This window comes from Rosa chinensis, chromosome 3, assembly GCF_002994745.2.
Source record: "Rosa chinensis cultivar Old Blush chromosome 3, RchiOBHm-V2, whole genome shotgun sequence".
Lineage (NCBI taxonomy): Eukaryota > Viridiplantae > Streptophyta > Magnoliopsida > Rosales > Rosaceae > Rosa > Rosa chinensis.
This window is the reverse complement of record NC_037090.1, coordinates 31,829,620-31,889,061: the sequence shown is the minus strand read 5'-3', so window position 1 is coordinate 31,889,061 and position 59,442 is coordinate 31,829,620. Positions and strand designations below refer to the sequence as shown.

General features: G+C 40.8%; 5 protein-coding genes and 1 non-coding gene across 6 annotated transcripts; all 6 read right to left on the bottom strand.

The window, feature by feature from the left end:
- Window positions 1–12,270: 12,270 nt before the first annotated feature.
- LOC112195179 (plastidic glucose transporter 4) lies at window positions 12,271–18,332 on the bottom strand. The gene is made up of 15 exons (XM_024335551.2): window positions 18,210–18,332; window positions 18,028–18,095; window positions 17,660–17,905; window positions 17,009–17,129; window positions 16,634–16,701; window positions 16,098–16,230; window positions 15,907–16,006; window positions 15,680–15,792; window positions 14,462–14,555; window positions 14,182–14,335; window positions 13,960–14,106; window positions 13,813–13,886; window positions 13,250–13,338; window positions 13,043–13,157; window positions 12,271–12,626 (listed from the first exon to the last, which is right to left on the bottom strand). The coding sequence occupies exons 3-15, from the start codon at window positions 17,898–17,900 to the stop codon at window positions 12,444–12,446; spliced, it is 1,632 nt and encodes a 543-aa protein (XP_024191319.1). The 5' UTR covers window positions 17,901–17,905; window positions 18,028–18,095; window positions 18,210–18,332; the 3' UTR covers window positions 12,271–12,443.
- A 4,363-nt stretch (window positions 18,333–22,695) lies between these two features.
- LOC112194447 lies at window positions 22,696–23,817 on the bottom strand. The gene is made up of 5 exons (XM_024334687.2): window positions 23,674–23,817; window positions 23,418–23,591; window positions 23,191–23,298; window positions 23,024–23,093; window positions 22,696–22,926 (listed from the first exon to the last, which is right to left on the bottom strand). Exons 1-5 carry the CDS (start codon window positions 23,712–23,714, stop codon window positions 22,810–22,812), a joined length of 510 nt encoding a protein of 169 aa, XP_024190455.2. The 5' UTR covers window positions 23,715–23,817; the 3' UTR covers window positions 22,696–22,809.
- A 27-nt stretch (window positions 23,818–23,844) lies between these two features.
- On the bottom strand, window positions 23,845–32,264 carry LOC112194446. Its single transcript, XM_024334686.2, has 9 exons — window positions 31,931–32,264; window positions 30,438–30,522; window positions 25,847–26,287; window positions 25,510–25,722; window positions 25,324–25,416; window positions 25,115–25,228; window positions 24,454–25,017; window positions 24,065–24,343; window positions 23,845–23,964 (listed from the first exon to the last, which is right to left on the bottom strand). The coding sequence occupies exons 3-9, from the start codon at window positions 26,282–26,284 to the stop codon at window positions 23,845–23,847; spliced, it is 1,821 nt and encodes a 606-aa protein (XP_024190454.1). The 5' UTR covers window positions 26,285–26,287; window positions 30,438–30,522; window positions 31,931–32,264.
- LOC112194445 lies at window positions 26,561–28,971 on the bottom strand. The gene is made up of 4 exons (XM_024334685.1): window positions 27,518–28,971; window positions 27,314–27,419; window positions 27,165–27,214; window positions 26,561–27,119 (listed from the first exon to the last, which is right to left on the bottom strand). Exons 1-4 carry the CDS (start codon window positions 28,969–28,971, stop codon window positions 26,561–26,563), a joined length of 2,169 nt encoding a protein of 722 aa, XP_024190453.1.
- On the bottom strand, window positions 29,014–30,045 carry LOC112194444. Its single transcript, XM_024334684.1, has one exon. The coding sequence runs from the start codon at window positions 30,043–30,045 to the stop codon at window positions 29,014–29,016; it is 1,032 nt and encodes a 343-aa protein (XP_024190452.1).
- A 17,586-nt stretch (window positions 32,265–49,850) lies between the features above and the next one.
- On the bottom strand, window positions 49,851–49,957 carry LOC112195589. The gene has a single exon (XR_002934642.1). It is a non-coding gene; the product is annotated as a small nucleolar RNA R71 (small nucleolar RNA).
- Between the last annotated feature and the right edge of the window lie 9,485 nt (window positions 49,958–59,442).

The following is a 59,442-nucleotide window of genomic DNA, read 5'->3' as shown; positions in this document are numbered from 1 at the left end:
TGAAATTTTGTAGAGGTGATCTATACATTAGGACATAAAAACTGAACGGTTAAGATGTAAAAATGTGACCGGAAAGTGATCGAAAACAGAAAATCCGTACCGAAATTTCAATATGGACGTCCGCACCTGAGAAAAATCATATATATATATATATATATATATTGTACATACATGTGCATTTGCAAGCATAATTAGCTATAATGAGCCACGCTCAGGGTACCGCCAGGGGTACCAACGCCCACCTCATGAGTGACTGGCGTAAAGACAGCTAGCCAAGTTACCGCCTGAGCCCCGGATCAACCCCAAAGCACCGCCGACGCGCCGCCACGCGCCGTGTCAAGGTAGCATCAGAAGCTACTGAAACTGGGAACTGAAGCACATCAGTCCCACATCGAAAACAAGGAGAAGATCATCCTCTTCCTCACCTATAAAAGGTCCTCTCCTCTCTCCTCATTTATGACACATTCAATACTTACCTACTGTTACTTTGTCAACATAAATACATTGACTAACTTAGGCATCGGAGAGTTGAAGACCGCCCGGCGCGGTCTCCCTCTGACGCTCATTGTATTTTATTTGACAGGTAACGGGAACCACTCACAACAAAGGTATCGATCCGCCCGCCGGATCAGCGTTAACTAAGGTCCAGCTACCGCTAGACTTTTAAACATTAACATTGGCGCCGTCTGTGGGAATCCTTGAACAGAAGGTCATCCCATCACAATTACCATGACTAACGGTAGCGGGGGAAATATCGGGGAACAGGCAGACCAGTCTGCCGTTCCCCAACCCGCCCGCCCAGCGGTAAGCATCAACCGCGCACTATTCAACACCCCGGTCAACCCAGGCGGCGAAACAAATCCAAGCAGCAGCCGTCCCCCAGGTCAGGACCTCACCGCCTTGTATGAGCTGGCGCTGGCGGACCTCCACAAAGCAAACAGAGAGCGCGAGCAGGAACGCAAGGAGAAGGCGGAGGCCCAAAACCAAGTGGCCACGTTGATGACACGTTTCGACGAGCTAAGGCGAACACTGGACGCAAACGCCAACCCCGCACGAAGTGAGCAGTCACACGGCACCAGGCACAGCCGGCCTACCGCTGGTATGGGACCCATCGTGCAAATGCAAGTACCACTAAACCCACCTGAGCTGGCAGGAATGGGACCACCCCCTATCCCACAACTGCTGGAGCAGGAGGCGGAGTCATCGCTGCGCACCCACCACTCGAGGACAAGAACAAGGACTGAGGGTAATCTACCCATTCCCGGGCGGGGGTTCGCTCCGCGGAACGCCCAAGCGGGCCCCGCTGGCGACACAACCACCCAAATTTTGGAAAGGATGCAGCAGTTAGAACGGAGACTAATCCTGGCGGAGGCAGGCACCCCGGCGCCAGCCCCAAACCCACTCTTCGCATCCAGGCCAGGCCCGTTCACCGCTACAATTTTGCAAGCCGTCAGGCCAGCGTTTGCAAAGACCCCAAAAATGTCACATTATAGCGGTAAGACCGACCCCTTCGTCCACATGGACACGTTCAAGAAGGTCACCAACAACAAGGGATTTGATGACGCCACCCTGTGCCACTTGTTCAGCGAAACGCTGGATAGTGAGGCAATGAGTTGGTTTTTCGAGTGTCCGCCAGGGTCCATCGACTCATTCCACGCATTATCTCATGCCTTCCTCTCTCGATTCATCTTGTTGTCCGCCGGTCATCACAACACGAGCCAGTTGTTTGGCGTCAGGCAGGGAGGGGACGAATCATTGAAGGCATTCGTCACAAGATGGCGAGCGGCAGCATCTCAGTGCCGCGATCTCGACAAAACAATGGCTTCGGCGGCTTTCAAGCAGGGACTCCTCAAGGGACCATTCCTCTATCACCTCAACTACAATCATCCAAATGCGGCGTACGATCACCTTATGAGTGAGGCGGTCATTCATGCCCAGGCAGAGTTTATCACATATGGAGAAACCCCACCGCCACCAGCAGCACCAACAAAGTCATCTCAACCCTCCTCCAGCCATCAGGAGACCGCCAGCAAAGCCCCCACTGCACCGCCAGCCGATAAGAAGAGGGAGTGGCAGCAGGGCAGTTATCAAAGCAAGAGGCAGAAAGACAACCACTACAAGGGCAACCGCCCATCCCATGGGGACAATCGCAACAAGCAGACGGAGTCCTCTCAGCGGTATGCAGTATTCACCGTCCTCACAGCCTCGTACGAGGAAATTTACAATCAGTGTAAGGATCAGATACCACCGCCACCCTCGCCGAAATTCCCCAAAAGGGGTAAGCCAAGAAACACCGGCATGTGGTGCAAATACCACGAGGACAGCGGTCACAATACCAACAGTTGCAACGCTCTCAAAACAACCATTGAGACCCTATACCGTGACGGCAAGATGGATCAGTTCAAGGTGCGCCAACCGCCACCTGTGATTGCCAACATTGAGCCACTGGGCCGCATCAACACCATCGACGGCGGGGCTCCAATCACCAACATGTCTCACAGGGCAAGAAAGCGTTACGCACGCGCCAATCACCCAAAGGAAGTCTGTAACATCCGCTACGAGAGATCCACCAAACTCCCAAAGTCTGGTTGGGAGCCCATCACCTTCTCAGAGGAGGAGGAGCGCGGAGTACATCTACCCCATGACGACCCATTCCTGATCGATGCCATTCTCGACAGATGGTCAGTAGGAAGAATCTTGGTGGATAGCGGATCTGCTGTCAATGTCATATTCAGCGGTTGTTACAACAACCTTAAGCGGAACAAGAAACTACTACAAGACCATGAGCCATTGCTTAGCTTCTCCGGCGATATCACTCAGCCGCTGGGTTCTGACTACATGCGGTTAACCATCGGCTCCAGTCCATGTATGGCGGAGGTACATACCGAATTTATAATTGTGGACTGTTTCAGTTCGTATAACGCCATCATAGGACGGCCGGCACTCAACAAGCTCAAATGCATCATCGCCGGATACATGCTTCTCATGAAGTTCCCCACACCCAACGGCACGGGCTGTGTCAGGGGATGTCAGCAACTGGCACGAGAATGCTACTCTACCACCATTGCGCGGTCAACCCGCCGCCACGAAATCCTAACGGTAGGAAATCAGGCACCGCCACCAGATATCTTCGAGGATCCTAGGGATGAGGAGGAGAAATACGTGAGGAAGGAACCGGTCAATCCGGAAACATCGTTGAAGGTCATCAGCATCTCTGACGAGCACCCAGAGCGGACAGTCCGCATAGGAGCTCAGCTAGACCCAGAGGTGGCCGCAGAACTCACTCAATTCCTGCGGGACAACGCCGCCGTTTTCGCATGGTCATATGCGGACATGCCAGGTATCTCTCCCGAAATCATCACACACAAACTAACCATTAAGCCATCCTTCCATCCCATCAAGCAGAGGCGAAGGGCCTTCGACGAGGAGAAATACCGCGCCATAGGAGAAGAGGTCGCCAAACTCCAGGGCATTGGATTCATCCGCCAGGTAATCTATCCCCAATGGATCTCCAACCTGGTCATGGTCAAGAAGCCTAGCGGCAAGTGGCGGATGTGTGTCGACTTCAAAAATCTCAACAAGGCATGCCCAAAGGACAGTTTCCCTCTGCCACGCATTGACCAGCTGGTCGACGCGACCGCCGGGCATGAACTCCTCAGCATGATGGACGCCTTCTCCGGCTACAATCAGATCAAGATGCATCCCAGCGATCAGGAGTGTACCACCTTCACCACCGACAAAGGGCTGTACTGCTACAATGTCATGCCTTTCGGTCTGAAGAACGCCGGTGCAACTTATCAGCGGCTGATGAATGCTATGTTCGCTGAACATTTGGGCAAGATAATCGAGGTCTACGTGGACGACATGTTAGTCAAAAGTATAAAAGCCAGCGGACATGTGGCAAATCTCAAGATCATAGTTACCATCCTCCTGGCCTATGGCATGCGCCTCAACCCAGAAAAATGCTTCTTCGGCGTCACCGCCAGCAAATTTCTGGGTTATATTGTCAGTGAACGAGGAATCGAGGCTAACCCGGACAAGGTACAGGCCATACTCGACCTGGCGGACCCTGAATATAAGATACACGTCCAGTGCCTCCAGGGCAAGTTAACCGCCCTCTCTCGATTCATCTCCAGGCTCTCTGACAGGTGTGCCCCATTTTTCAAGCTCCTCAAAACGACTCACAAGAAAGTTATCAACTGGAACCCAGAGTGTCAGACGGCGTTTCAGGGCTTGAAGGATTACCTAGCGGCAGTCCCACTACTCTCTATCCCTGTGAAAAGAGAGACACTGTTCATATACCTAGCGGTATCGGTATCGGCGGTGAGTTGCGCCATCGTCCGGCGGGAGGGACAGGACGAGCTCCCAGTTTTCTACGCCGGCAGAGGCATGAACGGGGCAGAAACAAGGTATCCACCCTTAGAACAGCTAGCTCTTGCACTCATCGTTGCCGCCAGACGCCTCCGCCAGTATTTTCAAGCGCACACAATCCATGTGCTGACCAATCAACCACTGAGACAGGTGATGCAGAACCCTGAACATTCAGGGCGCCTCAGCAAGTGGGCCATCGAGCTCAGTGAATTTGACATAGACTACAAGCCAAGAACCGCCATGAAGGGTCAGGCGGTAGCGGACTTCATCGCCGAGCTCACTGAGCGTCAGCCCAATCCCAGCACGGAGAATGAGCCCGGGACGGAAATGGTCACCGCTAAGGAGCCAGCTCCCCTACAATCAGATTGGAACCTGCATGTGGACGGCTCCGCCAGCGCCAAGGCCAGCGGCGCCGGAGTCATCCTCACAGGCCCTGGGGGGCTGAATGTGGAATACGCACTAAAATTCAACTTCAAAGCCTCCAACAATATGGCGGAATACGAAGCACTCATTGCCGGCCTACTCCTCGCCATCGATTCAGGGGCTGACAGCGTCAACATCTTCAGTGATTCCCAGTTGGTCGTTAACCAGGTCAATGACAGCTTCCAGGCCAAGGACCAACAGTTAGCGGCATACTTGGGGTACGTTAAGACACTCCTCAAGAAATTCAAATTTCATAACATCACACAAATCCCCAGGGAAAAGAACGCCAAGGCTGATTCACTGGCAAGGCTGGCAACCGCCCAGCCACATCAGAGTCCAGCGGACACAAGAGTGGAATGTCTTGACAAGCCAAGTATCACAAAAACCCTGGCGGAGATCTTCAACATTGAGGTCAATACCAGCTGGATGGACGAAGTCATTGAGTACAAGCGCAACGGCACATTGCCGGACGACAAAGTTAAGGCGCGACAACTCCAGCGGAGGGCAACCCGCTACAACATCCAGAACGGCAAGCTGTACCGCCAGGGATTCACCCATCCCAACCTCCGCTGCCTAACCCCAGAGGAGGGAAAGGTCGTTCTGGCAGCAATTCATAGCGGAGAATGCGGAAACCATTCAGGCGCCAGATCCTTAGCCAATCGCACAATGCGACAAGGCTATTTTTGGCCTACTCTCGGCGACGATGCCCGCCAGGTATCAAGATCATGCCACAAGTGCCAACAATTTGCTGACATCCCGCATGCACCGGCGGAACCACAATCGGTCATCGTCGCTCCATGGATCCACTCAACTTGGGGCCTGGATCTGATGGGAAAATTTCAAACCGCCAAGGGCCAGTTCAAGTACATCATAGTGGCTATCGACTACGACAGCAAGTGGATAGAGGCGGAACCACTAACAGCAATAACTACCGCCAAGGTAATCCACTTCCTCTGGAAGAACATCTACTGCCGTTACGGTGTCCCACACACGATAATCACCGACAATGGCACACAATTCAACAACAAGGAGCTCATCTCTTTCACCGCCAACTTGGGTACTAAGATGAGTTTTGCATCTGTCGCCCACCCCCAGACCAACGGTCAGGTCGAAGCAGCAAACAAGATAATCAAAAAGCTGCTGAAGAAAAAACTCGACAAAGCAAAGGGTCTATGGGCGGCGAAACTCCCGGAAGTTCTATGGGCCATCAGAACAACCCCAACCTCCGCAACTGGTGAAACTCCTTTTTGCATGATGTTCGGAACGGAGGCTGTCCTGCCTATTGAGGTCTCTCAACCTACCGCCAGAGTCGAGGGCTACCGCCCAGAGACCAACACTGACGGCATCAACCTGGACAAGGACCTCCTGGAGGAAAAGCGACACAAGGCCCACCTATGCAACCTGCAAAACAAGCAGCGGGTATCGCGTTTCTACAACGCCAGAGTCAAGGCCCGGAACCTCCAACTGGGGGACTGGGTAATGAAGGAAGTCATTCCACCGCCAACAAAGCTTCGCCCAACTTGGGAAGGTCCATACAAAATTGTGGAAGTCGTTAGCCCAGGCACCTTCTACTTAATGGACAAGGATGGCGTCACAACGACCCACCCTTGGAATACCGAACACCTTCGGTATTATTACAAATAGTCATGCCGCTACCCAAGAGCATCTTGACTTAGCTAAATTTTTGTTCAATATTTAGCTAAGGGAAGCTACCCAACGGGTACTACCCCTCTTTTGTAAACGCTGATCAGTCAGCTATCAATGAAACGAGGAATTATTCAAACCATTGTTACCAAGTCTAGCACTGAGGGCAACTGGCAACGCCAGGAATCGTCAGCGGACCACGTCCGCTACGTGGTGCACTTGGACCAATTTTAATTCCTTTAATGTTTCATTGCTTGGCAAAAGAAAAATCTCTACGTCAAAACTCTAGCGGTACAAACACATCATGACAAACGTCAAACTCTGAAATTTCATTTCAGGGCGGGGACTCCCCACCCAAAATAGTTCATTATTACAGTGTCAAAAAAAAAAAAAAAAAAAAAAAACCTATGGAAGTCTCAGCTAGCTTCAGCGGTTGTCTTCGGCTTCTCCGGCTTCAACTGGCGGCAGCACGACCGATCGGCTCGCCTGATCGGACCCTCGAGCTGTCGGACTGGGAGTCTCCATTGTACCATCCGCCCGGGTGTGTGCCTCCAGAAATCCGGCACATGACACCTCCGACGGGGTCTGCTGGGGAGTCTGCTGGGACCTTTCCGGCGGATGGGAGCCACTTTCCCCGCTGCCCGAATGAGTACCCGCCGCAGGGGCAGGCACGACTTCTGTCTCCGGCGGGACACCCTCGACCACCGGCACGTCGGGCTGTGACGCCTTTGCAAAGTCAATGGCGCCCTTCCGCGTGAACATGTCTATATTGGCCCGGGCCCCAGACTTCGCCGCTTCGGTCAATGTCTTTTTATACTCCGCCGACATCTTGAACGCTTCAACGGCGGCGGCCGCAGAAGAACTCTGTTCATTTTTCAGGCGGTTAACCTCCCCGTCCAGCCGCTGCATCTCACCCAGTCTGGCGGCAGACTCCCGCTGCACAATAATGAGCTTCTTATCTTTAGCGGCTATCCGCTCCTGCAGCAATGCGATCTCCTGCTCCAACTGGGAGACGCGCTCATTCCTCTCCAGGTCCCGCCTTATGGCCGCATTAAGCTTGCCGCGGGCGTCCGCATAGTCACACTCCGCCTTGACCAGCCCCCGCTCGGCCTCCGCCAGTCTCTCCTTGGCCTCCGCCAACTCCCTCTGGAGACCTCCGATCTCTCCCCTGAGCTCTTCCTCAATCCGGGGCTGCTTAGACGCCGCCTCGAACATATCATGTAACCCCGCAGATATTTGACCAAACGCCGAGCTGAAGGGCGATTGGTCAATTGCCGTCGGGCGCGATATGCCCGCCAGACCCCCGAACCCCAGCCGCTCGCACAGATGGAAAAGGAATGCCCGCTCCCCTTCTGTCATGAATGGCGCATACTCGGCAAAGGAGTCCAGATCACTGACGGCTGCCGCCTCTCCCTCCGCCACTGCAACCTTCGACGCAGCTTGTCGAGCCTTCTTTTGTTGGCGGACTCCGATCACCACCTCTTCTTCCTCTTCCTCGACGGGGGAGTCAGGCTGCCGGCGTTTTTTCTCCAGCGCCCGTTGTGTCCCAGCAGCGGTCCTCGTCACCCGCACCGGCGGCTCACCCCGGGACTCGGTGGCAGTCTCCGTCGGCTGCACCGTCTTCTTTTGAGGACCGCGCCGGGTGGTAGGCATCCGCTCCTGCGGCCTTGTACCAACAATCCCCCTCTCCCCGCCGCCCGCTTGGGTGTCCGCCTGCACTACCGGCAGGCCATCCTCACCCAGATGGGAGTGGTGCGGCATCGGCAGCTCCACCGCAACCTCGGACTGGCTCAGCACCAGCGTCTCCGGGTTCACCACCGTCTGCTGGGCCGCCAGCCCCTCGGCATACATAGCCTCAAGAAAATTCTCTATCTCGGCGCGATCCATTGCTTTTTCGAAAGCGTCGCGACTAGATTTGTTACCGGGCGGGGTTTCTGAAAAGAAAAACACAAACACCCGTCAGTCCGGATCACTTACAAAAAAAAGAGGTGTGGCGGAAATGCTCTCACCAATAGAGCGAGTTAGCCCCAGGTCGACCAGCAATTCCCAACCGGTCAGAAGACGGAAGTCAAGCAAATTGCGGTTCCGCCAGCAGCCACGGATCCTCGCCACGCGACACTCCTCTTCGCGCGTCAAAATGTACCTTAGTCCCGCTGCACAAACACAATAATCATTAGCAAAAACCGCAGGTTTGCAAAAGTTTGAACCCGCCAGTTATTTTTAGCGGAAACCAGTTGCCAACTCGGATGGGCTGGAATTCCGACTTAGTCTTAAACGTCGGCCCCTCCACATTCGACCTGGTGTGGTACTCCCAGCCATCTGTGGCGACGCAGAAGGTCCCCCGCCAGTAGGACATTGAGTCCCTTAGATTCTCAATCAACTTGGGCGCTCCCTGGCGGCGGCTCAGGTTCACACACCCTCTGCAACCTCGGCGCTTCACATACACTAGCTCGTAGAAGTGAAGCACTTCCGCCACGGTAGGCCCCTCGCACCCCGACAAGCGCCACAAGGAGTTCATCGCCAACATCAACCGCCACATGTTGGGACAGATCTGCCCAAAGGCAAGGCCAAACTCGCACACAAGAATTTGGAGATTGGGCACTAGCGGGAATGTCACTCCTTGGCGGAATATGGCCTCGTGCACGGCAGCACATCCCGCTGGGAGCATCGAGGCCTTCTCATCCGCTGTCGGGGGGCGCAGCTTCACCGAGCCCGGCAACCGGAACGTCCGCTTCATCCGGTTAACAGCGGCGGCATCCATCCGCCCACCTGCCTCGTCGACGGCGGTGCCATCTGAGAGGTACCACGCCGACTCGACATTTTGGCCCGGCACTTCCCCTTCGCCAGCGGAGCCGCTAGCAGCACTATTGCTCGCCAAGCGCTCGTCGCGCCTAGCAACCTCACCCGCCCTAGAGCTCTCTGGACGCGAACCACGATCCATAGCTATTTCCCAGGGGATGGTCCGAAGTGGCTCAACTTCAAGCGGTTCTGGCAGTGAGGTTCCTGCATGGGCAGACGGACGCAACGAGTCAATAAAAGTCATATCTGCCACGCTGAACGACACGTCAGACCCGGAATCCTCACTGCTCGAAATATCTATGACGTTGGCCATCCCAAACCCTAAAACCCACATCAGTTAGCACAAATACAGATCTAACCTACTCTCACATCAGATATAGCCAAAGATGCCAAGAACAATTACCCACAAAAATACCAAAACAAAAACAACCGCACGCTCAACCCAGATTAGACCGTCTAGCAAAACCCAAAACCCCAACTTTCTGTCAAACACCATAACCTCCCTCAAATCTCTCCCTACACCCTCCGAGAATAACACAGAAGCAATATCATACCATTAACAGAAATACCAAAACCCAGAAACCACCATTGCAGATTCAATGAAACAGGAAGAGGATCCGAAATACCAACCTCACGTCGAAGACTTTGGAGTGCAGCTCGTCTTCACTGACAGATTTCGTCCTCTCCAGTCCGACTACTCCACGCAAACCCGGGGATCTCCTTCGCAATTCGCAGACGAACAAGGCTCGAAGCAGGCAACTCAGATTTGAAGATTTTCCAGAAATGTCGAAACTCGCTCAGTTCCCCCCTTTTTATGTCAACATCAAGTAATCCTGAGCCGTCCGCTACAAAACTACATCACGTACCAACCGTACACGTGTCCCACGTCTTCACTAACTCCCTGGATTAGCCGAGGCATCGCCTCGGTTACGAAATCCATCATTACTCGCATTAATGACGAGAAGACGGCTAGGCTTAGGAGACAAGCCTCCAGACGCTAACCCTCTGGGAGTTAGCCACGTGTCAACCGTCATCATTCTTTAGCTTCCAAGGGAAGTAACCACCTGACAAGTAAACCCCCAACCATGGCAAGTCTCCGCTGAGCGAAAACCCCGCTCAGCGGATCCATCCTCACTTGCATCTCCCAAGTGACGGAGTCTCCGCTGAGCGAAACCCCGCCAGCGAATCCTCACTTGCATCTCCCAGGTGACGGAGTCTCCGCTGAGCGAAACCCTGCCAGCGGATCCTCACTTGCATCTCCCAAGTGACGGAGTCTCCGCTGAGCGAAACCCCGCCAGCGGATCCTCACTTGTCATCTTCCAAGTGACGGAGTCTCCGCTGAGCGAAACCCCGCCAGCGGATCCTCACTTATCTTCCAGGTGACGGGGCCTCCGCTGAGCGAAACCCCGCCAGCGGATCCTCACTTGTCATCTCCCAGGTGACTGTCCACTGAGTGAAACCCCGCCAGCAGAGCTTCTCTCCTCATTTGGTAAACGGGGCGTCCTCCGCTACACAGCGCACCGCTAGCTGACCCCCTTTCTGACAAGCTGCGTACTTTATTCAGCGCAACACCGCTCAATAAAATACCACCAAGCACGTCTACTTGACGCTGCTTCCTGCTACATCTAGCGGGGGGACTTCCGCCAGCGGCGGATCCCGAGGCCACGCCTCTCTGACAACGCCGCCACGCGGAGTTACGGTCAGAATGTCCCTACGGGACACGGGGACTAGTCAACAGTCTACGACAACCCTGATCAGGTACGTTGACCCCCGTCACCTGGGTGCTAAGATTGGGCTCGCAACCCAACACCCTCTGCTCCGTGCAGCGCTGCTCCGTGCAGCTCCCCCTCAACAAACAATAACAGCGACCATCCGGAGGTCCATCTTAGCCGGGGAGTGGGGGACTCCCTGGGGGCCTAGCAGGGGCCCACCCGAAAGGGCACAAAGCGTTTGCTCAGTAAATCCATGGCTGACAACGCACTGACGCTAATTATGCTTCTGCAAAGTCTAGCGGGAGAAACGCTTCAAACCGCCGATCAACTCCCCAACCAAGATTGCCCTCCTTGACTGGGGATTTGGGGGACTTGTACATACATGTGCATTTGCAAGCATAATTAGCTATAATGAGCCACGCTCAGGGTACCGCCAGGGGTACCAACGCCCACCTCATGAGTGACTGGCGTAAAGACAGCTAGCCAGGTTACCGCCTGAGCCCCGGATCAACCCCAAAGCACCGCCGACGCGCCGCCACGCGCCGTGTCAAGGTAGCATCAGAAGCTACTGAAACTGGGAACTGAAGCACATCAGTCCCACATCGAAAACAAGGAGAAGATCATCCTCTTCCTCACCTATAAAAGGTCCTCTCCTCTCTCCTCATTTATGACACATTCAATACTTACCTACTGTTACTTTGTCAACATAAATACATTGACTAACTTAGGCATCGGAGAGTTGAAGACCGCCCGGCGCGGTCTCCCTCTGACGCTCATTGTATTTTATTTGACAGGTAACGGGAACCACTCACAACAAAGGTATCGATCCGCCCGCCGGATCAGCGTTAACTAAGGTCCAGCTACCACTAGACTTTTAAACATTAACATATATATATATATAATAAAATAAAGAACCCTTATATTTTAAGTAGAATTATTACTTAGGCAATTAGTCAGAGATGCTCTTATGTGACAAAGCATAGAAAAAATACAGGGTCACCAAAAATGATCTTTTATGTAAGGATTAATTACAATTAACCCCTCGACCAATAGTAGCATTTTCAATTTCATATATATTTATCAAAATTTTGTGATTTTGTACCCTAAAATTCCTTTTTTTTTGTCTGGTCCCTAAAATTATTTAAGATAATTAGTTTTAAAAAACATAAAAGTTAAAGAAAACACCATGACATCCTTGTCATCAAATCAAAGTAATGGAATCTAGGCTTGACATGTTGAGCAACAGAAAATAAATAGAAAATCCTAACGGCTCGGATTAATAATTTTTGGAATATAGATGATAGCAAGTTGTAGACAAATAGGAAGGAGAAGAAATGGAATTTTATTTAAGGATAATAGTAAAAAGGAATAAGTAGTTTAAACTTACTTGAGATAACAAATTATCATAACAAAGTATTATTTATTATCAACAGGATTTATTAACAACAGATTATTACTTATCCTCATGGGTCAAAATCAAAAACTGTACCATAATCAGGTTGGAACGCTAAGGGCACGCTCTATGTCCTCCAAAGATCGCCCTTTAGTTTCAACAACATTACCAGCTATGTACAAGACCGCAAGCAGACAAACAGCCGAGAATCCCAGATACACTGAGCTGATCCCGAACTTGGTTACAAAGCTCAAGAAATATAGGCCTATGACGAAGTTTGATATCTGATAATACAGAATGAAAATTCAAGTTCATAAATGAGATAACAGATGTTGATTTGAGGAAGAATTAGAGCACATTTCATTCAGTTCTTATCCCAAAGTAATTAGCCATTTAGTTAAACAGGCACACAAGATCTGTATATTATCTGTATGCATACATGTATATGTGAATTCATACAAACATAACCGAATGCAGCCTTTGCAGTAGAGTTCTTTCTGTTCCAATCATTAATTTTTTTTCTCAATCATTAATGTATCTACCAAGTACAGTAGTACACCATTTGATATTCTTAAAAAAATAAATAAATAAATAAAAGGAAGTATGCCGTTGAGTGGAAAAAAATTATCCTTATAAGATATTGATTAGAAGGGTACCATCTCACTTCATAAAAAAATATGCATTTTCTATAGCTACTTACCCAGTGCATGCCCAATGACAAAGAAACTGCTTTTGCTCTGATTCTTGAAGCAAATATCTCTGGCAGAAGAAGAGCAGGCACAGGACCAGCGCCAAGCGAAAAGGACAATACATAGCTGTTGATCAAAATGTGAACGGTGTTTAGATTCGAACATGAACATCAAACAGAAGAGCATGGTGCTATTTACAAAAGAAACCTCTAACTTACAGAACAGTCCCAGCGACAGCCAGGGTGCCAGAATATGGAGCCAAAACACTCCAAGTGAAAGACAAAGCAAGCAGCAACATTGAAGCAGCCTAAAAAACAAACAAACAACAAAAAAAGAAGAGAGTTAATCAGTACACATGAGAAACCAGATACTTCTCCCATTCACAATTAAATAATTGACACAGCCAAAGCAAGTTTGATTGCATTGGACAATGAAAATCTTTTATCACAAACTATTTGACCAAGGGACCTAAATTAACTTATTTTCCCTTCAAGGATCATCATCTTTTATCAGCCAGATCGATTATAGCCATTTAATTATTATGAATCCCAAAATGTTTCTAAACAGATACAGTATTTTTATATCCTTTAGATCACAGTTGGATGAATTATTGAACCATAAACTCTAAAGGGTGATCTTGAATGGGGTTCAGAAAAGTGACGGCTCAAAATCATTGGACAACATTGGAAGTGTTTACATATATATTTACTTGTATATCAAGTGAAAACGGCATTAATTTACTTCAGACAATGAAACAAATCTGTGATGAAGATAATATTACCATTCCTCCAAAACTAATGAGGAGAAGACTTTTCCTTCCTTGTCTGTCCATCAGTGATGATGCAACAGCTGTGCCTGTTAAGAGATAATCCACAGTTTGAGAAAACACTATGACAACATAATAATTTTTCCAAACTTCGAAACTAACCAAAGACATTTGCTGCTCCAACGAGAGCACTTGCTGCAACATCTGATGTTATGCCAGCACTGCGGAAGACAGAAGTGGAATAATAAACCACAGCATTTATCCCAGCTAACTGTTGGAACAAGAAAAGTGCCGCACCAACACTAACAACTGTACAAACACATACATGTCAAGAAAGAAAAAGAAACGCATGACAAAAACATGAATTCTAAGAACTTGGCAAACCTTTCCAATAGCGGCTACTAAACAGATCAAACCAGCCTGCTTCGGGTTCAGCAGATCCATGACTTGTTGATGTTAAGTCATGCATTACCTCAGTTACTCTCTCTTTTCCGTATAATGTTTTTATAACCTTTTCAGCCTGAGAAGTTTTTCCTTGCTGCAGAAATTTTTTTAAAAAAAAAAGCACCGCTAAGCACTTCTTCTGAAAACGATTTACAGCTGAAAACATAATATAAATTCAGATATGACAACTTTGCATATATTGATACACAATCTTGAAAACCTGTAAGAGCCATCTAGGACTTTCGGGTGAAACAGCCATTCCTAAAGCCAATAGAACAGAGGGAACTATTGCAATACCAAACATTGTCCTCCACCTAATAAAGAATAAATAGGGTGAATTGAGAGAGAGAGACAGAAATATACCAAACATAGGAAAAACATAGAGAACTATACTACCAAGGTTCTTAGACATGGTTTGATTACTTTGATATACCCAATTCTCATGAATACTGAGCATAGTGAATAATCCATTCATTCACTGATGATATTAAAAAGCTATGGACCCAAAAAAAGAGGTTATTATTATATAAACATCGATAACTCAACCAAAAATGTTTAATTTGGCTTCAGTGACAAATTATAACTTATCAACCAATGTTACAACTTCAAAAAATTCTATATTCATTTGAGCTTCTGAATAAGAATAATATATTTTTCTATTATTTTCAGCTTTCCGCCAACAGTCTCACGTAAATGCCAAAATAAAACTCAGATATGTATTTATAATTCTTTTCAGGCATTATTGCCAAATTATAAAAACCTAAACTGCACCTACAGTCTACCATATGTTCTACCAATCTCACATAAATGCAACATGGATCATTCATTTCCGGCATTATCTCCAAATTACCCTAACTTTGGCAATTTCCTCTGTTCGTGCCATAAATTGTTTTACTCCATCAATTTCAGCATTTCCTATCCAATTTTCCATCCATTGATGTGACATGGCATCCTAGAGTCCATTCATTGACTATGAAAATGATAATCCCACGTATACCCCAGTGGTAATTGCAATATTTAAAAAGTAATTTTGAATATTAAAAAATAGAAATTTAAGCAGTTCATGGACTTTCCCAGTTGACTCCGGCTTCCATCTCCTTGCATCCAGTTTGGAATCAACCAAATGAACTCTTCCTAATGCCACCAACAAAGAGGACAGCTCTCTTACCTCTTCATATTTTAGGCTTCTTCTAAAACCAAAATCCCAACTCACTGGAGAAGTAAATTGAACAGCAAGCAAGATTTCCTAAGGCGAGCGACGTTTTTGAATAGACTTTTACGCTCAAATGATTTCCGTTCACTTTAATTGTTTTTTTATTATTATTATTATTTTTTTTTTATGCTATTGTACCAAAAAAGGCACAGAGACATACAATCCTCTATCGCATGCACATGCACAAATCATTTAAAAGGAGCAGAAAAAATGAAAGGATGATACCATAACGGATTTGCTGATAAAGGTAATCCAGCCACCAGTGCTCCAAGGATTCCAAGACATATAAAAAGCTGGTTTACAGATCCAAGTGCGCCCCGAATTTCAGTTGGGGAGATCTGACCAAGAGAACATAGTGTTGGTCAGTCAGTATATAAAAAACAAGAATCAGATATCATTATATATATATATATATATATATATATTATATATCATATAAACTTTAACAATACCTCAGAAATGTAAAGTGGGACAATAGCCGATGAGATGCCGATTCCAATGCCAGCAAGTAAGCGGCCAACTATCATTTGCTCCACACTCTGTGCTGTGGCACTGAAATATTCAAAAAGACAAAAAAACTATTAATCAGTTTCTAATGTTTTTATCGGAGATCATAACTCGTAATCCAAGACAAAACAGAGACCATAAAAATGCTCCAATCGTTAGTGGAATTGCATCAAGTTGAAAAGTTCTAGTTCTCCCAAACTTGTCGGCCAATGTTCCACCAGTGAAAGATCCAACTGTGGCACCAGCTAGAAGTGTGCTAACCACCCACCCTGCAGAAGGCATAAGGTGGAAACAATGAACTATACATTCTCGCGAGGAAACATCACAATCAAAACAATTTTAGTAGAAGAGTCACATTATATATGTCGCAAATTGCTAAATATAGCAAGGCTTTGAATTATCAAAAAGATATATTAGCAAAAATACTTTTCCAATGTATTGTATCCAATGGAACAATATATATATATATATATATATATATAACACCATTCGACAGTCTTTTGTTAATTTGGCAATATATTGCAGAAATTAGAACATGTGCTCCATCACACTACATGAATCATAAATATATAAGATCTTAAGAAGAAAAAGAAACAAGCAAAACAAAACAAAAAATTTAGTTATGTTTAAGCTATTTTCTCAGATTTAATCAAACAGAAAGATTGGACATGCCTTTTAATGCAACGTTTTCAGTAATACCAAGATCCTTCGACAGGTACTCAAGAGCACCATTTACCACCCTGCAGAGAAGACAGGCAGATGCCACCATAAGACTCGCATACGACCAAGTTATACAACTGAACTATTGTAGAAAGAGAAGGCTTGGTCTTAAATAATAAACTCAGCTCTGACTCCATGGCAAAAATACAACAGGAAAGAGAAAACTTAAAAGTCATGGCAGCATACATATCTTCCGACCACACCGATTTGAATGCACAATGCATACATACTGTCTGAGCAGACCAATTTGAATGCACAATGTAAATGAACAGGCTGAATTATGTATGATAGCAGAGGAAGTCTTTTCTTTATCAACTTAAATCATACCCGAGATGATAACCAAATAAAATGGCTCCAAGACAGGCAACACCAACAAATGGCAACACTATTCCAGAAGATTTGACCTGAGGCTTGGGAGGAACAAGATTCTCAACATCTCCATCTGCGTCTGAACATTATAAAGTAGAGGTAAGAACAGAAACAAATCAACACCAAAGCATAACTGCTAAGTTGGGTATTAAAATCCAATTACTAAATTGATGCATTCCAGAAATAATACTATATAGCTGCTGGTAGTATCATTCAAGTGTTTCAGTTTATCAAACTGAAGTGCAAGGAAATTCGACACGATCCAATAAAAATCCTGACTAACAACAGCTTATAGAGAGTTGCCCTTTTTTTATTATATTTTTCTGCCGAAGAAGAAAGAGAATGAGAGAGTTGGTGATACACTGATGAAAATGACTATTCCATTGAGCAAGCATAAACAACAGACAAGATGCGGAAAACCAATTTCCATGTCATTACAGAAACCCAAGTCGAAAAATTTGTTCCGCGGCATATGGAGAATCTTACACAGTTAACAATTTCATGTAAATATGTACGAAACCGAATTTGCACTATACAATTTAAGTAGCGAAACCAAGAAGTGTACAGGTTTAAGTAGCGAAAGCAAGTTATACAAAGAACAAGCAATACCAGAAGCAGCGTGAGCCTTGACTGATCTGGGTTTCAAGGAAGTCATGGAAATCCCATCAAGACGTCCAAGGTTGGCTCCCATAGCCGCAGAAGTGAGCTTCAATCCACCAAAGCCAGTGGCCTTATCTGTCATACACAGATTCTTTAACCCTGTACTTGACCCCAACACCTTCCTTTGCTGTTTGACTTGGACCCCGAAAACCAACTTCTCTCTGATCGAACCATAAGTTGACGCTTGCATTTTATCTGGTCATTACATCACCATTAATTAAAAAAAAAAAAAAAAACTCATCCCAATTTTGGTAAAAAAGTGAGAGTTGCCAAAATTGTATTTTAGATTGATGTAGACGAGCGAGATTTGATGTTACCTGGGCTGAATGATTATTGGAAAATTCAAAATTGAGTGGTGTGTTTTCCTTTCAAACTGTCGTTCAAACTGAGAATGTGAAGACAAAATTCCAACACAAACAAGGATCAGACAGACATTCAGAATTATTAGATCATTGAGAAAAGGAAACAAAAAGCCAGAATTGAGAGGAGTAGTGGAAACCGTGAAAAAGCTTAGCGGCCTTGGCTCTTCTGCTCCTTGGTCTCTCAGTCACAGTCCGACTCTACTTGCTTCTATTTGATAAAAACGAGAAATAGTGAACGATACCGAGTACCGACCCAAGTAGTATCAAAGATTATTCGATTTTTTTAATTGAATGTAATGTCTATCCATTAAGTAGGTAGAATACACAATGACGAGGTCCGTTTGAGCAAGTTCACCCGTTGAGTCACCAGGTCACATACTATTCATTAATGTGTTAATTTCACCATCTGGGTCATCAGCACAGTATATTTCGTGCCCTGGGTCACCCAGAGTCACTTTCTGGGTCACCATTGTGACCTGCAAAGTGACCTGGTGACCCAGGTCACCATGAAAACTATGTCTGTGATTCAGAGGGTGGAAATTAACACTAAAAGGTAGTGAATAGTGGATGATCTGGTGACCCAACGGGTGAACTTGCTCTTAAAATCGAGTTGCTACACAGACACCCTAGAAAAACTAGAAATTCTAAGTAAAGATGTCTTGGATAGCGATGTGTTTCAAGTAACCAGACATTACCAAAGTTTGAACCAATTAGATCAAATTTACTCGATGATTTATCCTTAATCCTCAAGACCTTACGCAAAGGAAGCTTTTTTTTTGGGAATATCTACAAACCTAAAGGCCTGAAGTAAATTTTTTTTTAAAAAAAAGCAGGCCCAGTGATAAAGCATGTTCTACAAGTCCATAATACCATCCAAAAAGTGGGGCCCAATCCAAAAACAAGTGCTCACAACTTCTACAACATCGCTGACAGCCGCATGACTCATCGTAGTCTGTGAGATCCTGAATTTTAAAGTTGCTCAAATTTTATTTTCGAGGATGGAAATGGAAAGTTGAGGTCACCACGAGTTCGCAGCATTTTTTGGTGAATTTTTCAGTTCCTGAGCTATTTTTAAGAAATTTTTGAAGTTCAGATACAAAGTGATTATTCGGTGACGTGTTTCCTTCCCATTGGTTAAAGGGTTTAGTTAGTGACCAAGAGTAGCAGCCTAACGTGTCAATTACAATCACATGAGTCATTTGGACATTTGTCAAGTCACTCAAGAAGTGGAAGGAAAAAAAGTGATGGAAGCTTGACAAATGTTACAAGCTTTATTAACAATTAGACACATGACCTATTTCTATTGGTTCTCTTAATCTATAAATAGGAAACTGTAGGTACAAGTTTTGATCACCTTGGTGTGTTGGCATTCCATACAAAACGGGAAAGTATCTTTAGGGTTAATGGGTTTAATATCTTTTAATTATTTAAAGATATTTTTCTATGTGCCATATTGGATTATTGATTTCCCAAATATTTTAGGGTTTGGTGTCCTTAATTATATATATTTTTTATTAACACAAAAAGATTTGTTTTTCCTTGTAGAAGGCGGATTAGGGTAAATAGCTGTCTTTTGGTTGTTTTGGTGGACACGACAGCTAACTTTAGAAGTGGGAAAAACAGACGGCACACATGGAGAACCTAGGGACGCAAGAATATTTGTAGAGTCTTGCATGTTTGCTTGAGATCGAATCTTCACAAAAAGTCAAAACACTTGGTCCATGTATAAGTGTTGTTGATCATGTTTTATATGCATAAAACTCTCTTGAGATCAGTAGAGAGATCGTGAAGAAAGAAGAGCAAGATTTGGTGATTGTTCAAGTGAAGGAGTTCAAGAAGGAAGACAAATTTTGTGCTAGATTTTGTCTAATCATCGTAGCCGAGCTAGTGCTATTCAAGTCTGTAAAAGAACATATCCTTCATAATAAGATCATTCTTATTTTGGGCTCTCAAGAGTAAGAGCCCCGCAGTGTTTTTAATCTCATATTGGAGGTTTTCACTGCGTAACCAAAATCTTGTGTTCTATTTATTATTTTTGGTTTCTGTTGCCCAGTAAGGATTGATCAGTGCACTGCAATCCCCATTTTCCAGAAAATCATACTTTGTCCTTGTATTTTTAGAAACTAGCCTACACATTTCTACCATACCAATTTTATGAGAGATTTCTCTCTCGACTTTCTCTTTCTAGTTTTCTATTTTTAAAACTTGAGCGGATCATAACTTTTGATCTGTAACTCTGATTTCAGGATCAACGAAAAACTATTGATTCGTCTTGTTGCCCTCTTTCTATCCATAGAGGTTTGAGTTAGATCCAATGGTAATTTCTAGAAGGCTCATTTTAGAAGGCTCGATTTACGATCGGTATTCTGAGAGGCGATTCGTATTGTTGAGGTGAGTGGGTTGTGTAATATGTTTCAAATATTCTTATTTGCTACAAAAATGTGGAAAAACATGATTTTATCTATTTTTGAAATATCTCTCTATTTTCAAGTGAAGCATGTCTATTTGTGAAATATGCGGAGTTTATGTATATTATGTGCTAGAGATATTGTTTGACTAGTCATGGAACATGTGAACTTCTTGATTGATTATGCCAAGGTAAGGATGTGTCACACAGTGGTATAGGACTAGAGAAAGCCATTAGACCGGGTTCCTCTTGGGTACACTAAATTGAAGGATAATCAATAAGAAGAGATGATGTGATGTGATGAATTGCTGTGAATTGTTATGTATACGATATACTACTTTCTACCGTGTGTAAAATGACATGACTTTACTGGCATATTACATGATCTACTCACTGAGCGCGTGGTTTTGCTCACCCACCCATCTCTAATTCCTTTTGCAGAGAAGTACTTAGATTTTGACAACCCGAAATGGGTTGGACGAGCCTAGAAGGAATAGTTTATTTACATTTTGCTTTATAAAAGTCACACCTCAGATTAGGGATCAGGTGCTTAAAATCCACCGACACTGGGTCTGAGGCGTGACCTTGCCATCATAGGCAACACCAGCCACCTTGATACCCTAGGTAACCTAAGCACCCCTGTCAGTGAATCGTTGCATCAAACTTTGCATAACACTATACCACAAAGTTAATCAGACAACTGTCGAACGACTGTTGTCTGAATGAAAAACCTGCTGTTGTCTAGTAGCTTGATGTCTGATTGACCTCGTTCAGACAACTGTCGATAACAGTTGTCTGTTACTCAGTCACACAACACATATAAGCCAAAATTTGTTGTCTGAATTTACCCAAAATCTAATGCGTGTTAACTTAGACAACTGCTTGTTATTTTGGTGTTGAGTGAAATGAACCTCAGACTACAGATACTTTTTTCCCTGTTGTCTGAAATATATTTAAGATAACAGTTTGAGAGATGTAAGTGTTGTCTGAATGCGTATGAGATAACAATGTGCCGGAAGAATCTGTTGTCTGAAATGAACCTCAGACTACAGATACTTTTTTCTCCTGTTGTCTGAAATTTATTTAAGATAACAGTTTTCGAGATGCATGTGTTGTCTGAATGCGTATGAGATAACAATGTGCCGGAAGAATCTGTTGTCTGAAATGAACCTCAGACTACAGATACTTTTTTCCCCTGTTGTCTGAAATTTATTTAAGATAACAGTTTGCGAGATGTAAGTGTTGTCTGAATGCGTATGAGATAACAATGTGCCGGAAGAATCTGTTGTCTGAAATGAACCTCAGACTACAGATACTTTTTTCCCCTGTTGTCTGAAATTTATTTAAGATAACAGTTTGCGAGATGTAAGTGTTGTCTGAATGCATATGAGATAACAATGTGCCGGAAGCATCTGTTGTGTTGAATGAACCTCAGACATCAGTGATAGTGTGGTCATGTCGTTGCAAGGAATTGCACACAATGTGTCCTTTAGTAAAACTGTTGTGTGAATGTTCCTCAGACAATAGGTATTATGTGTGTAAATTTATGTGTTGTCTGATGATACTGTACTACCATAATTAATAGCCTTATATATGTTGTTTGAATTGAATAAGCACTACGGGTACTGATTCTGGAAATAGGCAAATATGAAACACAAATTGGTTCAAATGTCATTTACTATAGCACATCATTGTCATACATTGCCAAAACACACCGAAACTAGAAATAGAGTACCCAATTGTTAAAGTATTTCTTACATATTCAAAGTACTAGCTACTGATCCTGTCCAACCAAAACATAACCACAAACTTTGAACTAGGTCTCCAAGAAGTACCAACACAAATCTTACATATATGTTTTAACCACAAACTTTGCCCACTCAGTTCTGACCACATCGATATCCTCCTGGAAATATGCTGCTTTACTTCTCTCCCACTGAAACAAAATGGTTTGTACTTAGTAGTTGACATAATTCCTAAAAAGAATCTATAGAACTCAATTGTGCAACAACAATGAATCTATGCAACATATATATATATATATATATATATATATAACTCAATTGTGCAAAATCACAGTAACCCATATTTCAATTGTGCAAAAGAGTCTATAATCACAGTAACCCATATTTCACAGTAATCACAGTAACCCATAATTCCTAAAAAGAATCTATAGAACTCAATTGTGCAAAATCACAGTATAACCCATATTTCAATTGTGCAAAAGAGTCTATAATCACAGTAACCCATAATTCCTAAAAAGAATCTATAGAACTCAATTGTGCAAAATCACAGTAACCCATATTTCAATAACCATAATCCAAGCGACCTCAACTAGTTTTGCTTACCTTGCTGAAAAAGTCCAAGTTTTTATCCTCCACTATTTCCTTCATGTATCTCATTATAAAATATCCACAATCCTTGTCGGTCTTTTGCTCCGGAATACCCTAAAAATATTATATTAAATACCAACTATGCAAAAAAAAATCTAGAATAGTCAACTTCTTAGAACTAAAATGATAAAAACTGTTTCATAAATTGTACCGCACAGTTTTTCCAGGTAGTTGCTTTTCTGCCTTGCCTTTTGACTTGTGCATTATATATTTTGATGCCGCTTAATATTAACAGAAAATTTTTGTTAATTCACAGAATATACACAACTACAAACATCAGTTTAAATTACGAGAATTACTAAAAAAACATTCACTTACTTGTCAACAATGTTCTTCCACTCTCCCGTAATTAGTCTCCTCTTTAATGGGTCCATGAAGTAGACTGTGTCTTCTTCAGAGTTTATTACAGTCAGCATCCAGTGACAACTTCAAAGCAAAAAAACCAAGTAAAAGTCACATTTGAAGACGAGAGAGACGACAAATCACAATATTCAGCAGCATATCAGTTTCATAATGCATGTATACAATATTTGAAGAGTGCATACCCTGAGTTATATGGCAACAAAATAATCTGGCCACGCTTTGCCTTTTTCAGCCTATCGGCTATTGCACGGGAACGCTCAATTGGATTGCCACACCCAATGGCACCAGTTTTTGTACTGTCCATAAATCCAACCATGTCCACCATCTTTGACTTCCTCAACACACCATAAAGATGGCTACAAATCAAAGAATGCAACATGAAACCACAATTTTTAAGACACGTATATTCTTAAATTCCAACTAAAGCTACTAGATTACCTCATATAGATGCTGATGCAGCTGCCCGATACTTCCTTCATGGTGGCAAAGTTATTAACATCGTTTTTATTCACACATGTTTTGAACGAATGTCCAAAAATCTTTTCATCAAAATTGCAGATAATTGTCTTCCCATTTGTGAGTGTTTCTTTGGCCCATATGCATACCGCTTTAAGGGAGGGAGGGAGGGAGGGTTGTTGGCAATGATGCCATGTCTATATCTTCTTCATGATACTCATCTTCTTCTACTCTTTTTCTCTTTCTCATTCCTCTACTCTTTGCTGCCATTTTCTTATGTAACAAAAAAATGGAACAAATCATTAGGGACAAGTCATTTGCAAAGATTTACTTTAAGATACATTTAAATCAAGTTATAAGTAGTATTTGTTACCTGAAACTCTACTGGAAAAACAATAAGGTTTTTAGGCCAAGCCACATAAGTCCCAATAGCATCACGAACCGTCATTATTTCGTTTTCGATTGGAAATGGAAGCTTGGCTTCATCCACTAGAGAGCGTACAATCGATACACGCATGTTTCCCTCGCCCAATGGAACACCATGGATAAGCTGGCTGTTGTTTTCATTATTGACTTCTATAACTGTTGCAATAGCTACAACGTTATCGGTTGAACCTAAAGCTAAATGGCACTCTTTCCCAATTGTCTGTGCCTACAAAATGAAAAAGTACATTTAATGAGACACTAAATAAAATAATTGAATGTATAACCTGGCAGCATAACACATCAGCAAACTTAACAATATAATAAATTTACAATTACCTGAAATTCACCCTCCTGGATTTCCAGATCAACAACCACGAGACCAATTGGCTGACCCTTCTCAATAGCATTCAAATTCACACCATCAATGGGATTCACAACTTCCACAGGCTCCTCAACATGAGGTTCTAAATCCAAAGACTTTCTAACAGTGGAGGGAATCTGTTTTTCAATTGCGTTGGCAGCCTTCTCATGCATATTTGAACTTCCTTGTCCAGAACCAACTTCCCTATCAATGGTGGAATCTTTGGGGGATTCAGTTACCATAGGATTCATCAACACCCTTGCTTCTAACGTCTTCAACCTCTCCTCCCAAATTGCTCGTTCTTTTGCTAGTATCTTCTCCCTTTCTTGTTCCATTATTTTCTGAACACTTAACCTAAGACTCTGTTCAACACTTTGCTTTCGGCGTTTTGGGAGGTTAAAGTATGCAGCTTGCCTCACATTTGCCCCTACACCTCTAATTATTCCAGTATGCTCAGGATTTCCTAATGCTAAAGTTAACACATCATCTGAACCAGAAGTGCTTAACTCTCCCTCAGCCTCTTTTTTCTTCAAATCAGCCTACAAAATATAAATGATGAGGTTTAGATATAAGCAGGCACTGATGTGGTAAACATTACATTTGCAATGCCTTTTCACAAACCAAATAGAAACTTACAATTTCTTTGGCCTTCTCCTCTACTAAAGGATCTTTAAATCCTCCATTCTTATCTTGACGTGCTTTGATCCACATGGTTGCACGATCAAGTTCAGCTTCATCCATAGTTGCAGACTACATAAATTGATTAAGTCAATATCTATACCATTGTACATAGACATTAATGAATCAATAAACACAAACAATGAAACCAAAAATTGATTACTGACCAGTTCTTCCTCCAATCCAGCGTACCCTTTACGTGACAGCCGATGAGGATACTTACTTAAGGCTCGTTTTCTTTTTTGTTTCTCATGGAGTTCCTATATATCAATGTCCAGTCAATGCTATCTTAACTTGTAAACACTAAATGCAAAACAAAAATATTAGGTTATAATAGTTTTGAGTTAACTTACTAGAAATGAGTCAGATAACCTATCTTGTACAAAAATCTCCCAGTCATCTTGATTAATGAAAAGATAGTCCTCTGGTCGAGATTCGATAATTTCAAGGTTATCTCTATGTGGGAGAATGTAGCGGGTGGTCAAATGACTCTTGAACTCTCTCCATTTTGCTCCTGCTGAGATTAAGACCATTCTTTTGTGTTCTGGACGCAACAAAAATGACAACTGCATACAAGAAAATAGCAGAAAGCACACATCAGGAAGTACTTTAACAAATAAGCATATAGTTAACACATAATAGATACCAATAGAACCACACACAAAAAAAAAAAAAGTGCAGTTCTCATACCTTTATGCCTTCCCAGATTTTATTTTTTTGTTCCACTAAAACATCCTTCCATGTAGGTATCGAGATTGGAACCTTCTTGCGAGCTAACACCCCAATATATGACTGCATTTCTTTACCAGCTTTCCCTATGGGTTGTCCTTTCTGGTTGAACTGAACTGTCATCCTCTTTCCAATTATTTTTCGTCTCACTATACGAGACATTGTCACACACCCTCGTTTAAGCAACTTCAGTCCTTCCCTTTTCATAGCTCTTTTACCCTTCAATCTCTTTTGTCGTTTCAATGACAACTTTGATGCAGCTTGTACTGAAGTTCCCCTTGATGTTGCTCCATTGGATCGCTTGGTATTGCTAGACCTTGTCCCTCTCAGCTGAATTTCCCTCATTCTTTTGGCCATTGCTACTGCTTGAGATGAAGGTCTTCGCGTAGAAGGTGCCATTATCTGGAAGCACAAAACCATATACAATCAGCTCTTTTCATTTATAATATTTAAATGCTGCGATAGCCTACAAAACATAAAACCAAATATAATCGAAGTTCATAACATTTAAGTGATGCGATAAGTAAATGGGAATTCAACCATTAAGCATTATAAGTATTCATCAAAAACAGATCAATACATGTCAAAAGTGCATCAAAATTAATGCCTATACTATAAAAACATATCGAAGAATCCTAAGCGACCTCTAACTTAAACAGATAACTTTGATAGTAATCATTTATCAACCCATATCCCTTCGTTCCCTTCTCGCATGTAGTGGTTCTCATCATCATCAACTATATTGTCATATGACTCAATTGCTGGCATTGTTGCTATAAAGGGCTGCTGCTCAACTTCCAAATTTTCAAGCTCTTCTGCTTTATCACTATCATTTGCATAATCTCTATCAGGACATGTTATAACTACTGACCAATCATCATCAAGAGGATCAGCTACATACCATACTTGTTTCACATCCTTACCTAAAACAAAAGGATCACTCACATGACCTATCCTATTCAAGTTTACCAACGTAAACCCAAACTCATCTACTTTAATGCCTTTGGCGTTTTCAACCCAATCGCACTTGAACACAGGAATTCTAAACCTTTGATAGTCCATCTCCCAAATTGTTGTAATCACTCCATAAAATTGCATATCATCCAATTTTGGGTTTTTGTCCTTTGCACTAGCTACTTGTAAAGCACGGGCATGTAGGCTAACACCGCTGTTTTGCACTTTTCTTACATCGTCGCGTTCTTTGGTATTGAAATGAACCCCGTTAACCATGTAACTACAAAAAGTAGGTACATCTGGATTTGGTCCATCTGCAATCTACCTTAAAGTTTCAGAGATATCATTATTAGGATTGCTGAATTCTTCAAGAACCTGCGTAAACATATAAAATATATTACTGCACAGCCACTTATTAAAAAAAAAAAAACTAATGAAGATTACTGAAACTAAATCGATAGTTTTGTTATTTACCTTCTCCTTAATCCACTTAGCAAAAGTTTTATTTTGCTTATTAGTCAACCAGTTCTGATTATCTTTGAATTTAGGATAGGTAAGCTCCAAAATCTCCATATGCTTACTGTAAAAAAGATATATATGTGATTAGTACCAACATTAATAAACTAAACAGACATGCAGAAGTGTAAATAAAACCTAAAAAATGTAACAAAAACTTACATGAAGTATGGTCTTGCCTCCTCTGTATTCTGTAATACACAAAGATGTGCTAGTTCCAACTCCCTTCCATAAATGGACACAACAGTAGCACCAGATAACGGTTTGGTGCAGCTTTCATCAAAAATGCCTATTGATGGGATGCCAACTGTATTTTCACCAGAAAGTATACGATCTGAGCAAAATTCCACTGCTTCTTCAACAACATATGACTCAGCAATGCAACCCTCTGGATGGTTTCGATTTCTAACATACCCTTTGAGGGTTTTCATGTACCTTTCAAAAGGGTACATCCACCTAAAGAAAACTGGTCCACAAAGCTCAACTTCTCTAACAAGATGGACTGTGAGATGAATCATGATATCAAAGAAGGATGGTGGAAAATACTTCTCAAGCTCACAAACTGTCAAAACTAGATCTTCTTGCATTTTTTTCAGCTTCCTAACATCTATCACTTTGCTGCATATTGCCTTAAAAAAGAGACAAAACCGAATGATTGCAAACCGGACTGGTTTCTCCAAACTTGAACGTATAGCAATCGGTAGTAGCTGTTGCATCACCATATGACAATCATGTGATTTGAGACCAACCAGCCTTAAGTCATCTAAGGAAACAAGGTTCCTTATATTTGAGGAAATGCCGTAAGGACCCTTCATGTTGAAAAAAGACATGCACATTGCTCTCTTCTCTTCTAGCAGTAGATTCCAACTTGCCAAAGGCAACTTGTCTTTCTTTTGCCCTGGTGTTGGTCCCAAACCAGTCCTTATGCCCATTTCCACCAGATCCAACCTAGCAGCGACTCCATCTTTCGTTTTTCCAGGAATATTGAATAATGTACCAATAATACTATCGCATACATTCTTCTCAATGTGCATGACATCGAGATTATGTCGAACCGGAAGAAATTTCCAATACTCAAGTTCGAAGAATATGGACTTCTTCTTCCAACAAGGTCTGGTTTGGTCTTCCAAACCCTTATATATTGGAAGAGGATTCTTTTTACCGAATGACCAGGTCATGCCCTCAACCCTTTTTAATACCTCTTCTCCACTTAAGGGTTCAGGGGCAGTTTCAAACTCCGGTAAGTTATTGAACTCTTTGGTCAGCCTTCGGTAAGGATGATGGCGCGGTAACCATCTCCGGTGACCAATATGGCTCATTTTCTGTCCATGAGATAGCCGATGTGGTTTTGTGTTCTCACAACATATAGGACATCCATTGTACCCCTTAGTAACACTACCCGATAAGTTCCCATAAGCGGGAAAGTCGTTAATCGTCCAAAACAAAACAGCTCTCAGTTTAAAGTATTCTCCTCTAAATGCATCATACACTCCATCTATCCCATCCCACAAAGCTTTTAAATCGTCAATCAAGGGCTGCATGTATACATCAATGTCATTTCCGGGTTGCTTAGGTCCAGAAATCAATAAAGTCAGCATCATGAACTTCCTTTTCATGCATAGCCATGGAGGGAGGTTATACGTAACTAGTATAACTGGTCAGCATGAATATCTACTACTCAAAGAGCTGTGGGGATTAAAACCATCAGATGAAAGTGCAAGTCTAAGGTTCCTAGGGTCATTACCAAATTCTGGCCATTTTTGGTTCACTAACTTCCAAGTAGGGGCATCTGCAGGATGACGCATAAACTCATCCTTCCTCCTTTCATTCGCATGCCAAGTTAGGTTATGGGAAGTTTTTGTCGATTGAAACATGCGTTTGAAACGTGGGATTGGGGGAAAGTACCACAACACCTTCCCGGGTACCCCTTGCTTCTCGATATTATCTTTGCCTAATTTCCACCTAGACTCCCCACATGTAGGACAACTACTCGCATCAGCATGCTGTCCTCTGTACAAAATACAGTCATTAGGACATGCATGGATCTTTTTATAGTCCATTCCTAATGTAGCCAAAGTCTTCTTAGCCTCATAATGCGAACCAGGTATCTCATTACCCTCAGGGAGAAATATTCCGATCATGATCAACATGTCAGAATAGCACACATCGGACATTCCATGTTTTGCTTTAAGGTTATAAGTCTGTATAAGTGCATTTAACTTTGTGTGCTTGGTACAACCGGGATACAAAGCTTTATCTCCATCCTCAACTAACCTCATGAAGTCATTCGATTCTACAGAATACTGCTCATCCTCACCATTTTCAAAAAACTCTTCATCTTCACTAGCCCATTTTTCTTCCTGATCTCCCAACCCTATATTATCTGCTGCATCTCCATCTTCTACCATATCTACAGTAGCTTCAGATTCCCCTTCATTAGCATTCACTGTTGCCCTAGATGGTTCCCCATGCCATACCCAATCTTTGTAACTCTCATCTACACCATTAAAATATAGATGATCTTTTATGACCCTGGCTGAGAACATCCCATCTATGCTCCCACATTTCAAACAGGGACAGCAGATATTATTTACATCACTAGCATTCTCTACAGCAAACCTAAGGAATTCCTCAACACCTAACTCATATGTGCGTGATCTTCTATCAGCATGCATCCAAGACTTATCCATTCTAAAAACAAAACACATTCAAATTCAAAGAACTTGGAAAAGCATTCCCCTCTATATCAACACAATGCAGCTACTTTAAAAGAAGAAAGCCAATTCAAATCAGATGTTTTCGACTTATAAGTATGTTTTCCATATTGCAGAATAACATAAAGAACCTGCATTACCAGAATATGGCCATATTCTGTTTTATTGTCCAAATGTAAACCATTTATAAAATTAACATCTCTAAGCTTTAATGCAAGGCATATATACATCGATCCCATAACTCAAAAGCACAACCAGCAAACCAGAAGGCATATATACATCAAATAACTCACAACCACAAGCAGCAAACTACAAGGCATGAGTCCTATCTATAAGGTCATGTTCAGAGAAGAAATTAAGAGACATACCTTAAGGATAGCAAGCTTAACTCAGCCCAGCGATACCAGCTAACCTTCTTCAACCCTCAGATCTTTAGATACCAACCAACCTTCCCTATCAAGAGCAATAGATGAACTATTAAAAACAACTCTAGGCAAGGCGGAAATTATAAATCAACATGCATGCTATCACCCAATGCCTATACCATATACCTTTAGTAGCTATATAAACACCAATATTAATAAAAACCAAAGGAGAGCTTTAAATGTAGGTATTCTATTACAATAAATTCAATGTTCACAAAAACACATACATCTAGTTAACCTGTAACAAAACTTAAAGATAAAAACTTGATTCCCACACTAGAGACCATCCAATGCCACAATTGTTGAGAGTTCGAAAGCCCATGCTTATTTATTGAAATTACAATTCAGCTAATGATCACAAATTTTGAATAAATGCACTGCCCGATGGTATGAGATATAAACACATTAGATCTTGGAGTAATAATTCCTGGAGAAAAAAATTAAGCTAACAAGTTTTACACCAATAAAAATTATATGAACTAGCAACAAGGCTGCAATGCTAAAAATAAAACCAATAAACCACCATGCAACAATAAAATGTTTACTGCAAAATTACATAGGTATCTGCTTCTTCTTTTTTTACCAAAATTACATTCATTCGTCTACTGCAACAACTCTGGACAATGAAATTTTCAGCAAATGAATGGATCGATTTGAAACAAAACCGTGACATCTATTGATCATTCACGATTAATGTTTGCACGGAAAATAACATTCTTAATTTATACTCTCCTATAAATTGTGAAATCATATATGTTTGTATATATAGAACTCCATTATATATACACGTAAAATATGATAATAAAGAAATAGATTGGTCAACTTTTCATAACTAATAAGCAAGTTGGCCTACCCTTAATGCTCTCCTCATCTTACTTTGTCTTATGCTTGATATTCAATTCGCGTGGCATGGAAGCTTCAGTTAGCTTTATCAGTTCAGTATTGAAATTTTCAACATCTGAAATATTCTCCTCAGTTCAAGATGATGGATTGATGGATATCCTGTCCTCATCTTGAATATTAATTGCTGATTTGATCATGAAATATACATATTCAATAAGTTAATTGCAATATCATTCAGCTTTATCAATTAAATAATTGTCTGAGTTATTTGGTAATGTTATGGAACAAGATGAGGGTCAAGTTTGCCAGAAAAGGAAGAAGATAAAAGTAAAGAAGTGACGCGCGCACAATTATAAAAAAATAATAATAAAAAAAATAATGATTGGAAATCGGTAATTTTCGCTCTATGAGATTGTTCACACCCAGACTTCAAAGTTCAAACACAGTACACAGTAAAGACTGCCATAGACAACAAATCAACATCTATAACAAATCAACATCTATACAAATCAACAAATCAACAAATCAACATCCAGATTTCAATATGAAAAGCATGATTCTTACAACAACAAAAAGAGACGGAGTTTGATCACCTTTGAGCCCCCTCAAGTCAAAAAGCTCAGCAGCTCCAGAAAGACCCCATGCAGAAGAGTTGGAATTAGAGAGAACCCATCAAAGTTTTAGAGCAACAGTGGCGACAAAAGGTGAGGAAGAATCAAAAGGGTCTTGAATTGGAACGGAGAGAAATAGAAAGGTCTTTAAGAACAAATTGAGTTATGAAACCCAGAAGATTTAAACCAAGAAGAACGAGGGTGAGTCTCGGTCGACGGAGACAGCCCACTGAGAGTGTATCGAGTGTGAGTGAGAGCGAGAGTGAGTGAGATAGAGGCTTGACGAGGGTGAAAGGGTGAACTGGATTGAGGGTGAGGGGGATTGATAATGAGTCAGAGTAAGGCTGAGAGCAATGGTGAGGGAAAGAAAGGCTGAGAGCGATTTTGGGTGGGAGAATGACCTAATTTTTTAGCTAAGGGAGGGAACACGATTTTGGTGAGTCAGAGAGGCTGAGAGCGATTTTGGGTGGGAGAATGACCTAATTTTTTAGCAAAGGGAGGGAACACGATTTTGGCGATTCCAAAGAGGCCGAGAGCGGTTTGGGTGGGAGTTCTTGGTTTTTTTTTTTTGGAGAGATCTTGGTTTTTTAGCTAAGGGAAGGAAACAAGATTTTGGTTTTGAGTGGAAAAAAATAAATGTAAATTAATTGTTTGTTTGTTTTTTCCATTATTCAGACAACAGATGTCCTTATAACTGCTGTCTGAAATATCTCAAATTTAACAAATAACGATGTGTTGGATGAGTAGAGGGTGAAACGACTGGTTTAAAAAATCTGTCGTCTGATTAACTCAGACAACAGCAAAAACTCATGTGTTGTGTGATGACTGTCGTGTGATTAAGTTATTCTAGTAGTGTAAAGCTACTACTAACACTATCTTTCCGCAACCTTGATGCCTTAGCATCACAATTACCACTAACCTAGATCCTGATAGGAGCATTTTAATGCGACGTTTTAATTGTTATTTCCTCATATTTTACTTAGTTATTTCCTTAAATAAATAAATTTTAATGTAATTTTTATTTTCTAGGTACATTGGAATAAATGACAAGGAAATGAGCTGAAATGAAGAAATAGAGTTTTCCTGGTCCAACTAGGAATCCCAGTCAACGCAGGAATCCTGATGAGGCTAGGAAACCTGAAGGCATTAGGAGACCACATGGCTTGAAGATGACGTGGGAGATATTATTGGGGAATTAAATCTGATTTTGCCATGGGAAATTATGGATTTAATGTCAAAATCAAGAGAGGATCAAGGATAATGATGCCATGGAGAGATTTAAGGGAGAAAAGGTCCAAAACAAGTCCAGATTCATTCCTATTTTCACTCAAGATTATTTTGGCCGAAAATTAAGAGAAAAATCAGATAAAATCTTGGGAAATCAGCAATAATATATTTGGAAAGATTATGGAATTATTTTGGAGCTTTTTGATTGGTTGAGTGACATGGCAGAGCTGACGTGGCATTAATTCATTAGTTGGAGCTGTGTGGTGCAACCAGAAAATTCCTTGGAAATTAAATTTATGAAGCCTTGCCTTCCCCTATATATACCCTCCTCTCTAGACGTTTTACACACATGACCACAAGACACCACAACACACCTCTCTCCCTCAGTAAATAAATATTAGAAAAATTCTCTCCATTCTCTAGTCTTCAAAAGCTCTGCGTCTCAACCAAAGGAGGAGAAGAAGTCATGCAATACATCAAGATCCTAGCCACCATCCACCCTTGTATCATCCCTAGAAGATTGCTTGCTTTCAAGGATTTTCGAGTTCTTCGTCTCAAGGCCATGTCATCCATCTTTCACGGTGTATTTCATACTTTCTTTTGTTTTCCTTTGTTTGATTTTGTAGAGTTATGAATTCTAGTTAACATGACGTTAAGGGCAAAGTTTAAAGCCCGTTTATATGTTTTGAAATAAAATTGTGATTTTTATATGTTGATTTATATGTTGCTTATGTGAGATTGCTTGATTGATTTTGGATTATAGAAAACTTTTGCATGTATGTGTTCTTTGGTGGCCAACTTAGGATATATGCATGTAATTGGAGCTAATTTAAGTAGTGAAGGCTTTGGACAAAAGTCGAAATCAATTAAGGAAGATTGCAAATAGGTAAACTTATTCATAACTAGGTTGTGCACTGTGTTGACATCCTTTCTTTGTTCTTAATGCGTTGAATGTGTTCTTGATTAGCTAGCTTTCTAGACTATGATTGCATGTTCAATAGGATTGATTTAGGTGCTTTCACTTAGATTAATTATTCAAGGAAAGTAAAAAATGGGAAATCGTTTGCTTTCTAACGTTTCACATGATCAACTTCTTTCTCATGACATAGATAATCAACTATAGGAATTGTGATTGGATTTCATTCATATGATTGTGGATTTGATCTTTGTTCCTTGCGTTCCACCATTGTATATTATGTGTTTTTATATTTTTCTTTTATTTATTTTAATTTTCAAAAACCCTAATTCTAAAACCCCCTAATTGTGTTTACTTGTATATATTTCTTTCTTTGTTTTATTTTTGTAAATAATACTTTTTACTTTTATTAATTTATTTTTACAATGACAGGTGTACCCTCAATCTCCGGTTAGAACGATCCCTACTTACCATATACTAACGATGACATTTTCAGGGTTAAATTGTGCGCTTACTTTTAGCGTATCAGATCCACGTCATGCCTCCACCGTGAAAGGGAAGATTTCAACTATTACCATCAACACAAGTCTTCAACCAACGGACCATGTCCGAACTGCTAGCGTCTACCTCCAGATTAAGGGCAGACCCATTACCATCGAGCTACACTGAGACTACAGATGTCGTCCCACTACACCAAGCCTAAAAGAGCAGGCACATACCACCAACAACACAAGTCTCAATTGGATCAAATGTGCAGCATGAGATCAAAGAGATCTGTTCACAATCGGCTACATTGTCTGAAAACCAGCTATAAGAAGAAAGTTCAGAAAAAACCAATGATGGGACAAAACTAGCACTCTATACGAGAGCAACGAATAACGTCACCTCCATGCCGGACAAGAATAAATAAGGGGCCGTGACCACTTACCCAATTTCAGCTTAAAATTTGCCCATTTACTCCACTAAGAGTTTTTTAACCCCATTTACCCAATCCAACAACTATTGACAGTTTTGCCCCCATTAATCAAATTGAAACTCATCGTCTCTCTCCTCTCATATTCTCTCTCCTCCCAGACTCTCTCTTTCTCTCTATCTAGCCGGACAGCCAGATGCCGAGCGACTACTCTAAGGTGCCGCAGGTTGCAGGCGGTCTGGGTCTGATTTCGTCCTGCGTGTAGGTCGTCGCTGAGGTCGCTGAGAATACCGGAGGTTGTCGCTGAGATCGCCGGTGATCTGAGGATGTCCCTTGATGTTGTCTAGTTCTGGACAATGATCTGGAGACGTCAAGAGATGGTGGCTGTGACGGTGGAGAGCGCCGGCGTGGGGTACCTACAGGCCTGGACGAGGCTAGTACGTACGAGCAAGCAGGGGTGTTGCTGCATCGAGGCTAGGACCGGTGGGAGATGGGCTACAGGTGAGCAACTGGAGAAGAGGGCCTGGAGAAGATGAAGGCGGTCTGGCCAGAATCGTGCCGGAATCGGGCTGGAGGAGCGTGGGTGTCCACAGGGGAAGCGTGGGTGGCCGGAGAAAAATTTAGATGGTTTTTTTCTTTCTTTCTGATTTCGATGGGAAGAGCTGCAAGAATGGGGAAGGAAAAAAAAAGAAAAACTATTGCATCATGGATGAGAGAAAGGATTCTCTCTGTGGGATGATGCATTCTCTCTGTGGGAGTTTGAGAGAATGCGATGTGAGGAAGACGAAGAAGAGTTGATTTTTGATTTTGGCTTCTAGCTCTGAGTTTTTTGAAGTGGATTGTGATGTGGGTTTATTGGATGGTCTGTGAATAAATTTGGAATAAATTGAAGCGGTGTTAGTGTTTGGATCAATAAGGTTTGCTTTTTGTTGGTATTTGCATGCTTAATTGAGGGCCAATAATGTTTCTACTGGGGTAATAATCACATTATTGGGTGGCAATAATCATATTATTAGGGGACAGTAATGTTTTTATTGGGGGACAATAATAAGATTAATGGGGGGCAATAATAAGATTATTTATTTGGATAAACATACTAAAACATTCAAAATTAAAAACATCTTCATTTTTCACTAATTATTGATCTCCAATAAACTTGTTATTGAGGAGCAATAATATGTTTATTAGGGGGCAATAATATGATTACTGGATATTATTGGGAGGTAATAAAATCCGACGCCGGAATCCAGTCACCGGTCCGGTAACCGGATTCGGGATTCCGGTCACCGGACGCAGGATTCCTGTCACCGGTCGCTGGATTCCGTCACCGGAGTCCGCGGCCGACCACTGGTCACCGGAGTCCGGCAAGGTCTCCTATCACTTCTCTCTCTAAGTGACAAAGAAGGAGGGGGCAAAATTGTCCCAAAAATAAATAAAAAAGAATTTAAAAATACTTAATTGGGTAATAGGGAAATAATCTCTTAGAGTGTTTGGGTAAGTGGGCAATTTTTAAGCTAAAATTGGGTAAATGATCATTTCCCCAATAAATAATTGGTATTTGATAACTAGTTCTATCTATCTATACTATACTTAAGAGAAGAGAGATTGTTAGTCAAAACGAAATTTTTTACTTAATTATCCCTTATATATTTGTAGACACATTAAATTTAATGAAAATAAAATTTATTAAATAAATTGGTCAATTCTTGAAATTGTGACCAACAAAGCTCAGCTGGCAAGCGAGTCCCACAAATGATACATGTAACTCATGCATCACTAAATTTAAATACGTTTTGAGAGTGACACGTGTCGAAATACGAGAAAATTTGTTGAGTATGTGATGTGAAAATAGATATACTCTTGATACTTAGCTTGATGTATCAATCAAACTAAATTGGTTAATATCAATTAAAATCAAGCAGTAAATGTAAATATCAATCAGCTTAAATTTGATTGTCGAGCACTAGATAAAATCATCATTGATTGGCATATTTCTTAAACAAATATATATAATTAAATCAGTCAATTAAAACGGATTGATTTTGTTACATAATTAAGGAATATTTTGGTTGATATCAGGCATTAATTATGATTTTATTTAATAGGATATTCCTTAAACAAATGTAATTAAATCAATTAATTAAAACTGATTGATTTAGTTACACCATTAAGGATGCGATTAATCTCGTGTCATCAATGCATTCCAAATTGAGGAAAAGGATGCCAACACTATAAACACGTCTTCTCAAATCAAGAGAAGGGACTTCAGACAAATAAAATAAATCAGTTCAAAGCTCAGAAGTCTTCCAAGCTCATGAAGAACTGTCAAGCTGCCTAATAGTCGGTTCCTCTACCTTACCGACTTCAGACAAGCGAAGTAAAGCACCTAAAAGCTCAGAAATTGTTTGTCTCGGCAACAAAATTATCTTTTTTCCTTTCAAAAAATTAAAAGCTCATAAATCCTCAAACCTGTGAAAAATCATCGAGTTGCCAAATAGTCGATTCCTTCAATTTCCTTCCCATCTTGTAGTATACCCTATACAAGGTCCACAAGTTAATCATGGTGTCCATGTTTGTATTCTTCTACCTCTTACAATGCTATATTACCCTCAAGTAAATAAATAAATACCTTATAAACAGGACCAAAACCTCCTTGCCCGTGTTTGTTTGTAATGCTGAAATTGTCTGTAGCAGTTAACATGGTATCAAAATCATAGATCAATATACCTCTGATGGATCTTATTTTCCAATATATTCTCGAAGAGTATCCCTAGAGGTTGGAATCGATCATGTTCATTGAAAGAGAAGTTTTGTTAATTTGCGAGTATAAACATCAAACATAGAATTAGAATAAAACAACAAAAGTTATGGATATCAACTAGTATATAACTCTACTTTCCACAAACATTTAATCTGTCCAAAAACCCTACTTCTCTCTAGTCACCGTTTTCTACCCAAGTGCCTTCTCTAGCTTTTCAAGAACGCTCGTCCGGCAGGTCCAGCGACACTGCCGGCCTTTTGGTTGTGGTGATGCTGCGATGCTACCGGATGGGTGGTGCCTACAGAGTTGATGGTGGTTCTTGGGTTTCTGGACGAGGAAGAAACCAACTTGTATCACCGCCGTTTCATCAACTTTTTATCCTCTTTGGCAGCGGTGCAAGTCACAGCAGAGTTCCGGGGACGGTGGTTGGAGACTGTAGAGGCGTTTGTTAGTATCCAATAGACAGTGAGGTGTATTGGGTGTCCGTACCCAATTGGATCGGACCTGGTGGGCATCCAGATTTGGTTCCTTGGGTGGCAACGGCGATGGGAGGTGGCTATCCTGGAAGGGCGGCGACGGGGGTCGTGGCTGCTGCTCGGGCATACATGCTGCAGGGGGTAGAGATGGGTTTGGGCTTGGCTGTTCTTGTTGGGCTTCGTTCTTGGGCTAGGTTCTCCTTTGAACCATGATTGAGCTACTAATCTAGCAAATTTTATTTTCTAGTTTTTTCTCTAGGCCTTTTCTGGAGATCTAGTGGTTTTATCCCAATCTAGTTTAGTTTTGCCTGCAAATAGATTTGGCTCTTTGTCGACTTAATTCTTAGTGTCTCTAGTTGTACACCAATTGAGGTCTCTAGGCGACTAGATTTACTATAAATGAGACTTACGTTGTGAGGATTTGGGTCCTTTTGTTTTTTAGGCCAGAATAAGTGAGCTCATGTGTTAGCAATGAGGGTTACCGGTCAATTTGCTTGGCGGCTTGTGCCATTTATGATTTTGGTATGAGACAACAATTGATGTAACGTGCTTTCTCGCTATGGATAAGTAATGAAATGATCTATTCCTTCAAAAAAAAAAAATCAATTAGTATATAACTATATATGCTCTTATACAGTTCTGCTGGGAAGTTATACTAATTTGATTAGTAGTTTAGTACTTTAGAGAGATACCTATAAATGTGCTAATGCATTGGAATAATTAATCTCCTCTATCTCATTTTCTTACCGTTTTGTTTAGCTCACAACCTGTACAAACCAAACACTATGGCAACCAAGATAATCATTAAACCAATAACTGTAAGGCTGACAATCAACTTAATTGGCTTTCCTTCACCTGCAAATGAATATACAAAAAGAAAACAAACATATATCTATACTATTATTAAGAGAGGAGAACTTGCTCTCCAAAACAAATTTTTTTTTACTAATTTAACCGTTATATATTAAAAAACTATGAAATATAATTAATCAATAAGGATAATATGGTAAATTGTAAAATAGAAAGAAAAAAATTTAAAAAGTAGAAAATGTGATAATTGTAAGGGAAATTTTTCCACTACTTTAACTTCTCTCCACACACATAGTGGGTGGGCCTGCTAGTATATAAGAAAAAGATGAGATATTGCTAACTACAGTTTTGCAAGCATTGTTATCATTTTCCTAACTCTTTGCGTGCTAGGCGATTATAAAGATCAACACCTCCCTTGAAGAACTCCTGTATATCTATAAGGTGTTTGGACCAAACCAAACACCCAATATTATTAACGAATGCATAAGCTAGGCAAGAACAATTATTTAGGCACTGTATCTTGCAGTCATTGATGTTGTCAGTATTTAAAGATGTATTATACTGATGATAATCGGGCACTTTTACCCATATCATCTTCCTAAACTTATCATCATTATAACCTTGTTTTCCTTACAATTAGAATGACTTCTTATCTATTTGTCTCTCACAGAACAAGTCGGTTTGCCTTACTCACCCAGCGGTCTGGTTTCCTTTGTTCCATTCTTGTTCTGAACTTGGCACAAACCCTTTCAAACACTTGCAGATTGGAGATTAAGAGATGTTGCAAACCCCAAAAGGCCCGCATGCTCCATAAATGTCACATGGATTCTTTTTTGTCTCCCAGTAGAGTGTCTAGTTCCTACCATTTTTTGAATACATAAACTTTGGTTTTCCCTGTGAAGAGATGTCTAGATATGTTGCGGAAGTGTCAAATAATTTAAATGAGAAAGACTTTGTTCCCTGTTCCACATTCTCTTCTAGTTTAAATCCACTAAGATATCGATCATCCATATCTGGCATGCTGATGAACTTTGATTTATCCGATGGTCCACTTCTCTAGAAGGGAGTTGATCGATTAATCCAAATGATTACTTGTGGTGGCATATCTATTCGTCGTCTGAGTTCAGTTGTATATATCCCACTAGATGGATCACTCTCACTTTTCCAGGCAATCAAGAAATGGCCCGTTTTAGATTTACTATCGTATCCCACCTGCTGGCCAGGTCGGTAGCATAGTTCCACCTGTATAATCAAAGCTTTGCCATATTGATTCACCAGCTCTAATAACAAAAAAGTTTCCTTCATATGAAAGAAATGCAGCAAATGAATTAGTATTAGATGATGGAACCTGTGTAGTAACATTGGTTGACCACGCTGAATTCGGCTTACCATCTACAAGCTCTAGACTCTCATTGCTGCTGATTCTCAAACTCGCCAATGAGCTTGTAACTGCAAGAGGCCTTTCCCTGTTGGCCACCCACACTACTTTACGGGGAAATATATTCTTGTGCCATATCCCCACATACTTATTAGCAGAACCATTAGGACTGAAGAAGCCTAATTCAAAAATGCTTCTAGGGGAGACAAGAGTGTCGCCCTGTGCTAACGGTTGCAAAGTAGTGATGTTATAAACTTGAGAACAATGATAATGTACTTTTAATATGTATTTTCCCTCATTTAATTGGCTAAGTTATTCTCTTAAATTACTAACTATAGCATAGTTTCTGTTTTTAGTTACTTCAAGGTCGGAAATGTAGAAAATGGGCGAAAAAGAGCAGAAATGAGTGTAAATGAAGGATAAGTCATTTTAGAAACTTTCCTCTTTCATTTTAGGAAATATTTCCTATTTTGTTTTAGGGAACTTTCTTCCTTTGAACTTTCCTATTTCTGATTTTCTTGTTTTAAAGAGAGTCCATCCCATTGAGAACTCATGAGTGATGAAATCAAGGAAACTTGAAGGATAAGAAGACTTGGATAAATTAGGAGGAATTCAAGGAGTTATCATTCACATTAATTCTTTTTATTTTGTGGAGATAAAAAGGGGAGTTTTTATAATCAATATTTATTCCTAATTATCTTATTTCTTATTGATTATAGATTCTAATTAATTTATGATTTTCTTGATTATAGGAGTTCATTGTGTGCACAACTCTTGGAAGAAGAAATTAGTGCAATTCAAAGGAGAGGAATAAGAGATGTATTTGGTCACTATTCAAGGGAAAGAGAAGGAGCATTGCATGATTAACTTTAGAGATATCCAAGAAATATACCATCAGTCATTAAGGGGAAAAGAGATCAGAAAATTTAAGACTCTGTCAAGAGAAAATCAAGGAAATTTGGAGGAGAAATCACCTCTAGATGAATGGTCATGATTGCATCATAAGAGAGGAGGATTCCTCTATAAATAGAAGTCATTCTTGACACCAAGGGTATCACTTCCTAGCCTAAAACTATTCTGAGACTCTGCCCAATTCACTCCTCAAACCTCCATCACCTACAAGACCGTGACCACCATCCTTCCATCAATCTACGAAGCTGTTAGGCGCTGAGTCAAGGACGCTCCACCACCATAGCAGAGACGAGTTCATCACATTGTTGCCAAGCCGCTAAGGAAAACGCTTCAAAGTTTAACTATGACTCTACTTATAATTTTTGTTTCAATTTTGTGTGTAAAGACTTGTGAATTATTTTGTGATTTACTTGTTTGGATTTGCAAGTTGTGTAATTGGAGACATAAAATTTTCAGAATATTTTTATTAATATTTTTGAGATTTTTAGTTTATTATTAAGTTGATTTTAAGAATTCTTTGATGATGCATGTTACAATCTTGTGCCCTTTTACGTGTTTAGATAATTTTCAGAGTTAGCTTAATAAGTTTACATGCTAGAATAACGCTAAGTGTTCTTGTGTGTTTGCTTAATTTACCAAGAGTAATTGTTATTTGTTAAGGCGCTAAGTTAAACAAATAGTAATTAGTTCTAAAGAGTGGTAAAAATCATGTTTCAATGGTTAAACGATTCTGGAAATTACGTGTTAAATTCTATGTGTAATGGTTAATTTGTACGTGTGAGTTGATTCGAGGGTTAGATAATACTACTAGTTAAGAGAATTACGCTAAGTGTTTTTGAAAATTAGTAGTATTGGGCTTGGTAAGGACTTTTCCGATCCAAGCCCACATTAGAAAGAATCATATAAATGGATTGGACCGTGACAACTTTTCATTTGGACTCTTATCTAGGCATTTAAGATGGGCACGTTTTTGTAGCATGTTGAAATGAATTTTCTGTTTTTACACTTAGTAATTTCCAAGTGGTATTGGTCTAGGTGAAGGAAGTCGATCATTGTAGATAGTTTTATTTTTTTCGTTTTTATTTTTAAGTAGATTAGGAACCAAAATTCAAAACCCCATTTTATTCTTTTATTTGTTAATTGACATTTTTGTGTAGTTGTATCCTACAATCCTCGGACTGAACGATCCATGCTTATCCTATACTGACAACTACATTTTGCAGGGTTAAATTATGAGGCTATTTTAGCCGCATCAATTTTTGGCGCCATTGTCGTGGAATCAGCAAGATTAAGATGAATAAGAAGAACATTGAGAGAAGCAGCTCACACTTTCAGATCCAATACCCATTGGATATAGGGTGTGAAGGAGTTATCTCATACAGTACTTCAGCACAACAATGCTGTGACAGAAGCAAGCTGAAGAAGAACAGGAACAGCCTAGAGGAACCTAAAGCACTAAAATTTTTGGCTCTAATACCCATTTATATACCAACATGTAATCCTTAAGAAACCATGACTGACATTGAAATATAACTGACAACTACTTGCCTCCCATCGGTACAGTGACTTTCACATGGATTGGTTACAATTGCTTTTACAACACATGTTTTTTCAGTTTTTATGTATGTTCTCAGAAATTTGTATGAGAAAAAGCAATGACTTTTAGGTCAGGTTGTAGTACATGTAAATAACCATTATACGTAAAATTAGACTTCCATCAAGTTGTAGTTCCATGCAAACTCTAGACTTATTCAGCGTTTAGTCACTATACACAAAGACTCTTTCTGCCATTTTAACATAAACCTATCTTCACATCTTACACACATGAGATAAAAAGCAGAAGATTTAGTGGAGACACTAGCCAAAATAATTTGAAGTACTTTGAATTAAGAGACTGGACAAAATAAATGGACTTCTGATTTTGGCTTTTTTCTACTTTAAAAATTCAGCTGCAACAGAAGAAATTGTACATACTTACCGGTCTGAACTTGATGTATTACTTTTTGAGACTTCTTTGATTGCCGACACAGTGCCTCTATTTCCTACTATGTTTTCATGACCAATCATAACAACCAAAGATACCACTTCATGTAACACGCGGGTACTATGAACGTATGAGGAAATGATGAACGTAACAAAAATGAAGAGAAAGATCATAAGAAAAGTAGACAGTACTTAAGGAATAATGACATCAATGCTATGATGGAGTGATAAACGTAGTTTTTTTTTCTTGTCAATATCCATAATCTTGCAAGAACCGGTCAGTTTTATATTTACTTTTATCAAACAACCGAATTACACAATTGTGAGTCGAATATAAAACCCCCGACTTATAAAAGGGAAACTTATAACAGTAGACAAATCATACAATTTTATGACTGTTTAAGGAAAACTGAATTGGGAGAGAATTGAGTCGTACTTTCATTGGTAATAGGGACCTCTTTATATAAAGGATTATAAGACATAGAATCAGAGTTGTACAAGGAAAGATAATCGTACAATTAATCGGATATCTATGAATATATTTGAGAATATCTCTAATTCAAAACCCTATTACAACTAGGTCAAGTAACCTAGAGTTTGGGCCAAACACATATTCTAGATTTACTTGAACACTCCCCCTTGTGTCGCTCAAACGTGGTGCTCCTCTCGTTGCCTCATTAAAAACTTTGCCGAGTAACAAAAACCCTGTGGGACAAAAATAACCTCAATCGAAGGGGAAAAAGAGCACAACACTCCCTTCACGTTTCGAGACCATACATGTAGACATCTCCCCATGATGTCTTCATCTTCCCTTGCTGACAACGATCATGGGAGTTCGGATAACTTCCATAAACGATGCTACCAACATGTTTCTCGAAAGTGGAATTTAGGCACTGACTTAGTAAGCAAGTTCGCCACACTATCCTCAAATCGAATCTAGTTCACTTTGATCTTGAGAAGAGTCTGTTGTTGCTGATTATGCTTGGTGTTGTCGCTTTGGATGTAATCTTGCTTCATTTGTTCAAAACAAGCAGCATTATCCTAAATGCTCGTAGGCTCATTTGTGGTAGACTTCAAACCACAATTGCTTCGAACATGCGTAATTATGGATCAAATCCATATACATTCACAAATCGCTTTGTGAAGAGCAAAAATCTCTAAATAGTTTGAAGATATAGCGACTAGGGTCTATTCTGTAGACCTGCAAGATATTGTGGTCTTAGCTATGGTGAACACTTAACTAGTTTGGGAATGACCTTTGTGTAGGTTAGAGAGATACCCAACATCAGTAAAACCTTCCAAAACACATGTCACTTTGGAATGGGGATAGAGAACGTAGGCCAGTGTTGGCGGTGTTCCCGATATGTGATGGGTTCGAATCCATCGTCTCTGTGTAGAGATAGAACAAGCCCATATCAATCGTGCATCTCAAGTACCAAAAGATATCTTTTACACCAATCCAATGGCGTAGCGTTGCGCAAAACTATATCTAGCTAATAAGTTCACTGCAAATGAGATATCTGATCTTGTGCATTGAGCTAAGTACAATAACGTGCCTATTGTACTTAAGTAAGACACTTCTACCTTTAGCACATCTTTGTCATCATCCTTTGGACGAAGAAGATCCTTTTCAGGATCAAGACTACGGTCGATCATGGGGGTGCTTGAAGGTTTGACCTTGTCAAAATGCCTAAGCATGTATCAACACAATGCTCAAGTTCCAAACCGAGACATAATCGTGTTCTCCCAAAATCCTTCATCTCAAACTCGGATTCCAAGTGTTCAGCGGTTTCCCTTAACTCTTTAAGGGCTTCCGATGAAGACATGTTTAACATGAATCGTGATAGAATCTGAAACTTATTATGGAAACACGTGGGCATATCACTTCCCAATCAAGTAGTCACTTTAGTGAGCGTTTCAACCTCTTTGTAAATGTGCTCCGTGGTCTAGAGCCACTTGACTTGGGTAAATGAAGTTCACCACAAACCTTCATGTACATTCCGTATCTAGATCCCCATAGAGATACGTAGTGACCACATTCGTAAGCTGCATGTTCAGTTATTCGGAAACTACCAAACTGATAAGGTAGTGGAGTGTAATGACATGCATTACGAGAGAATATGTCTCATCGTAGTCGATTCCAGGGCGTTTTATGAGAAGCCTTGTGCCATAAGGTGAGATTACCATATCTTTTTCTCAACACGCTTTCTAACAAAGACCCATTAGTCAATAGGTTTTATGTTAGGAGGTGTTGACATCACTAGCTTGAAAACCTTCCTCTTCGTTAGAGAATCCAACTTAACATGGATCACATCTTTCCATTTAGGCCAAATTTCTCTACGTTAGCATTCATTCATCAACGAAGCGTGGTTCGATATCATCAAACTCAACAAATTCATGCGCAACTACATCATCAATTATGATGGAGTTTCTATCCCACACCTCATGTACATTAGTGTAATTTTCAAAGAACTCTATATTCTTAGGAATAGGTTGTGACGTTGAGGCGTCCCCCAACGATAACCAGAATCCAGAAGATTCTAATGAGACAGATTTTGAGTGTTGACGATCAAAGGATTGAAATGTGCCAAAGTATCATTCGAACCCACGGGCCTCCCACACATCCTAGCTAGGGCCATGGCCTATAACGCCAAAGTGCCACTCTCTTCGGTGTTGGCGCCATGCCTACTTTCGTGTAGGGTGACGCTACGTCCTCTCGTAGGGACATCCTTCCTTGTAGGCATATTTGCAGCAGGTATGTGTGATCTAGTCACTTTAAGAGGGATTGAGATGAGACATAGTGGGGACAGACCACGACAATTCCTATCATTCCTGCTGAACATTCGTGTTCTTATCTCCCCCTAACGACGAGAAGAATGTCTCATCAAAGTGACAATCCGCAAGACATGCGGTAAAGAGATTGCCTAGCAAGGGCCTTAAGTGGCGGACGATTGTTAGAGTCTCAAATCCAACTGAGTTGCCCATTTGTCTGTAAGGACCTATCATAGTGCACTGTGGCGGCACAATTGGCACATAAATGGCTCGCTCAAATGTGTGTAAGTACGAAATACTTTTACAGAATCACTAGCTGTAACACAGAGATAGATTGAGTGGCGATGGGTCGTAGAAGAATTAGCATAGCTGCATGCGATATTGCATCACCTCAAGTGGATATAAGGGGATTGGTGCCCATTACCAATATCTGGACTACCATCGTAATCTTTTCCGCGAAACCATTTGGGTGTGTTCATGGGAATATGATACCAAACATCATTCCTATTGCAATAAACATCCAAAGTCTTCAATGTAAACTCTCTAGCATCGTCAAATCTAATTGACTAAATAGGATGATCCGAGAAGTGAGCCTGTTGTCATATGATATGTGCTAGGTGATAGGAGCATAAATGCGACGAATATAGTGTGAAATCCCTTACACTTTTCTTAGCTATTTCCTTTAAAAAGTCAGTTTTAACTTTGTTTTCTTTTTAGGTAGTTCGTGAAGTGATTCAAGAGAAATAAGAGCTGAAAGGGAGCAACGAAGCCATGAAACATGAAGTACTGATGCAGAGGACCAAGTTTGATCAACCATTTGGCCAGAAATTACAAGGAAAGTCCACGGAATTCATTGTGCAAAACAGTTGCTGCAAAGCAGAAAACTGCAGTTTCAGAATCAGCTTTCTGGGAACGGTTTTGAGGAGAAATTATTGCATCATTCCAGCTTCACATTTGAGGAAAGGACCAGCGATCCTTGAAGACATGATGTTATACTTCAACTACAGCCAAAGAACAGGTCAAAATCATCAACGAGGCAGTAGGAAATCAAAGTCGAAGTATGCTTCCCGATAAGGCAGAAACTGTCAGCTTTTCACGAAGCTTTTTGAGAGATCTTTTCCGGCGATTTTCTTGGAGTTTTTCCAGAAGGTTATCGATCATTCTAGATGATATGATGTCATAGAACACGTGGGAGTCAAGAACCATCCAGAAACTTGTCAAGACGAAGTCGTTCCTTGTCCAAGAAGGAAGCTTCAGAGTAAGAAATCGAAACCTAGTCGAAACAGGACTGTTTGGCAGAAATCTTTTGTGGACGAATTTTGGGGGCATTTTTGGAAGGTTATTGCTGCTGCAAACATGAAGGAGAGTCCTAGAATGATTCCTCAAGATTTTGGGAAGATTACTAAGGCTTGAAAATCATTTAATTATGCACCAAGTAGAGTGATCCTCAAGCAATTAGGAGAGGCTTTCAAAGCAGAATTGGGAAAGGAAACTAGGGCTGTGTATTCTATATATATAGAGCAGTATAACACGTTGAGACAGACCATCCTACAGCGCCTCTTCTGCTCCTAACCCTAGCACACAAAGTCTCAAAAATTCCCAAGTCTTCAAGAAGGAAAAACCGTGCACATCACCATCCATCTCCATCAAGCTCCTGCCGTGCCCCATCTTGAAGGATTGCCTGCATCTAAGGCTGCCTAAAAGTGAATTCGTGGCTCTCATACTCTGCTCTTTACGGTTTTTATCCTCTTGTAATCGAATACTCATGCTTTTAATTGTTGAATTTAAGACCATGTGTGGCTAGTTATTTTTGTTAGGGGCGAGGTTTGAAGCCCCAATTATGTAGAACATATGTTTGATTAAACTTAGTTTCTTGATCTATGGTGTGGGTTGGTTGTTTATCTCTGATTGATTGAAAACTTTTGCATGTGTATGTTTTATGGTCGCGAACATAGGATTTATGCATGTAATTGGAGCTAGGTTTAGAAAATAATTCACCTAATCGTTTTGTTTTCTAATCCACAAGTATGCAAGGCTTTGAACAAAAGTTGATGTTTTAAACAACTAGAAGAGCATGCTAGGTAGGCGTTCCACACTAGACTGCAACTCTATAATCAATCGTTTCCATGAGATCTTAATGCTTCAAATATGTTGACACTATATGTGTTGTTGATAGGATAGCGTTCTATACCTTGATTGCATGTTTGATAGGCTTAGCTATTGTGCGTTCACGTAGACTAAGTAATTAGGGAAACATTAATAAGGGACATGATCTGCTCCGACTTGTTTCTTGGTTGATTTCTGTTCACACCTTAGTAATTGAAACTAGGTTAACTTAACATTGTTCGAAAGTAATTGGTGGTGGATTTCCGAGTCTCTAACGTCTTCTCCATATTGTTTTTCAACTTAAAATTCGAAATTGCTTTCTTTGTTTTCCTTTAATTTTCGTAAAACTTAAAAACCCCCAAAACATTTATTTTTTCCTTTCTTCTTTTATTTCGTTGCTTCCTCTCTCCTTTTCCCTATTCTACGTTTGTTTTCCTTTCTTTTAGTTAGTTTCTTTGTTTTGTGTTCTTTGTTAGTTTAGCTTAGTTTATTTTTCTTTGTGATTAATTGGTTACCCTCAATCCTTGGCATCGAACGATCCTTGCTTACTCTATATTGCTAACGACTACATCTTGCAGGGTTAAGTTGAGCGCTTGTTTTTAGCGTATCAATTTTTGGCGCCGCGTCGCCGGGGATTGAAAAATACTTATTTTTCACAATTTTAATTTTTAGTTTAATTCAAGTTTCGGTTAGAAGTTGTAAATCATACTTGAATAGTTTTGGAATTCTTGTTTTTAACGTTGACTCTATCTCTACGTCCTCTAGGCGCATCTTATTACAACACGATGTCTAGGATTGGTCTGGATACGAGAAGTGTTTTCAAGTGAGCTTTGTCTCCACCAAAATCGTTCCTTACCTACCTGGTCGTGTTGGAAAGGAGTTACCGAACGACGTAGAGAGAAAGTTTTTGTTAACGATTAGAATTCTATTTCTTTTCTAACTTGATTTACGAGTTCTAGTTGAAATAAAATTTGTTTTGTGTTAGTTTTTCATAATTTCGCCCCTTACATTTATTTCCCCTTGTTTTTCGTTTTTTTTCTTAGGGTTCTAACGCCATTCTTGTTTGTTCCTCAGGCACTTCAACTCGTTTATGCATACAAGGAAAAATCCAAAAGGCGAGCTTGTTCCTTTTGATCCTGAACTTCTGAAAACAATTCGAAGCAAAAACAAGTTGAAGGAAGCAAGCTCGTCTTCACCAAAAGAAGAAGAAGAAGTGTACGACATCTCATCACTCTTTCAAGAGCAAGTTTCAACGCCAACACCTCCACCAATGGCTCTCACCATTAGGCAACTTTCAACTTCTGTGATTCCACCAGGTGGTGTCCCCACTTGTATAACCTACCCTGATGCAGTTGAAGGAGCAACAGCTGACTTTGAGTTGAAGTCTGGGCTACTTCATCGTCTTCCTACATTCCATGGACACTCTATGGAAGATCCCAATCAGCATTTAATGGAGTTTCAGTTCATTTGCACAAGCATGAAGCCACAAGGAGCTGATGAGCAAATCTTGAAGTTGAAAGCCTTCCCATTTTCGTTGGCTGACAAGGCAAAGCAATGGCTTTATGAGTTGCCAAGTGGACGCATCACATCTTGGGCAGACATGATGAAAGCATTTTTGGAAAAATATTTCCCTACATCTCGGATCATCATGCTTAGGAAGAAGATAAGTGGAATTCAACAAGGGCAAGATGAGTCCTATGCAGAGTATTATGAAAGGTTCAAAACTCTCATCACTCAATGCCCTCAACATGGCATGAAGAATGAGACCTTGCTCACTTGCTTCTATGATGGTCTCACCAACTTGGAAAGAGATATGCTCGATGCAGCTTCAGGAGGATCATTTGTTGACAAGGAACCTGCAGCTGGAATGATCTTAATTGAGAATAGGGCCCTGAATCAACAACAATATGGCGGTTCCAAGTCCACCCATACACGTGAAAAAGTTAATGAGGTAAGTACATTGGTTCAATTGGAAGATAAAATTAACAGGCTTACTTCTATTGTTTCTCAGGGAATGAAGGGACAAGTTATGGTATGTGGAGTGTGCTCAATGCAAGGGCATATGTCTGATCAATGCCCTCAACTCATGGAAGGAGGAAACTTTGAAGGTGTCAACGCCCTAGGGTTCCAACAAGGGTACCAACGTCCAAGGAATGACCCATATTCTAACACCTACAACCCTGGATGGAGGGATCACCCCAATTTTCGTTGGAAGGACAATGAAAACGCCCAACCAGCTTCTCAAGCCTTCAATCAACGTCCTCCAGGCTTCTTCCCAAAGCCACAGGCTCCTCTAAACTCTAATCCTTCGAATTCTTCATCTTCTTCTTCTAATAACTATGATGAGATTATAAAAACTTTAACTGTTTCTACTCAGACTTTGTTGCAGAACCAAAATCAAATGCAAAATCAAACCAACAATTTGATGCAAGGTCAGAATCTCATGCAAAAGAGGATGGACGCAATGGAGAAACAGCTTGGTCACGTGGTTGATTTTATGACAAAAGGCCCTGAAGGTGGTAAGCTGCCAAGTAATACTATTCCAAATCCAAAGGGGGGCTTTGAATCTGCCAATGCCATCACCACTAGAAGTGGAAGGATCATCAATGACGTCCCCAAGGCACAAATGAACACCACAGTGCACATTGATGAAGAACAGGAAACACCAATTTCGAAGAGGAAGAAAAACAATGGCCCAGCGACTTCCAGGATTGAAACTGACTTAGCAATCCCAGACCCTGCTACGTCCAGGATTGAAGGCTCATTGCAATCCCCAACAAAACCAGAAACCAAAGGTAAAGTGTCTAACTCTTCAATCCCGGTTAATACTAATGCTTTCCTTTCTCCTATGCCTTTTCCTCGCAGATTTGCTAAGTCCAAACAAGAAGAAAGCGACATGGCTGTTTTGGATACCTTTAAAAAGGTGCAAGTCAACATTCCCCTTCTTGAAGCTATAAAGCAAGTGCCCAAATATGCAAAATTTTTGAAGGAACTTTGTACAACAAGAAGGAGAATTCGAGAAAAGGAGGTTGTGAAGGTGAATGAGAATGTCTCAGCTGTTATTCAAAGGAAACTTCCCCCAAAATGCAAAGATCCTGGAAGCTTCACCATTCCTTGCGTTATTGGTAACACTAGATTTGAGAATGCCATGTTAGATCTAGGTGCATCTATAAATGTTATGCCTTATTCTGTTTATGCATCTTTAGGTCTAGGTACACTTAAAACTGATAACGTAATTATTCAATTGGCGGATAGATCTAAGGCCTTTCCGAAAGGATTGTTGGAAGATGTGCTTGTGCAGGTTAATCACTTGATCTTTCCCGCGGATTTTTATATCTTGGACATGGAGGAATCCACCATAAACCCAACGCCACTTTTGTTGGGTAGACCTTTCATGCGGACTGCTAGGACAAAAATTGACGTCTATGCTGGCTCTCTAACCATGGAATTTGATGGAGATGTGATAGGATTCAACATCTTTGAGGCTATGAGGTATCCAATTGAATTTGATTCATGTTTTTCTATTGACATACTTGATACTCTTGCACAGAAGGTTTTGGAAGCAATAAGAGAAGATACGTTGATCACAACCATTGAGCAAGGCGTTGGTTACACCCATGATGGCGTCATAATTCCCATGAAGAAACTTCAGGAAACGTTGGACCCTCAAATATTTGAGGACGTTTCTTCCGTTGAAACTCATCTACGTTATGAAGGTAAACCTCCTTCCCCTTTGTCAATTCAGTTATCTACTAATAAACCTCTTCCTTCAGTGATTCAGGCCCCTACACTTGAACTCAAACCATTACCGGATCATTTGAAGTATGTTTATTTGGGAGATGACAAAACATTGCCTGTCATAGTCTCATCCAAGTTGACGCCATCTCAAGAAGAAGAACTTGTTAAAGTGCTAAAGAAACACAAGACTGCAATTGGATGGACATTAGCTGACATCAAGGGAATAAGCCCCACCACTTGTGTGCATCGAATTCTTCTTGAGGAGGGTGCCAAACCAACTAGAGAGGCTCAACGTCGTCTTAACCCTCCAATGATGGAAGTTGTGAAAAAGGAAGTCATCAAATTGCTCGATTGTGGCGTCATATACCCTATTTCAGACAGTAAATGGGTCTCACCAGTCCAAGTTGTGCCAAAGAAATCCGGAATTACGGTCGTGAAGAATGAAGAGAATGAACTTGTGCCCCAAAGAACCGTGACTGGCCATAGAGTCTGCATCGATTATAGGAAGCTTAACGCCACCACCAGGAAAGACCACTTCCCTTTACCCTTCATCGATCAAATGCTTGAAAGGTTAGCTGGTCATTCTTTTTATTGTTTCCTTGATGGTTATTCTGGTTATAATCAAATATGCATAGCTCAAGAGGATCAAGAGAAAACAACTTTCACTTGTCCTTTTGGCACTTTTGCTTACCGTCGAATGCCATTTGGACTTTGCAATGCCCCAGGTACGTTTCAAAGATGCATGCTCAGTATTTTTTCTGATTATATTGAGAAAATAATTGAAGTTTTCATGGATGATTTTAGTGTTTTTGGTGATAGCTTCGAAAATTGCTTAGGAAACCTAGAATTAATCTTGAAACGTTGCATTGAAACTAACCTTGTTTTAAATTGGGAAAAATGTCACTTCATGGTTGCTCAAGGTATTGTTCTAGGGCATATTGTTTCTTCTAGGGGAATAGAAGTAGATAAAGCTAAAGTTGATCTTGTTCGCTACTTACCCTCCCCCACTTCTGTGAGAGAGGTTCGTTCTTTTCTTGGACATGCAGGATTTTACAGACGCTTTATCAAGGACTTCTCCAAAATTGCAAGACCCCTCTGTCGACTTTTGCAAAAGGAGGTGACGTTTGAATGGAATGCGGACTGCCAAGTTGCGTTTGAACAATTAAAGGAGCTTTTGACCTCTGCTCCTATCATGCTTCCTCCGGATTGGTCCTTACCATTTGAGCTCATGTGTGATGCTTCTGATTATGCAGTAGGCGCAGTGCTTGGCCAAAGAAAAGAGAAAAAGCCTTATGCCATCTACTACGCCTCTCGGACTTTGAATGATGCTCAATTGAATTATTCGACTACAGAAAAAGAATTATTAGCTGTTGTTTTTGCTTTGGATAAATTTAGATCTTATTTACTTCAAACTAAAGTTGTTATTTATACTGATCATGCAGCTTTGAAGTATTTACTCTCAAAGAAGGAAGCGAAACCGAGGCTAATTCGATGGATTCTTCTTCTACAAGAATTTGATGTCGAAATTAAGGACAAAAAGGGGAGTGAAAATGTTGTTGCAGATCATTTGAGCCGCCTTGTACATGGTGAGGACGCCATACCTCTTATGGAAACTTTTCCGGATGAACAACTCTTCGGAATTGAGGTAAGTGAACCTTGGTATGCAGACATAGTCAATTTCTTAGTCACTAAAAAAATTCCAAACACGCTGTCAAGCTCTATGCATGCAAAACTTAAAAAGAATGCTAGGCAATATGTTTGGGATGATCCTTATCTTTGGAAATTTTGTGCGGATGGTATAATTCGACGTTGCGTGCCTGAAAGGGAGTTTACTCATATCTTGACATTTTGCCATTCTGAAAATTGTGGGGGTCATTTTGGTTCTAAGAAAACTGCTCTTAAGGTGTTGGAATCTGGTTTTTATTGGCCTAGTTTATTTAAGGATGCTTATGCTTTTTGTATGACATGTGATAGATGCCAAAGAACCGGAAACATAGGACCTAAAAATCAAATGCCTTTAACTAATGTTTTGGTTGTTGAAATTTTTGATGTTTGGGGTATCGATTTTATGGGACCTTTTCCTTCATCTCAAGGTTTTCTTTATATTCTTCTCGCTGTGGATTATGTCTCAAAATGGGTGGAAGCACAAGCCACCCGGACTAATGATTCCAAAGTTGTTGCAGATTTTCTTCGATCTAATATTTTCTCTAGGTTTGGAATGCCTCGAGCAATCATAAGTGATGGAGGATCGCACTTCTGCAATAGATCCATTGAAGCCTTGCTTAGAAAGTATAATGTGACACACAAGGTGTCAACGCCATATCATCCACAAACTAGTGGACAAGCAGAAGTGTCAAATCGTGAAATCAAGAAGATTTTGGAGAAAACAGTTAGCCCAAGTCGCAAGGATTGGAGTCAAAGGCTAGATGATGCCTTGTGGGCGTACCGGACAGCGTATAAGACGCCAATAGGAATGAGTCCCTTTAGGTTGGTGTATGGAAAAGCTTGCCATCTACCCGTGGAATTGGAACATCGAGCTTGGTGGGCTGTGAAGAGCTTTAATATGGATTTAGATGACGCTGGGATTCATAGAAAGCTTCAAGTGAATGAGTTGGAAGAACTACGTAATGATGCGTACGAGAGTTCCCGGATTTATAAAGAGAAAACTAAGGCCTTTCATGACAAGATGATTCGTGGGAAAACATTCATAGCAGGCCAAAAAGTTTTATTGTTTCACTCTCGTCTCAAACTCTTTCCCGGTAAGCTTCGCTCACGATGGGTTGGTCCTTTTGTTGTTACTTACGTTTTTCCCCACGGAGCTGTGCAAATTCGAAGTGAGCAAACAGGCCATGAGTTCAAGGTGAATGGCCATCGATTGAAGCCATACTACGCAGCCTTTAAGGAGAGCAACGTAGAGGAAGAAGACCTTCATGACACACCTCCTCTCATAGATTAAAAGCATTCACTACGTCTGGCTGAAGACTTTAAACCAAGCGCTTCTTGGGAGGCAACCCAAGGGATGTTTTCTTTGCTTTCTTTGTTTTCTATTTAGTTCCTTTTTATGTTTTTCGTTTGTGTGCAGGTCATAGAGTTGTAGAGAGGTGTGAAAAGTGTTCCTTCTGTAAAACAGAGTACTGACCGTACAGTCCGTCTACTTTCGACAACTACCGTTTTTAGCTCAGAAGGGACCAGAAGACGTGCCATATATGAATCGAAAGATATTTGAGTCTAGTTTCTGTAAGTTTTTACAGAACTGGATTCGGAGTTTATATGTGTTCCCAGTTCCAGTTTGAATGCAGCAAGGTCAGCCCAGGAAAACAGAAAACTGCGCAGTTGTGTCACAGAAAAAGAAAAACTGGGCATATTTCCGTGGATGAAATGAGGAGTTCTTTACATGGACTCAAAGCTCTATATGTATACTACCTTCAGACCAAAACTCTCGTCCATTGACCCAGTGATGCTCCCGGAATAAAGGTTTGAGTGGGTAAAGGTCACTTTGCCCGGATTTCTGTTCCAATTTCTGTTTTTTCTCTAACTTTATAGGGCTATAACTTTCAAACCGCTTGGAGTTAGGAAGTGTTCCACATATGCACAGAAAGCTCGCAATGTCCACTTTCACCCCCAAGTGGTATAATCGTCATCTGAAGCTGCATAAAAACATTATGGAACCTGGAACATGGGCTGCCGGCACAAACTTCTGGTTTCCAAAGATGCAACAAGACTTCGCACGGAGCTTACGTTAGGAAGTCAAGACCTTATGGTCTTGAGGTTGGGGTCTTTTGTTGTCATCTCCAAAGGTCGTGAGCATTGGGAGGTCTACAAGGGGGAGCTTTTCTATCAACCTTCTCACCTTTCTTCTTTTTGATTTCCCTTCTTTACACTTCTATTATGCATTGTTTGATTTAGTTTTCCATACATTGAGGGCAATGTATGATTCAAGTGTGGGGGAAGGGAATTTGAGTCTTACTTGAAAAAAAAAAAAAAAAAACTTTCGTTAGTTATGTTCTTTCTTTTAGCATTTTTAGTTCTTGTTTTTGTTTTGTTTTTCGAGTCTTAGGTTGCTTTCAACTGTCTAGGATGAACTTAATCTCTGAAATTATGGATAAAAGAGGATCACAATATTGAGATGATGTTAAAATAATTCTTTGGTTAATTATGATATATACAAAGCATATGAATGTGTAGTAGATGTGGTTTTTGTTGACCTTGGTACAGAATTATGAGCATGTTGATGATGAGTGTGATTCATAATAACCCTTGTGAGAACTTGAGCCTATTTTCCATTCTTTGTGAGTGTTTATTGAAAAATTATACTCTTATTTTTTTGGCGATGCTTAGTGATCTCATTATCTTTCTCTTTGATTGACTGCTTGCCACAGATTAAGTTTGACGGACTCTAGAGATTACTAGAACTTGCTCTTGTACTAGTTGAAACTTTTATCAATACATGTCCCTGATTCTGGAAAGGATAAAGGCACCTAGGAAATTCCACCATAGCCAAAAATAGCCTGTGTCCATATTTGTGCCCGTCGTGGGACTCCTCTAGTTAACCCCTTTGAGCCTACATTTAAACCTTTTTCTTTCATCACCCTCAAAATCCTAACCTTTGAACCTTAGTATAGTTATATCCCTACCCTTGTTCTAAGGATTTAGTGGAGCTAATTCATGAGACAGATAAGTTTTTGAAGGCACTACAAAAGAGATGATGAGAAAGAATAACTGTGGGACAAAGACTTGTCCATGAGAAAGAAGAAGAAAAATATATGTATGCCGAAAAAAGAAAAAAAAAGTGAACGGCAATGAAAAGGAAAGAGTGCAAGTATTTATGGATTTTAGTCCCCCCATTGTGGATAAGGAGTTTGTTTTGAAGTGAAGGCCTAAGTTCGATGAATTCGGTCTTTGTCCTATTTCACAAGTGTTTGAAGGAATGTTAGAATGAAGCAAGGGTCCAACACAATGACATCCGGCTCTTAATAAAGACACACAAGAAGTTCAATGTTGCAAGATGCCTTGGTGACTAAAAGAAGATGTCTCAATACTTCAATGAAAGCTCCGCTAAGTTTTTAGAACACTTTGTGTTTTTCCTTACCCTTTCGTTTCTTTAAACCCCTAAACCTTGGCCCCATTACAACCTTGAAGTAAGACCTCTTTGATCCTTAAGATGGGCAACCTTTGATCTGTGGAGATTGGCTACAAGAGTTGAGCATATGGTTTGGTCCGTCCGGCAAGTAGTTGGTATCCTTCATGAGATCGTAAAAGAAAAAAATATACATATATTTCGACATAGCTTTTCTTTGTTTATATGTGTGAGCTTTTTGTTTGTCGAAAATATTATCATCTCTCACATATATTTGAGTGAAAAAGCTTTTAAGCATTAGCCTTGATCGGAGAGAAGAAAGAGTGGTGAATCCTGTGAGGTTTGAATCATACTTGTTGGATACATGCTAAGCTCCACCCATCACCATTGTCACATCCGTGTCTTACATGCTTATATGTGGAATATATGTTTTAATTAACTCTTGAATTACTTATGATTGATTCTTGGTTGCATGCTAATCTTGATGCTATGAAAGTAAGAGATTACTGAGACAACAATGTTGAAGGCATAGTTTGTTTTGTGTTTTGAGTCCTTGTTTTATTTTCTTTGTTTTGATTTTGCTAAGGGACTAGCAAAAGCTAAGTGTGGGGGAATTTGATAGGAGCATAAATGCGACGAATATAGTGTGAAATCCCTTACACTTTTTTTAGCTATTTCCTTTAAAAAGTCAGTTTTAACTTTGTTTTCTTTTTAGGTAGTTCGTGAAGTGATTCAAGAGAAATAAGAGCTGAAAGGGAGCAACGAAGCCATGAAACATGAAGTACTGATGCAGAGGACCAAGTTTGATCAACCATTTGGCCAGAAATTACAAGGAAAGTCCACGGAATTCATTGTGCAAAACAGTTGCTGCAAAGCAGAAAACTGCAGTTTCAGAATCAGCTTTCTGGGAACGGTTTTGAGGAGAAATTATTGCATCATTCCAGCTTCACATTTGAGGAAAGGACCAGCGATCCTTGAAGACATGATGTTATACTTCAACTACAGCCAAAGAACAGGTCAAAATCATCAACGAGGCAGTAGGAAATCAAAGTCGAAGTATGCTTCCCGATAAGGCAGAAACTGTCAGCTTTTCACGAAGCTTTTTGAGAGATCTTTTCCGGCGATTTTCTTGGAGTTTTTCCAGAAGGTTATCGATCATTCTAGATGATATGATGTCATAGAACACGTGGGAGTCAAGAACCATCCAGAAACTTGTCAAGACGAAGTCGTTCCTTGTCCAAGAAGGAAGCTTCAGAGTAAGAAATCGAAACCTAGTCGAAACAGGACTGTTTGGCAGAAATCTTTTGTGGACGAATTTTGGGGGCATTTTTGGAAGGTTATTGCTGCTGCAAACATGAAGGAGAGTCCTAGAATGATTCCTCAAGATTTTGGGAAGATTACTAAGGCTTGAAAATCATTTAATTATGCACCAAGTAGAGTGATCCTCAAGCAATTAGGAGAGGCTTTCAAAGCAGAATTGGGAAAGGAAACTAGGGCTGTGTATTCTATATATATAGAGCAGTATAACACGTTGAGACAGACCATCCTACAGCGCCTCTTCTGCTCCTAACCCTAGCACACAAAGTCTCAAAAATTCCCAAGTCTTCAAGAAGGAAAAACCGTGCACATCACCATCCATCTCCATCAAGCTCCTGCCGTGCCCCATCTTGAAGGATTGCCTGCATCTAAGGCTGCCTAAAAGTGAATTCGTGGCTCTCATACTCTGCTCTTTACGGTTTTTATCCTCTTGTAATCGAATACTCATGCTTTTAATTGTTGAATTTAAGACCATGTGTGGCTAGTTATTTTTGTTAGGGGCGAGGTTTGAAGCCCCAATTATGTAGAACATATGTTTGATTAAACTTAGTTTCTTGATCTATGGTGTGGGTTGGTTGTTTATCTCTGATTGATTGAAAACTTTTGCATGTGTATGTTTTATGGTCGCGAACATAGGATTTATGCATGTAATTGGAGCTAGGTTTAGAAAATAATTCACCTAATCGTTTTGTTTTCTAATCCACAAGTATGCAAGGCTTTGAACAAAAGTTGATGTTTTAAACAACTAGAAGAGCATGCTAGGTAGGCGTTCCACACTAGACTGCAACTCTATAATCAATCGTTTCCATGAGATCTTAATGCTTCAAATATGTTGACACTATATGTGTTGTTGATAGGATAGCGTTCTATACCTTGATTGCATGTTTGATAGGCTTAGCTATTGTGCGTTCACGTAGACTAAGTAATTAGGGAAACATTAATAAGGGACATGATCTGCTCCGACTTGTTTCTTGGTTGATTTCTGTTCACACCTTAGTAATTGAAACTAGGTTAACTTAACATTGTTCGAAAGTAATTGGTGGTGGATTTCCGAGTCTCTAACGTCTTCTCCATATTGTTTTTCAACTTAAAATTCGAAATTGCTTTC

Coding starts and splice junctions, on each gene's coding strand:
- LOC112194447 (XM_024334687.2), bottom strand. CDS start 23,714: ATGAAGGAAGTATCGGGCAGCTGCATCAGCATCTATATGAG. Junction 23,592..23,673: donor TGCATCAGCATCTATATGAG/GTAATCTAGTAG, acceptor TTTGATTTGTAG/CCATCTTTATGGTGTGTTGA. Junction 22,927..23,023: donor CTACCTGGAAAAACTGTGCG/GTACAATTTATG, acceptor TAATATTTTTAG/GGTATTCCGGAGCAAAAGAC.
- LOC112194446 (XM_024334686.2), bottom strand. CDS start 26,284: ATGGCACCTTCTACGCGAAGACCTTCATCTCAAGCAGTAGCAATGGCC. Junction 25,417..25,509: donor GGTTATCTGACTCATTTCTA/GTAAGTTAACTC, acceptor ATTGATATATAG/GAACTCCATGAGAAACAAAA. Junction 23,965..24,064: donor TTTTTCCAGTAGAGTTTCAG/GTAACAAATACT, acceptor TTGTTACATAAG/AAAATGGCAGCAAAGAGTAG.
- LOC112194445 (XM_024334685.1), bottom strand. CDS start 28,971: ATGAAAAGGAAGTTCATGATGCTGACTTTATTGATTTCTGGACCTAAG. Junction 27,420..27,517: donor GAGGCAAGACCATACTTCAT/GTAAGTTTTTGT, acceptor TCTTTTTTACAG/TAAGCATATGGAGATTTTGG. Junction 27,120..27,164: donor GATATCTCTGAAACTTTAAG/GTAGATTGCAGA, acceptor TACTTTTTGTAG/TTACATGGTTAACGGGGTTC.
- LOC112194444 (XM_024334684.1), bottom strand. CDS start 30,045: ATGGATAAGTCTTGGATGCATGCTGATAGAAGATCACGCACATATGAG.
- LOC112195179 (XM_024335551.2), bottom strand. CDS start 17,900: ATGCAAGCGTCAACTTATGGTTCGATCAGAGAGAAGTTGGTTTTCGGG. Junction 16,702..17,008: donor TTATTTGGTTATCATCTCGG/GTATGATTTAAG, acceptor TCTTCTCTGCAG/GGTGGTAAATGGTGCTCTTG. Junction 12,627..13,042: donor TGTCATTGGGCATGCACTGG/GTAAGTAGCTAT, acceptor CTGTATTATCAG/ATATCAAACTTCGTCATAGG.